At 43.1% G+C, this 60,948-nt stretch overlaps 3 protein-coding genes and 1 long non-coding RNA gene across 8 annotated transcripts; 3 read left to right on the forward strand and 1 right to left on the reverse strand.

Annotated features, from left to right (window-relative positions):
* Positions 1-77: 77 nt before the first annotated feature.
* LOC139410051 (nucleoredoxin like 2) lies at positions 78-1,427 on the forward strand. Its single transcript, XM_071155487.1, has 2 exons — positions 78-606; positions 968-1,427. The coding sequence occupies exons 1-2, from the start codon at positions 305-307 to the stop codon at positions 1,137-1,139; spliced, it is 474 nt and encodes a 157-aa protein (XP_071011588.1). The 5' UTR covers positions 78-304; the 3' UTR covers positions 1,140-1,427.
* A 5,030-nt stretch (positions 1,428-6,457) lies between these two features.
* On the forward strand, positions 6,458-42,160 carry LOC139408887 (chondroitin sulfate N-acetylgalactosaminyltransferase 1-like). Of its 4 annotated transcripts, none has more exons than XM_071153314.1 (9): positions 6,458-6,585; positions 13,706-13,825; positions 17,981-19,333; positions 29,179-29,395; positions 30,814-30,915; positions 37,035-37,213; positions 37,410-37,504; positions 37,610-37,691; positions 40,078-42,160. In XM_071153314.1, the coding sequence occupies exons 3-9, from the start codon at positions 18,607-18,609 to the stop codon at positions 40,368-40,370; spliced, it is 1,695 nt and encodes a 564-aa protein (XP_071009415.1). In that variant the 5' UTR covers positions 6,458-6,585; positions 13,706-13,825; positions 17,981-18,606; the 3' UTR covers positions 40,371-42,160. The 4 variants fall into 4 exon arrangements, with proteins under 4 accessions (XP_071009415.1, XP_071009418.1, XP_071009416.1 ...); XM_071153315.1 differs by having other exon boundaries at positions 6,471-6,585; positions 13,709-13,825; XM_071153316.1 differs by having other exon boundaries at positions 6,478-6,585; positions 17,984-19,333.
* A 10,636-nt stretch (positions 42,161-52,796) lies between these two features.
* Positions 52,797-58,746, forward strand: LOC139408888 (uncharacterized). The gene is made up of 2 exons (XR_011634328.1): positions 52,797-52,853; positions 55,732-58,746. It is a non-coding gene; the product is annotated as an uncharacterized lncRNA (long non-coding RNA).
* Positions 58,747-59,328: 582 nt separating this feature from the next.
* LOC139410052 (uncharacterized) lies at positions 59,329-60,304 on the reverse strand. Of its 2 annotated transcripts, XM_071155488.1 has the most exons (3): positions 60,082-60,304; positions 59,784-59,965; positions 59,329-59,684 (listed from the first exon to the last, which is right to left on the reverse strand). In XM_071155488.1, the coding sequence occupies exons 1-3, from the start codon at positions 60,278-60,280 to the stop codon at positions 59,640-59,642; spliced, it is 426 nt and encodes a 141-aa protein (XP_071011589.1). In that variant the 5' UTR covers positions 60,281-60,304; the 3' UTR covers positions 59,329-59,639. The 2 variants fall into 2 exon arrangements, 1 of the variants encoding a protein (XP_071011589.1); XR_011634446.1 differs by having other exon boundaries at positions 59,780-60,304.
* Between the last annotated feature and the right edge of the window lie 644 nt (positions 60,305-60,948).

Raw genomic sequence — 60,948 nt, forward strand, 5'->3', positions numbered from 1 at the left:
GACACTGATTGGCCTCACGAGATGTCAATCAAATTGACCGTTTTTTTTAAGCCAACCAACAGCAGCAAGCGCCACACAGCAGTGAGTACAGTTTGTTATGACCAGGTTATGACAGGGAGTAAAGTGATTCAAATAGTGATTGAACACTGAAAACTATGCCCGTGTTGTACTTGGACGAGTGATTAAGCGTCTTGCTTCAAAGTAACGGTTCACGGCGAGTAAAGCTGCAACGGTGACCGTCCTGAACTGGTTTTGGCTACAGTTGCCTAGTTCGTTACTGTTGCGCGTGTTCACTGACCCGACCATGGTGGAGGTATTTGTTGGGAAAACTCTCCTCAATAAAGAAGGGGATCTTATAGACCCAGAAGAAGCTCTCAGGAATAAAGTAGTGGGAATATATTTTTCTGCCGGCTGGTGCCCGCCTTGTCGAGATTTCACCCCTATTCTATGCGATTTTTACACGGAACTTGTCGAGGAGAGCGAACCACCTGCACAGCTAGAAATCGTTTTCATATCTTCTGACAAGTCGAGTGATGATATGGTGGAGTATTATCATGACATGCACGGAGATTGGCTGGCCCTGCCTTGGACGGATCAATACAAACAGTAAATTCTTATGACTGTCTCATCTTTCATGTAGCCTATTCCCATTTGAGTTATTGGAAAGGGATAGTATTGATAACCATGGTTGAACTGGTTTTAGGCCTATATACTTTCCTCCACTGTCTAGCCATAGTACAGCGATTGTAAGCAACAGGCTTTGTAAGAGGTTTATGGGTCACCCTTTGAGGGATTAGGTTTAAAAATAGGGCAATGTCTCTACCTGCCTGATGAGACAAGTGATTGGAGCTCAGCAAGGCTAGCCTACTGTATTCCTCTGCTAGATTGGGACCTGTATTTTGTATGGTATAATCCATAGAGTTATAAAGTCATGATTATGCCCTGTGCTCTTCCACTTTCCCTCCAGTGATTTAAAGAAGAGATTCAATATCACAGCGGTCCCTAAGCTGGTGATTGTGAAGGAGAATGGAGACGTGATCACAGACAAGGGAAGGAAACAGATCCGGGACCAGGGACTAGCCTGCTTCAGGAGCTGGTTGGAGGTGGCCGAAGTGTTCCAGAACTTTAAAGCTTTATAGACATTCTAGAGTACATAGTTATACATTATAGAGCACCTTCCTTCTTCTGACTTATAAAAACAATTAATTTTGAACAATAGTGGCAATACTAAACTTCTGCACTACAACAAAATAGGGCTTTTTTTCTTTCTTAAATAGGCTTTTATAATACCAGCTACAATAGAAACAATGAACAGATATGAGTGGCTTATATTTTCAGAATACATATTTTGAGGTGTTCGGCTATTTTTATATTTTGTTTTATATGACTTAAAATGCACAATAATTAAATCCTTTGCTGTCTGTTTACAGTGTAGTTATTGTTGACTGTGGAGTCTTGTGTTGTTGTGTTATGTATGGAACATTCATGTCACTGTCATTCCCCAGTGTGTCATTAGCATGCTTCTAGAAAAGCCCATAGGATGGTATTTCCACCTTGGCTAATACACCTGAGTGTCACTCCTCATTGCCTTTGCACCTCTTTGCATTTAAGCATCATTTTGTTTTACTTGTAAATTGGCAAGCTCCTCAACTTTGATTATGATAGTCTAGTCACTCAGCACACATCCCAGTCTCTGTAGATTTGATTGTTTTTAAGGTTACCTAAGGGCCTTCTTGTAATCATGCAAAGCAGGCTCCAGAGATTCTATCATGACAAATCATGTTGATGTACGTGAATTGAAAAATGTCCTCTTGATGACTGTAAACGAACAAGGTAATACTAATATCTTTGCACTTTATTTCAGTGATTTTATGGCAAGTTCACTTAATACCTCAAGATGTCGCCATAGACTCACCTATGAGACTACATCCTCAGCTATAGATTGTTTGAAACAGCACTACCTCTCATTGCCTCCTAGGTTGTATGTTTTTCAACCTTATTTTGGGAGAACATTTATTGGAAACAATGCCCTTTTAAAATAACATTTTAAGAGAGTTGCTATTGCAGTATGTCAAACAGGGAAACTATAGTTTGGGGGGGATTTGACCAAATGTTAAGCTGAATTTGACTCTTTGAAGTAAATGAGGCTTTACAAATTGGAGGAATTTTGTGTTAAACAAATCTCTCAAAATGCCATAGGCATAGCCCTAGCTAAGTAAGCTCCTCCCCTCCGATTACATTATGGTCTGACTGAAATACTGCCTATATAGTGCTGAGTGGGCCATTCGGTCTTCGGTTGAATATTTTGCAATAATGGGGAATTATGTTGAATCTGTGGAAGAAATGTGCCGTCCTTACTCAACTGAAGTGCCTTTAGGACACCGTCTTGACCATGGAAATGTCTATTTGGGCTTTGATTAAAGTTTTTTTTATTTGTCAAGGTGGGCAACAGGTGATCAGAGCAACCTTTCAAACTTGTTCACCGGTCTGACAGCTGCTCTATGTAACTGTAGCGAGCTGCCTAATATTATATATTTACACTGCTTGAATGCATGGCACACAATCACTTGCGCTGTCCTCAGAGTATGTGCAGACCGGCTGGCTGGAGTGTTTACGGACATATTCAATCTCTCTCTGTCCAAGTCTGCTGTCCCCACTTGCTTCAAGATGTCAACCATTATTCCTGTACCCAAGAAAGCAAAGGTAACTGAGCTAAATGGCTATTGCCCTGTAGCACTCACTTCTGTCATCATGAAGTGGTTTGAGAGGCTTTCTTTTGCTTCTTAATGTTTTTTATTTAACCTTTACTTAAGTAGGCAAGTCAGTTAAGAACAAATTCTTACTGACAATGAGAGGCTAGTTAAGGATCATATCACGTCTAACTTGACACCCTAGACCCACGTCAATCCCCCCCCCCCACCCCCCCAATAGATCCACAGACAACGTAATCGCAGTCACACTGCCCGATCCCATCTGGACCAGAGGAATCTATGTAAGAATGCTCTTCATTGACTATAGCTCAACATTCAACACCATCGTACCCTCTAAGCTCCTCATTAAACTCAGGTCCCTGGGTCTGAAAGCGGCCTTCTGAAACTGGGTCCTGGACTTTCTGGCGGGCCGCCCCCAGGTGGTGAAAGTAGGAAAAAACACCTCCATTTCGCTGATCCTCAACACGGGCCCCATAAGGGTGCGTGCTCAGCCCCCTCCTGTACTACCTGTTCACCCATGACTGCGTGGCCACGCATACCTTCAACTCAATCGTGACGTTTGCAGATGACACAACATAAGTAGGCCTGATTACCAAAAATTACGAGACAGCCTACAGGGAGGAGGTGAGGACCCTGGGAGAGTGGTGCCAGGAAAATAACCTCTAACTCAACATCAACAAAACAAAGGAGCTGATCGTGAACTTCAGGAAACAGTAGAGGGAGCACGCACCTATCCACATTGACCGGACCGCAGTGAAGAAAGTGGAAAGCTTCAAGTTCCTCGGCATACATATCTCTGACGATCTGAAATGTTCCACCCACACAGACAGTGTGGTGAAGAATGCGCGACAGCGCCTCTTCAACCTCAGGAGGCTGAAGAAATTTGGCTTGCCCCCAAAAGCCTCACAGATTTTTGAGAGCATCCTAACGGGCTGGATCACCACCTGGTATGGCAAAGGGTGGTGCGGTCTGCCCAACGCATCACCGGGGACAAACTACCTGCCCTCCAGGACACCTACAGCCCCAATGTCACAGGAAGCCCAAAAAGATCATCAAGGACATCAACCACCAGAGCCACAGCCTGTTCACCACGCTATCATCCAGAAGGCGAGGTCAGCACAGGTGCATCAAAGCTGGGACCGAGAGACTGAAAAACAGCTTCTGTCTCAAGGCCATCCGTCTGTTAAATAGCCACTGCTAGCCGGCTTCCACCCGGCTTCCACACTGTTACGCAACCCTGCACCGGCTGCTGCCCTATATACATAGACTTACTGCTTTACTCATCTCATATGTATATACTGTATTCTATTTTACTGTATTTTAGCCAGTGTCACTCCGACATTGCTAAATCTAATATTATATATTTCTTTATTCCATTATTTTACTTTTAGATTTGTGTGTTTTGTTGTGAATCATTTTAAATACTACTGCACTATTGGATCTAGGAACACAAGCATTTCGCTACACCCACAATAACATCTGCTAAATATGTGTATGTGACCAATAACATTTGATTTGATTTGCTTGAGTCAGACGTCCCAAGTATCCAAATGAACTGTCTGACCGCAACCACTGCTCTGAGACCGGTTCTCAGTGTGCTTCGAGACACAGCCAGTGGGATTGTGTGAGTCGTGAGTGCAGCCCTGATGAATAAACCACTATTTTGTAGCACCGGATGTGGTTTTCATACCGCTGCTCAGCTCTTCTTCTAAACCGCATTGTCAACAGAACAGAGTTGCAACAGGAGGACCTCAGTACTTCCTTTCCTTAACTGACAAGAGACTCATATTACCGAAAATAATGGACCTGATGTTGGGAGCAAAAAGGATTAGGCTTTTATCCATCAAATTGATCTTGATTTATTTCCACATGCATGTTAGCCAAGAACAGTAGGCCTACGTTTGATATTTCACCACCACAGTTTTACTTGTTCATACTAGATCAAAGGACAGAATCGAGTGTGGAGCGCTTTATAGCATGCTTGTGTGTCAGGGGCGTATCTCAACTCTCATCTCCCCGATTTCTTCACATGGGATTGTCATGTCTATTTCAGGGCCAGACCGAATAAAATACAGCACAAGTTACACAACTGAAATTGTGCATAGACAAATCCAGATCCACATGTCTAATGCATTTAGAGATTCAATCAAATAAGACTACTTTCTTGCTGGTCTGTGTATGAACAACCTGGTCTCAGAGAATTTCGTATTATTCTGTAAGTATATCCGAGATACTCAATTTAGTATGATATGTTACGTTTTGTGTGGTTGGCCTATGTTTTAATTTGTGGATGTCCTTCACCCATTTCCATGCAACACAGTTTCACAATCAATTCGTGCATATATGTACAAAATGCATTTTTGCAAATGTTGTGCATTTTTGTGCGTTTTTCTGGTTTAATTTGTGAGAAAAGACACAAATTTATGTGCTTCTTAATTTGTGCGAAAAGTCACAAATTTAACCAGTAGGCTACACACAAGCCTTTTCAACAACCATATAGACGCGATAGTTTATATTTAATTTTTGTTCTTAAACTCGATGTAGGATCAGGCAAAATCCCTTGAGTTGCGCACCTTATGCAGGTTTGGTCCTCGGTTGGTTGCCATGTATTTAATTTAGGATCAGGCAAAATCCCTTGAGTTGCGCACCTTATGCAGGTTTGGTCCTCGGTTGGTTGCCATGTGTCCATATCGAGTGGTGTGGTCATAATGTCTAGGTCCGCTTGTCAACGGATGTGGAAAGCATAGTGCAACCTAGGAGTTTGGTTTCTAGTTTTGAGTCGGTTGATCCACTTCCATCTCTGACACGTGGAAACCGGAGGGGGGAAGGGAGGGGGTGCACTCCACACATATGCATTTAGGCCGGAGGGATCCGGGCGCGGCCGGCCAAAGTTGTGGGCCCCATGGTTGCCCACTTGTAGATTGACCCATTGGTTGGGTCAAAGAGTCGTCTGTCTGTAGGGTGGGGGTTAGGGTTAGGTCCAGTTAGAGTTAGGGTTAGGTATAGTTAGTAGAATGGTTAAGGTTAGGGTTAAGGTTGGGGTAAGGTATAGTCGCGTATATGGTTGTTGCAAAGGCTTGTGTGCCTACTGGTTAAATTAGTGTCTTTTCGCACAAATTAAGTAGCACATAAATTGTTGTATTTTCGAACGAATTTAACCACACAAAAACGCACAAAATCTGCTGAAATACATTTTGTACATATATGCGCAAATTGGATGTGAGGCTTGGCTGTTCCATGATATGTTATGAATTACAATTCATATTATAAGTCACGAATTTGCAAAACGTACAATAGGGGAAGGGTTAGCTAACATACAAAATAGAGAAAAAGTACTAAGTAGTTGAAAAGTTGCTAATTTGTTAAAATGCTAAAGTTGTCTGCGATGACATTTGAACCCACAACCTTTGGGTTGCTAAACATTCAGGTTGTATGCCTACCCATCCACTCTGACCAACTAACCTACTTTAGCATTTGCTCTAACAATCTGTTTTATGTAACCATACCAAACTTACTTTATCACACTAATTTGAGTGTACCGGATTTATGTTTACTATGTTAAGTCTAGTCTATGAGACCAGGCTGGTATGAAAGCCAGTAGTGTTTCTTATGCTAATGGCATGCTGAATCAGGTAACAACACATCCATTATGTGAGTTGCGAGAGGAGAGGCGGAGGAATCACCGGGGCGGACTCGCGGATCCTGTTCCTGTCAGAGTATACATACACACACACACACACACATACACACACTCTTTAGGCTCGTGTTCACGGACTCAGGAGCTCGAAGACCGGTCCAGGTTTGGGTACCGCACCGTGCGCTTCAGCGAACCCCTCCGCTGGAATTAAGAGAAATGGATGAATGAAACTGAAAGGTACGTAGAGATTACAAGGATTATTGTTAAAGATTGTGTGTCTAAAGCGTGAGATTGCGATGCTGTGGGAAAGTAGGGTACACTTTGCCATTGGTTGGCTATTGTTTGAGAGTTGCGGTTGATGTGAGCACATGTTGCCATGTACACACAATTAACTGTTCACATTAGGACGTTTAGAGTCTCTTTACTTGAGTGTAAGATTTGGTGAGGAAATTGTTTCGATTTTAACTAGTCAGTTCAGGCATTTCATTTCAATTTGTAAAATTATTTGGCGTGTGTGTGTGTGTGTGTGAGGGAGGGAGAGAGAAAGAGAGAACTAATAGGTAACCTGTGGTACCATTGACAGTTTCTAGTCACACAAGAAAAGGTAGGAGCGTTACAACATAATGCCTCTAAATCAGAGTGCCCGTCTGTCTCTCCCACAGAAGAGAATGTGTCATTATGATGTCTATTAACATGAGAGAACCGTGCACACCGCTCCTCTTCACTAAACCCCTTCCATTCTATCCCCAATAGCTTACTGCTGGAGAAGTGAGAGTAGGATACTGTCTCATCTCATTCCAACACTACCCTCTTTCATCTCATTAGACACAATCCCATTTCCACTCCAGGCTATTCATATTCTATTAGTCCATTCTCTTCTCAATATTATCTTGCCCTCCCATGGTTTAAAAAAAACATCCCACTATCCTGTCCCAATGAATAAGGCACCATTATTCAAGTCTCCTCTCTTTACACACACACACACACACACACACACACACACACACACACACACACACACACACATATGGGGAGAGAGTGATGAAGTGTAAATCAATAACTGAACAGGGAGAGGTCATGATTTCAATTAGTTTTGTGCGCAGTCATGCACCCACACACATTCAGTGCATTCGGAAAGTATTCAGACCCCTTCACTATTTCCACATTAGGTTACGTTACAGCCTCATTCTAAAATAGATTTTTGTGTTTGTTTTCTCATCCTCTACACACAATACCCCATAATGACAGAGAGGGAAAAATGTTTTTAATATTTGACAAATGTATAAAAACTTTTTTTAAATCACATTTACATAAGTGTTCAGACCTTTTACTCAGTACTTTGTTGATGCACCTTTGGCAGTGATTGCAGCCTTGGGTCTTATTGGGTATGATGCTAGAAGCTTGGCATGCCTGTATTTGGAGAGTTTCTCCCATTCTTCTCTGCAGATCCTCTCAAACTTTGTCAGGTTGGCTGGGGAGCGTCGCTGCATAGCTATTTTCAGGTCTCTCCAGAGATATTAGATCGGGTTTAAGTCCAGGCTCTGGCTGGGCCACTCAAGGACATTCAGAGACTTGTCCCAAAGCCACTCCTGCGTTGTCTTGGCTGTGAGCTTAGGGTCGTTGTCCTGTTGGAAGGTGAACCTTTGCCCCAGTCTGAGATCCGCTCTGGTGCAGGTTTTCATCAAGGATCTCTCTGTACTTTGCTCCGTTCATCTTTCCCTCGATCCTGATTAGTCTCCCAGTCCCTGCCACTGAAAAACATCCCCACAGTATGATGCTGCCACCACCATGCTTCACCGTAGGGATGATGCCAGGTTGCTTCCAGACATGACGCTTGGCATTCAGGCCAAAGAGTTCAATCTTGGTTTCATCAGACCAGAGAATCTTGTTTCTCATGGTCTGAGACTCCTTTAGGTACCTTTTTAGCAAACTTCAAGCGGGCTGTCGTGTGCCTTTTACTGAGAAGTTGCTTCCGCCTGGCCGCTCTACCCTAAAGGCCTAATTGGTGGAGTGCTGCAGAGATGGTTGTCCTTCTGGAAGGTTCTCCCATCTCCTCAGAGGAACCACGATTTCTCAGTTTGGCCAGGCGGCCAGCTCTAGGAAGAGTTGGTGATTACAAACTTCTTCTATTTAAGAATGTTGGATGCCACTGTGTTCTTGGGGACCTTCAATGCTGCATAAATGTTTTGATACCCTTCCTAAAATTTGTGCCCTGACACAATCTTGTTTCTGAGCTCTACACACAATTCCTTTGACCTCATGTCTTGGTTTTTGCTCTGACATGCACTTTCAACTGTGGGACCTTATATAGACAGGTGTGTGCCTTTCCAAATCATGTCCAATCACAGGTGGACTCCAATCAAATTGTAGAAACATCTCAAGGATGATCAATGGAAACAGGATACGTCTGAGCTCAATTTCAAATGGTCTGAATACTTATGTAAATAAGGTATTTCTGTTTTATTTTTAATAAATTTACAAGCATTTCTACAAAACAGTTTTTCCTTTGTCTTTATGTGGTATTGTGTGTAGATTGTTGAGGGAAAAATAATAATTTTAGAATATGGCTGTAACATGACAGGCACTGTACATACACACTCATCCAGCCAGCCCACCCGCCTCTTGTCATGCTAAATTCTGATGACAATTGGGGAGATTAGCAGTAAAATATTAAAGTCGTGAGAGACTAAAGTGTCAGTATTTGGGTTGTTTCACCATAGATTAACCACGTCACCACATCAGATCTCCTATAGCCTATAGCCGCAATTCTGCTCTCTTACAATTCAACCTCTTGATTTTAGTTAGGAAAGTTGGGGTTAAGTCCCTCACTGCTAAAATATTTGTCCATAAAAAATCCTGTTGTTTTCTAAACCATGAAAAACCCAACTGGGATTGATTGAAATGTGTTTTTTATGAATGATTTAGTCAAATATTTTAACTATGAGCACTGGCAGTCAAAAATCAGCCACATTCTATTTTCCATAGTAGTGTCAGACCCCACGCTGTAGCAGTGAAATGACTAGTAGTCACTTGCCAAACATACACTACATGGCCAAATGTATTTGGACACCCCTTAAAAATTGTGGATTTGGCTATTTCAGCCAAACCTGTTGCTGACAGGTGTATAAAATCGAGCATACAGCCATGCAATCTCCATAGACAGACATGGGCAGTGAAATGGTCTGTACTGAAGACCTCAGTGACTTTCAACTTTCAATGTGGCACCGTCATAGGATGCTACCTTTCCAACAAGTCAGTTTGTCAGATTTATGCCCTGCTAGAGCTGCCCTGGTCAAGTGCTGTTATTGCGTTATCGTGAAGCCTCTGGATGTCAGCACAAGAACTGTTCATCTGGAGCTTCGTGAAATGGGTTTCCATGGCCGAGCAGCCACACACAAGCCTAAGATCCCCATGCGCAATGCCAAGTGTCACGACTTCCACCGAAGGTGGCCCCCCTGCCTGTTCGGGAGGCGCTCGGCGGTCGTCGTCGCCGGTCTACTAGCTGCCACCGATCCCGTTTTCTGTTTGTTATGTCTTATTGGTTGCACCTGTTTCTTGTTTGAGTTTTGGTTCAGGACTATTTAAGCCTGTTAGGCCCGCCTGCTTTTGTGCGGGCTTGTTCTCTGTTAGTCTAGGTTGGTTGCGTGTTATGTTCACTGACTGTTTGGAGCTCAGTTTTGTGTTGGACATATTTGTTTTCGCCTGTTGGTTTTGGCGTTACTTTTGGATACCGTATTAAAGTTTGGTTTCCCCCAATATCCTCTGCTCTCTGCGCTTGACTCCACACCCACCACTCCTGGCTGTGTGACACCAAGTGTCAGCTGGAGTGGCGTAAAGCTCATCACCATTGGACTCTGGAGCAGTGGAAATGTGTTCTCTGGAGTGATGAATCACGCTTCACCATCTGGCAGCCAACGGACGAATCTCGGTTTGGCGGATGCCAAGAGAATGCACGGTGGCAACTGTAAAGTTTTGGTGGAGGAGGAATAATGGTCTGGGGCTGTTTTTCATGACATTCTAGACAATTCTGTGCTTCCAACCTTGTGTCACAGTTTGGGGAAGGCCCTTTCTTGTTTTAGCAAAGTGAAGTCCATACAGAAATGGTTTGTCGAGATTGGTCTGGAAGAACTTGACTGACCTGCACAGAGCCCTGACCTCAACCCAATCGAACACTTTTGGGATGAATTGGAACTCCGACTGCGAGCCAAGCCTAATCACCCAACATCAATGCCCGACCTCGCTAATGCTCTTGTGGCTGAATGGAAGCAAGTCCCCGCAGCAATGTTCCAACATCTAGTGGAAAGCCTTCCCAGAAGTGTGGAGGCTGTTGTAGCAGCAAAGGGGGGACCAACTCTATATTAATGCCCATGATTTTGGAATGAGATGTTCAACGAGCCATGTAGTGTATGTTGTCCACTTAACTTTCTGTTTAGGAGGGTATGATTTACCTCAGTGAGATGCTTAATACAACAATACATTATATGTCTGCATCTGTGTGTGAGTCCAATGTCGATCTGTTAGAGATGTTCTGTTGTTTACTGTGTGAAATATTCACCAGTTAGTCCTCTACTGGCCTGCTGGTGGTGCTGATGTGACGTTTAGCTCATGTTACACAGATCAGGTGTCAGTCATCCTCTCTCTGAAGTACAGTCCATCTCTGAAGTACAGTCCACTGATATACACTCAATCGCCAGTTTATTAGGTACACCACGCTGTTCAAGAATATAATTCACTCCTACAGAGAGTAAGTCATGTAGCCATGGCTTGCTATATAAAACAGGCAGACAGACATCGAGGCATTCAGTTACTGTTCAATGGAATGTTAGACTGGGTAAAATGAGTAACCTAAGCGACTTTGAGCGTGGTTCCAGTATCTCAGAAACGGCCGGCCTCCTGGGCTTTTCCCACACAACCGTGTCTAGGGTTTACTGAGAATGGTGCGACAATCAAAGCCAGCGGCAGTCCTGTGGGCGAAAACAGCTTGTTACTGAAAGGTCGAAGGAGAATGGCAAGAATCGTGCAAGCTAACGGGCATGCCAAACAGGCAAATAGCGGTGCAGTACAAGAGTGGTGTGCAGAACGGCATCTCAGAAACGCACAACTCGTTGGTCATTGTCACGGATGGGCTATTGCAGCAGGCGACCACACCGGGTTCAACTCCTATCAGCTAAAAACAACAAGGAGCGTCTCCAGTGATCACCAACACTGGACAATATGAGGAGTGGAAAAACAATGCCTGGTTCGATGGTTCCTGTTGCATCATCCCGGTTCCTGTTGCATCATGCTGATGGCAGAGTCAGGATTTGGCATAAGCAGCATGAGTCCATGGCTCCATCTTGCCTGGTGTCAACGGTACAGGCTGGTGACGGTGGAGTAACAGTGTGGGGAATGTTTTCCTGGCACACATTAGGTCCCTTGCCACCAATTGAGCAACATTTTCATGCCCCGTAGAAATCAGGCTGTTCTGGAGGCAAAGGGGGGTCCAACTAGATGGGTGTACCTAATAAACTTGTCGCCCTCATCGACCCAGCTCCACACACAGACACACACACACACTAGCCCTGGCCACATACACTAACTCCACCTCTCATTGTGTTATGTAACCAGTAGTCTTGGCTACCAGTCAAGTGCACATGTATCCACACTGGCTCCATTCACTGATCCTATTCCAAGATCAGTGAATGGAGGCTGGCATCGCTGGCCAAAGTATTACACCGTTTTCTTGGAAAAGGTCGCTGGAATCTGCGCTTTAATTTGCCAGAAATCCGGTCCATCATGTATTTCATGGACAGCTGGAAAGCGGAGGGGGAAAGAAGTGTGTGGGAGTGCATGCCAGTTTGTGCGCGCGTGTGATCTTGCGTGCATGTCTTTGAGTGTCATACAGCCATGCCATCTGTGCAGATAAGATGTGACCTGAGGCTAGATGGTCATGCTGGATGAGCTCATGTGTTTTCAGGCAAATCATTGGACATGGGTGGTGAGTGCCAAGGCACTGAGGGCAGAACACACACATTCAGTACACGTATATTATCACTGAAAACTATAGGCTGTCACAAGCACCTCCCCACCCTCCTGCCCCTCTGAGTGTCTGTGACGATGGGATAGGAAATGGATCATATAGACTAGGGCAGGGGTATTCAACTCTGACCCTACGAGGTCCGGAGCCGGCTGGTTTTCTGTTCTACCTGATCATTAATTGCACTCACCTGTGGTCCCAGGTCTAAATCAGTCCCTGATTAGAGGGGAACAATGAAAAAACGCGGTGGAACTGGCTTTGAGGCCTCGAGTTGAGTTTGAGGGGACTAGAGGAACCCACTAATAAGAAGAACTCACTAATAAACTAAAAATAGTTGTCTGGTTGAAGGACATAGGAAGGAAGTAAATACCTTTTTAAGACACTAGTTTAACCAAAAGACAGCAGGATGTGGGGTTTGAAGCCCAGAGACACAGGAATCAAGCCCAGCTATCCCTTCTCACACATTATTTAAAGAGTTGTAATTATAGGGATGGATTTTGTGTGGTATTAAAAACATTGTGACTTTTTATTGTGATGCACTAAGGATGCGCCCTCTAATTTTCCTCATCTGTGCATTGTTTTATGAAAGGCAATGTTATAGTGTTTATGGTTCAAGTACCATTGCTTTAGGCAAATATAGATTAGTACTTACGCTGCCAGGGAAAAGTATTTGACCACTTTCTAATTTTCTCTACTTTTGCATATTTTATGATACTGAATGTTATCAGATCTTCAACCAAAACCTAATATTAAATAAAGGGAACCTACTTTTTCACAGCAATGAAAACGCAGAACTAATTGCGCTATTTGTAGTACCTATAAAGACGTAGCCTAGTTGAGAGAAGTTGTGAGCATCTGGAAGAAAGTACATGTGAAAGTACACAGAGAATGTTTCAATACCCAGGTATAATGTTCTCTTTGTGTTTACTAAGTATAGGGTATAGGTCTACCATTTGAAATACTTTGTGACTTTGTTGTATGTCAATGTGTGCTTTTGTGTGTCCTGTACACCGATAGAGAGGTGGAGTGTCTAACTGAGAGATGTGTTTAGTGTGTTGCAGAACAGATGGGGGTTTTTAAGAGCTGAGTGGGCCAGATGGTGGGTAGGGTAGGCGAGGATACGGCTTGGGTCTGGCACTGAGGAAACCAGCTACCAGTAAGCCTAATCAAGGGGAAGGAGAATCACCTGAGGGCCAGAGGGACATCAAAAAGCCCCTTCTCTACCTCTAACCCTCCCTCTCTTCCTCGCTCAATAGATCACTCTACCTCTAGCTCTCTTTCTCTCCCCTCTCTCTTTCTTCCTCTAAACCCTGTCCTCCATTTTCCCCCTTCTCTCTAAAGCAGGTTTCCCACAAACTTGGTCCGGAACGTGCCCCCTGAACTCCTCTCCAATGACATCTGGGACTGGTTTTGCGTGCTCTCCTCCTTTCTCTCAGGGATGGACCTGATGATGGGGTTATGGTAAGGCAGTGAAACCAGGTGGTGCGGCCCGGGCAGCCCCACCTGGAGCTTTTCCTGTATGTCACAGTAGAACATCCTCCTTTAACCACGACCAGTTCAGGCCGATTCGCTGTAAAAAAGCCTATGTCAAAAAAAAGCCTAAGGGAAAATAAAAGAAGAAATACAGAGATCACAGAGTATTTTTGATAGGGTCAGAAGCATGCCTTGTGGTGTGTTTCTGTGGTTCATTTTCTTGTTTTTAGTGATTGCAGACCGACCACTGCTTATGCCTTACGGGGATGTAATGTAACGAATGCACCTTGTTGAAATTATCACTATGGTGAATTTTTGTACATTCTAGCTTCATGTGTTTAGTAACGCACGTGGGTACACACACACACACACACACACACACACACACACACACACACAGTCACACATTGAACTACTGTTCATACATTTGGAGACTGCCACAGAATCATACCTCAAATACTTCACACTTCACAGAGACAGTCTGATCTGACCTTCGCCCGCCCGACTCGCCACCTCACCTCGCTCTCTTTTCTGTCGTTCCCTCTTTTCCCTCGCTCGCTCTCTATCAATCAGTTTTTCCTCTGTCTGTCTGTCTCTCTATCTGTTTCTGTCTCTCAGAGTGATTGCAAGTCCCCCCCGAGAGGAGAAATACACCATTTATCATAGCTCAGTCAGATCAGGAAATGTTATTTCCGGTCACCGCACTTCTGCATGTTCTACATTTGTATACAAGCGTTTATAAATATTTATAAACACTGTTTGCGTAATGATCATATAATGACTCGGATTTAGCCACAGTGTAATTAAAGATTCTGCATAAACATGAATCTGGCTTTACTGCTCCAAAGGAACAAACCAATCACTCTTATAGTCATGAAAATATACAGGAAGAAAGTCAGAAACATGAGCAGAAGTAACAGCAGTAACTGTAAGACAGAACCCACTGTGGTACGTAACTATTTATGCACAGCAGCACAAATCAGAGGTGAGTAAACTCATGTAAACTGTCTCACCACAGTTACTTCTCTCTGATTGGACAGTGACCACTGCTGAGATGAGACGTGCCAAAATGAGGAGGGAAAAAAAGGCACATCATTTCCTGACTGCAGTACAATGGCAGTTTGTTTTACTTCAGTTGGAAATTAAGTCACGACTTGTAGGTTAGCTCAGTTGACAAATTACCCGAGGTCCCAGAAGTAGATGTAGATGTTAGGCGTTCTTTAGATGTTACTTATTCGTACTGATCTTATTCGAGCTTCACACGAGGGTTACGTTGTGCTAAATGTCGATATAATCAGTATGAGGATGCTGTAATTTAACAACAAATCATCATTTAATTATGAATGTTAGGGAAGAGCACGTCATCCCGTAATATGATTTAGAGGTTATATATTGTGGTATGAGAGCCCAGTCCATTCCCTTGGGGAGTTAAATGACAACCAGTGGATCTATCCATTGAGAGTCAGTGAGAGTCAGCGGTTTGGCTGTGAGTCACCATTCATTCAGTCTCTCCTCCCAACACCCAGTCCCTGGCTCTGTGGGGTGGGAATCTCTGCTGCTAGAAGGATGCCTGGTAATTACAGGCTATATGGACTCATAGAGTAGGCCAAATCTCAATAGTCTTAACGTCACATTCTCTCGTCTCCTTTGCAGTTTATAACGTAGCCAGGCAGGTGAAAGTTCATTCCTATCATTCAGGCTCCCCCACATTGTGTTCACTTACGCAGTCAACCTCAGACCAGCAACGATGAAGGAGAGGAGACAAGAGGAGGAAGCCACTTTAGATTCTTGAGATCGAAAGTAGCCGTGGTGCTGTTGCAGGAAGGCCAAAGTCATCTGGGAACTTTTTTCTCAATGGTGTCTACGTCCGTAACACATTCATAATCCCTACATAATGCATTCATTTCGTAAATGCTTATGTACGCATCAGCGACTGGTTTGACCCAGCAGCCCAGGCACAGAGCACAGGACCTATACAGCCCGCTATTCTGACATAACTGGTCTTTTCATTAGTAGCAGGCTGCATTGAGCCTACACTACCGGTCAAAAGTTTGGGCCCACCTACTCATTCAAGGGTTTTTCTTTATTTGGACTATTTTCTACATTGTAGAATGATAGTGAAGATATCAAAACTATGAAATAACAGATATGGAATCATGTAGTAACCAAAAAAGTGTTAAACAAATCAAAATATATTTTATTTGGCTCTCACGAGGACCACCACAGGAAAGGAAAACCCAGAGTTACCTCTGCTGTAGAGGATACGTTCATTAACTGCACCTCCAGATTGCAGCCCCAATTTTTTCAAGTAACAGTTCAAGTAACAGACACATCTCCACATCAACTGTTCAGAGGAGACTGCGTGAATCAGGCCTTCATGGTCGAATGGCTGCAAAGAAACCACTACTAAAGGACACCAATAAGAAGAAGAGACTTGTTTGGGCCAAAAAAACACAAGCAATGGACATTAGACCGGTGGAAATCTGTCCTTTGATCTGATGAGTCCAGATTAGAGATTTTGCATGAACCGCCGTGTCTTTGTCAGAAGCAGAGTAGGTGAACGGGTGATCTCCGCATGTGTGGTTCCCACCGTGAAGCATGGAGGAGGAGGTGTGATGGTGTGGGGTTGCTTTGCTGGTGACACTGTCTGTGATTTATTTAGAATTCAAGGCACACTTAACCAGCATGGCTACCACAGCATTCTGCAGCGATACGCCATCCCATCTGGTTTGCACTTAGTCCCACTATCATTTGTTTTTCAACATGACAATGACCCAACACACCTCCAGGCTGTGTAAGGGCTGTTTGACCAAGAAGGAGAGTGATGGAGTGCATCAGATGCCCTAGCCTCCACAATCACCCAACCCAATTGAGATGGTTTGGGATGAGTTGGACCGCAGCCAACAAGTGCTCAGCATATGTGAAGCTGGTTGAGAGAATGCCAAGAGTGTGCAAAGATGTCACCAAGGCAAAAGGTGGCTACTATGAATAATCTAAAATATATTTCGATTTTTTAACACTTTTTTTGGTTACTACATGATTCCATATATGTTATTTCATAGCTTTGAAGTCTTCACTATTATTCTACAACGTAGAAAATAGTAAAAATAAAGAAAAACCCTTGAATGAGTAGGTGTGTCAACTTTTGACTGGTACTGTATAAAATAGATCATTGTGTGGTGAGTCAACAGGGAGATACGCGTACAGACACACTAACTACACTCACAAACACACGTGGACCCGCGCTTCCATTTTGCACAGCACACACAAATAAACCATCACCTGCACAAGACGTGCACCACAGGCTTGGAAACATAGGCCTAACATGCAAGCAGTCTTTTTCTATCTCTGTCCATACAGTCTTCCTTCATGTGATTAAGGACATTTTCTTGTGGACGAGAGAGAAAGACAGAGAGACCGAGATAAAGAGAGCGTTTGTGTGGGTGTGTAAATGGCCCGTTTTCTGGCTTGTTTTGTGCTTGTGCTTGTCTTCTACTGATCCAGTTGTTCCACAGTGAGAGGACAGGCAGGCAGAAGTGTCCAAATACATCTACAGTCCCTAATGCTTTTAGAACAGCCCACATAGTGCCACAATGTCATCACTGGCAACATTGTTATTCAGCAGTTAAAGGGATTGCGAGATGCTTGGCTTGGCTGTGTCGCTAGGTAGAAACCCATGCTTTCAGTTCACATCAAAGTATATGAACATTTCAAATTGAGTGGCATGTTTTATAATCTTGAGTTAGATATTGAAACTGTTTTCCTTCCCTACATCCTCATGCAATAGACATTAGACCTCATGCAGACCTCTAGCCCTCCCAGGTTTATGATTAAAAAAAAATGTATCTCTGAAAATACAACGTCACAGTTTTATACTGCAGCATATCGAGAGCTTTTACCACAAAGTGAAGCTCTTCATTTTCAGAGAGCCAAGCAATCGTATATACCAAGGCATATGTCTAGATGAAGGAGATTTGAAGAAATTGATTCTGATGACTATGGGATGTTAATGACAGTGATGATATCATATACTCAGGAACCTTAACGGCGCTTTCATACCAACTGAGTTTTAACTCTCTCTCGCTCTCTCTCTCCTGCTATCTCTCTTTCTCTCTCCTGCTATCTCTCTCTCTCTCTCTCCAGAAGGCAACTCATGGAGGATATATACATCATGAAGAAACTGCGAACAACCAAAAATGTTCATTCACTTTCTTTTAAGGAATATGCTTTGTGTTCTCACTCTATGCAGTTTACTCAATCAGGTCCAGGAAAACTAGTCATGTGTTATCACCCCTCAACATGAGTCCAGTGGAATAAACAACGAATCCCAGACAGACATTCTCTCAGTGGCCTGTAATGCAACAGCAGCATCAGACAGGAAGGAAAGAGCAGGGTGCACAGAGAAAGTAGTGGGACCATATGTGATGTGAGTCACTGGTGAATGGCGTCTGTTACCAATGACTGAATCGGAAATAGAAATAGCCAGGTTCTGGACCTCGTCAGACCTTACTGGGCCCCAGCCAGGGGGGAAGGAGAAGGGGACGTGACCAATGGGCCTCACCCTTGACCGCAAACATAAGGATTAGGAATCCAGACAATGGTAAGAGCAATGTTGAGATGTCCCTTATAATGGCCCAAATGATCATTCAGGCGGATCTTCTTTGGTTAGTCAGACATTAATATCAATCACAAAGACAATCAGATTTTAGTGGGCGGTGAGACTGCTAAGGTGTGTGTGTGTATCCCTGGATCCTCTGGGTGATAGCGGGATGCTGCGGAGGGGTCTGCTGGCCTGGGTGTCCCGTGTGGGCGTGCTATTGGTCCTAGTGTGCTGCTCTCTGTCCCTCCTCTACGTCATGACCTGCAGCCCCCACTCCGAGGATAACCTGGTGAGCCACGCCCTGCCACGCCCCGGGCTGGGGGTAGCGGCAGCAGGGGGCATAGGGGCGGGTCAGAGCGGACCCCCGGGGCGGGAGGACTACCAGGCCATGCTAGCGGAGCGCGAGGAGCAGCACAAGCTACACATGGCGAGTCTGAAGAAGCAGATCGCCCAGTTAAAAGAAGCACTGCAGGAGCGTAGTGAGCAGCTCAAAGGAGTTCAAGACACAATGGAACGGGCGGCAGGGAGAGGCCAGGGCGGACAGTCCCCAGGAGGAGGTGTCCTCGGGGAGGGGGGGCAGGGGCCTGGGGCTGACAGGAGCCACACGGACCTCCAGGAGTTCCTTCGCAGTCAGCTGGGCCGGGCGGAGGTCCACCAGGGGACCAGACTACCCAATGAGTATGCCGTGGTGCCGTTTGAGAGCTTCACCCTGCAGAGGGTGTACCAGCTGGAGATGGGCCTGACCAGGCACCCTGAGGAGAAGCCTGTGAGGAAGGACCGGAGGGATGAGCTGAGTGAAGCGCTGGAGACAGCCCTGCGGAGCCTCAACACACCCCGAGACGGAGCAAACAAGGGCCGGACCACCAAGGTCTACTCCCCATCAGACTTCATAGAAGGTGAGTCACTAAGCTCCATACCGGAGCCATATGTATACAGCCATAATGATATACATACTGTGTATGTATAATTGGGGAGGGCGGGCTTGTGGTAATGGCTGGAGCAGAATGAGTGGAATGGTATCAAATTGGTGTCATTCCATTTGCTCCGTTATTATTCCATTTATTTATTCCATTATTTCCATTCCATTTTTCCATTCCATTTGCTCCGCCATTATGAGCCATCCTCCTCTCAATAGCCTCCTGTGTATGGCATATATACAAGGTTCTGCTCCACACTACTCTGTGATAGCTTACAATAGCTACATTGTGGAGTGGCAGTTGGAATACTGACATGGTTTGAATAAAAATGATATGGAGTAAAAACAACTAGTTCACCAAATTGAACTCCAGCCCGAACAAATAAATAATCAGCACATCCCCATTTCCAACTAAGAAAATCTAACGATTGTTTCTGTATTTTCTCCAGTAAACCACATCCGTAACGAACATGTTCGTGTGTTCCTTCTTGTTTTTTTGTTGTTGTCTTGCTTTGCTGTGTGATAGCCATAATAGAGGTGCTGAAGAGCCACAGCCAGGATATCCAGCTAGTCTAGCATGATTTGGAGTAGGAAATGAGTACAGCTGCTTTCCATTCAGTTTGTAGCATCTCTACAAGCTCAGAGAGAGGGGCCACTTCCTCTGAAAGGTTAACATCTTTACTGGGGCCATGTCTGACTAATTCCTACGTGTACCTGGGAGAGGGAAAGTGTGTGTGTGTGTGTGTGTGTGTGTGTGTGTGCCTGCCTTTGCGTGTGGTGTCTATCTGTGTCTGTCTGTGTGTGTGTCAACATACCAAAAATATACTGAAAACACATAATTGTTTATGTACCTCTATCTCTCCCTTGAAGTACTTGTTCAGGTATCGGCTCTTAAACATACCCATAAGGAATTAAGAGTTTCTTCCCAAAAGGCGATATAGAATAATCGTCAAAACTATGAAATAACACATATGGAATCATTGTATTTACCAAAAAGGTGTTAAGCAAATCAAAACGTATTTTAGATTCTTCAAAGTAGCCACCCTTTGCCATAATGACAGCTTTGCACACTCTTTGCATTCTCTCAAACAGCTTCATGAGTTATTCACCTGGAATTATTTTCAATGAACAAGTCTGCCCGGTTAAAAGTTAATTTGTGGAATTTCTTTCCTTCTTAATCCGTTTGAGCCAATCAGTTGTGTTGTGACAGGGTGGTATACAGAAGATAGCCCTATTTGGTAAAAGACCAAGTTCATATTATGGCAAGAACAGCTCAAAGAAGCAAGAACTTTCTTCAAGTGCAGTTGCAAAAACCATCAAGCGCAATGAGGAAACTGGCTCTCATGAGGACCGCCACAGGAAAGGAAGAACCAGAGTTACATCTGCTGAAGAGTTCATTAGAGTTAACTGCATGTCAGAAATTGCAGCCCAAATAAATACTTCACAGAGTTCAAATAACAGACACATCTCAACATCTACTGTTCAGAGGAGACTGCGTAAACCAGGCCTTCATAGTCTAATTGCTGCAAAGAAACCACTATTAAACGACACCAATAAAAAGAGACTTGCTTGGGCCAAGAAACACAAGCAATGGACATTAGACCGGTGGAAATCTGTCCTTTTGGTTCCAACCACCGTGTCTTTGTGAGACGCAGAGTAGGTGAATGGGTGATCTCCACATGTGTAGTTCCCACCGTGAAGCATGGAGGAGGAGGTGTGATGATGTGGGGGTGCTTTGCTGGTGACACTGTCAGTGATTTATTTAGAATTCAAGGCACACTTAACCAGCATGGCTACCACAGCATTTTGCAGCGATACGCCATCCCATCTGGTTTGCACTTAGTCCCACTATCATTTGTTTTTCAACATGACAATGACCCAACACACCTCCAGGCTGTGTAAGGTCTATTTGACCAAGAAGGAGAGTGATGGAGTGCTAAATCAGATGACAATCTGATTTAGCCACAATCACCCGACCTCAACCCATTTGAAATGGTTTGGGATGAGTTGGTCGACAGAGTGAAGGATAAGCAGCCAACAAGTGATCAGCATATGTGGAACTCCTTCAAGACTGTTGGTAAAGCTGGTTGAGAAAATGCCAAGAGTGTGCAAAGCTGTCATCAAGGCAACAGTCTTGGGTGGCTACTTTGAAGAATCTAAAATCAAAAATATATTTTTTGGTTACTACATGATTCCTAATGTGTTATTCCATTGGGAATCAAACCGCTCAAACACGAGATGTATGTGGCAGAGTCTACAATCAATCACGGATTACAAAAAGAACACTAGCCCCGTCGTGGACATCGACATCTTGCTCCCAGACAAGCTAAACAACTTCTTTGCTCGCTTTGAGGACAATACAGTTCCATTGACACGGCCCGCTACCAAAACCTGTGGGCTCTCCTTCTCCGTGACTGACGTGAGTAAAACATTTAAACATGTTAACCCTCGCAAGGCTGCCGGCCCAGACAGCAACCCTAGCCGGCCAGACCAGCTGGCCGGTGTGTTTACGGACATATTCAATCCCTATCCCAGTCTGTTCTTACCACATGCTTCAAGATGGCCACCATTGTTCCTGTTCCCAAGAAAGCTACGGTAACTGAACTAAATGACTATAACCCCGTTGCACTCACTTCTGTCATCATGAAGTGCTTTGAGAGACTTGTCAAGGATCATATCACTTCCATCCTACCTGATAGCCTAGACCCACTCCAATTTCCTTACCGCCCCAATAAGTCCACAGACGACGCAATCGCAACCACACTGCACACTGCCCTAACCCATCTGGACAAGAGGAATACCTATGTAAGAATGCTGTTCATTGACTACTACTCAGCATTTAACACCATAGTACCCTCCAAACTCGTCATTAAGCCCGAGACCCTGGGTCTCGACCCCGCCCTGTGCAACTGGGTCCTGGACTTTCTGACGGGCCGCCCCCAGGTGGTGAAGGTAGGAAACAACATCTCCCCGCTGATTCTCAACACTGGGGCCCCACAAGGGTGCATTCTCAGCCCTCTCCTGTACTCCCTGTTCACCGTGTCTGCGAGGCCATGCACACTTCCAACTCAATCATCAAATTTGCAGATGACACTACAGTGGTAGGCTTGATTACCAACAACGATGAGACGGCCTACAGGAAGGGCCTTCGGAGTGTGGTGTCAGGAAAATAAACAAAGGAGATGATCGTGAACTTCAGCACACAGCAGAGGGAGACACCCCCTCCCCCATCCACATCGACGGGACAGTAGTGGAGAAGGTGGAAAGTTTTAAGTTCCTCGGGGTACACATCACGGACAAACTGAAATCATCCACCCATACAGACAGTGTGGTGAAGAAGGCACAACAGCCCCTCTTCAACCTCAGGAGGCTGAAGAAATTTGGCTTGTCACCTAAAACATTCACAAACTTTTACAGATGCACAATCGAGAGCATCCTGTCGGGCTGTATCACCGCCTTGTACAGCAACTGCCTCGTACACTACCAGCTGGTACACTACCAGAGGGTAGTGCGGTCTGCACAACGCATCACAGGGGGCAAACTACCTGCCCTACAGAACACCTACAGCACCTTGATGACACAGGAAGGCCAAAAAGATCATCAAGGACAACAACCACCCGAGCCACTGCCTGTTAACCCCACTATCATCCAGAAGGCGAGGTCAGTACAGGTGCATCAAAGCTGGGACCGAGAGACTGAAAAGCAGCTTCTATCTCAAAGGCCAGCAGACTGTTAAACAGCCATCACTAACATAAAGTGGCTGCCAACATACAGACTCAAATATCTGGCCACTTTAATAAATGGACTTACTGTAATAAAGGTATCACTAGACACTTTAAATAACGCCACTTTAATAATGTTGTCACGACTTCTACTGAAGTCGTTGCCTCTTCTTGTTCAAGCGGTGCTCGGCGGTCGACGTCACCGGTCTTCTAGCCATCATTGATCCATTTTTTATTTTCTATTGGTTTTGTCTTGTCTTCCCACACACCTGGTTTCAATCCCATTCATTACCTGTTGTGTATTTAACCCTCTGTTTCCCCTCATGTCTTTGTCAGAGATTGTTTTATGTCAGTGTTGTTTTATTGTTGTATAGGTGCGCGACGGGTCCTCGTACCCATGTTTATTTATGTATGTACATATTAGTGTATGGAGCATGTTAAGTGGGCATTTATTAAAAGACTCCACTTACACTCCGTTTGACTCTCCTGCGCCTGACTTCCCTGCCACCTATACACACGACTCTGACAAATGTTTACATATCCTACATTATACTCATCTCATATGTACAGTTGAAGTCGGAAGTTTACATACACTTAAGTTGGAGTCATTAAAACTCGTTTTTCAACGACTCCACAAATTTCTTGTTAACAAACTATAGTTTTGGCAAATCTACTTTGTGCATGACACACGTCATTTTTCCAACAATTGTTTACAGACAGATTATTTCACTTATAATTCACTGTATCACTGTATTTATTTCACATTCTGAAAATAAATTGGTGATCCTAACTGACCGGAGACAGCTAATTTTTTACCAGGATTAAATGTCAGGAATTGTGAAACACTGAGTTTAAATGTATTTGGCTAAGGTGTATGTAAACTTCCGACTTCAACTGTATGTACTGTTCCATACCATCTACTGCAACTTGCCTATGCCGCACGGCCATCGCTCATCCATATTTTTATATGTGCATATTCTTATTCATCCCTTTACATTTGTGTGTATAAGGTAGTCATTGTGAATTTGTTATATTACTTGTTATATATTACTGCATGGTCAGGACTAGAAGCACAAGCATTTCACTACACGTGCATTAAACAGCTGCTAACCATGTGTACAGTGGGGCAAAAAAGTATTTAGTCAGCCACCAATTGTGCAAGTTCTCCCACTTAAAAAGATGAGAGAGGCCTGTAATTTTCATCATAGGTACACTTCAACTATGACAGACAAAATGAGACAATTTTTTCCAGAAAATCGCATTGTAGGATTTTTAATGAATTTATTTGCAAATTATGGTGGAAAATAAGTATTTGGTCAATAACAAAAGTTTATCTCAATACTTTGTTATATACCCTTTGTTGACAGAGGTCAAACGTTTTCTGTAAGTCTTCACAAGGTTTTCACACACTGTTGCTGGTATTTTGGCCCATTCCTCCATGCAGATCTGCTCTAGAGCAGTGATGTTTTGTGAAATACTTTTTTGCCCCACTGTATGTGACCAATAAAAATTGATTTGATTTCACTATTTTTCTACAATGTAGAAAAATGATACGTTTGTAACATCAATATTTTAATAATAAAATGACTCAATACGGTAATATGAGATCTGTACGTGAAACATTTACATTTGACATTTCCGTCATTTAGCAGATTCTCTTATCCAGAGTGACTTACAGTTAGTGCATTCATCTTAAGATAGGTAGTGGAGACAACCACAGATCTTAGTCAAATATACATATACGAACATTCTAATCCAGCTAAACAATGGATATCTAGCGTTTTGAAAAAACATCACATTTTTTAAATACACACCTAAAATCTATGATTTACAAATCTGAGAACAGCAATATTTTACACACATGAAGGTAAGCAATCATTTCTGGTGAAAAAAACACGTGAAACATTGGTAGATATATGGCGTTTTGGAAATAAACTCTTTAAATGTGTTTTTTTGACCCTGTAGATAGCCAATTTGTTCCGGAGTTATCCAAAGAGTACTCTGTAGTTGGACGTGGCTGTGTAGCAAGTAGCAAACAACAACCATTGTTCAACAACAAAAATGAAAGCGGCCGTGTAGGCTACTTAATGAACTGTCTTTCTATTAGCAATGAAGTTCTCCTTGCCCGTCCTTTTAAATGAGCTGTACCAGTGGACAAGTACCTTTTCATTCATCCAGACAACTTGAAGCTTGTTGAGATGCTGACGATTACAAAGGGAGCATTAAGGGCCCTGCCAATTCTCCGTTAGCGAGCCGCGACTGAACACAAATACTGAACACCACCCATTGGCTGTACTGAATGGTGTTTTTCAGGAGCTGCCCCGGGTGGGTTTGCTCAGCTGTCGCACAGAAAGCATGAGAGTGGCGCAACGAGACAACAAGGAATAAGAGGGACAGAGTAGAAGGGGAGAGAGAGCGAAGGAAACGAGAGGGAGAGACAAACTAGAAGAAAAAAATGAAAGCAAAAGAGAGGGTTTGGGTGGAAATGGAGTGGTACAGGTGTAGGATCTTAATTTGAGCCAGTTTGCTACAGCAGGAAAATAATCATGCAGCAAGAGGAAATGTGAATGATTATGGCTGCTTTTAGAGAGGTAGCCCAATTCTAATCTTTTGTTCACTAATTGGTCTTTAGACCAATCAAATCAGCTCTGAAAAAGATCTGATGTGAATTTAATTATTCTTTTTTTTAATGTAACTAGGCAAGTCAGTTAAGAACAAATTCTTATTTACAATGATTGCCTACTGGGGAACAGTGGGTTAACTGCCTTGTTCAGGGGCAGAATGACATCTCAGAGATTTGATCCAGCAACCTTTCGCTTACTGGCCCTTACGCGCTACCCACTAGGCTACCTGCCGCCCCTAAAAGAGCTGATGTGATTGGTCAAAATGAGTGGAAAAAAATATCAGAATTCTGCTGCCTGTGGATTACAGTTAATGGACATTTTCATGGGTTGATACATTTTTTGCAGTTATGTTATCCTGCAACAGGGTGATCAAATGAATATCCTATCCTGTATGCTGTGTGAATGTGAAAAACATGTTTATGTGGTACATGGAGTCTGGGCTGAGGAGCCACAGCCCACCCTGTCCCCAGAGTTAAGAGAAGATGGCTCTTATCACAGGAAGTTAGTCTTGCCACTATCGGACTGGGGATCACAAGCTATTCTCGCTTGACTTTTGCAGCTTCCTGTGTTTTCTATCGGGAGAATACAGTAGCCTGCAGTATGAGGATTTTGATACTGTGCTAGATTCTACTGCATTGTTGCGTGACTTAAAATATCCCGTTTTTATTCTTGAAGTAATCGAAAGTAGAATGTTTTGAAATGGGAGTAAAGTACATGCATTTTCTGTAGAGAAATTCAAAGAATTATTTCGGGACAGAATTTTGCTTTCGTGATGACGAACCTCACACTCTTGCTGTGTTTTTGTCCAGTCCAGTCATGTCATCTTTGGAACAAGAGGTTTTGACTGACAGTGCACAGCTGTGAAGGGGGGTAAACGGTATGGTTGTTGAGTGATATGTCTGGGTATTAACTACTGTGAGGCGTTGTAAATCCAGTGTGAGTAGGATCTCTATGCATGACCAGTCTCCTTCAGCTGTCATAGTGGCAGATGGCCCAGGGCCCCAGCCTAGTCCACCTAGGAGCAGAGAGGAAGGCCGGGGATCTTTACATTGGCCTGAAATGCCCTTTCTGGCCATCTCTCTCTGGGCATAAAATGCCCTGTCATAATGCCCTGTCTCTCTCTCTCTCTCTCTCTCTCTGTCAGTTTCAGTTTCTGTCTCTCTCTCAATTCAATTTCAATGTCAGTTTAAGGGACTTTATTGGCATGGGAAACATGTTTAAATTACCAAAGCAAGTGAAATAGATACTAAACAAAAGTGAAATATACTATAAAAATGTAACATTACATTCACAAAAGAATAAAGTTCCAAAAGAATAAAGACATTTCAAATGTGATATTATGTCTATGTACTGATGGGTGCTGACTTCTAAACTTGAAATGTTGAAGGGAGGGAGAGCGGAGAATGCAGAACATGTTATTGTTAGACATCAGGTATCCTATGGAAAGGAGAAGGGCCACAGTCTGGTACAAGTCAAGAGGACAGCCGTCAGTTGGGGGAGGAGTGAGGAATTTGGGCCGAGGTCAGGTCAGATGAAGTGAGAAAGAACATGCATCACTAACGTCCTGCCTAGCAACCGAGATGTATTGGCTGTCCAGATGTGTAAGGAGGAGACTCAGCATAGGAGGCGGGTTTAAAAAAAACAGCTTTTCATAGTTGTCCTTCACATTTGACCCTGTTATTTAGAACCTAACAGTAGTGTTTTAATGATGTGAAAATAGTTCAAGCACAAAAGGGAAAATAAATAAACATAAATATGGGTCGTATTTACAATTGTATTTGTTCTTCGCTTGTTGCCCTTTTCTTGTGGCAATAGGTCACAAATATTGCTGCTGTGATGAAACACTCTGGTACTTCACCCAATAGATATGGGAGCTTATCGAAATTGGATTTGTTTTCGAATTCTTTGTGGGTCTGTGTAATCTGAGGAAATATGTGTCTCTGATATGGTCAAACATTTGGCAGGAGGTTAAGAAGTGCAGCTCAGTTTCCACCTCATTTTGTGGGCAGTGTGCACATAGCCTGTCTTCTCCTGAGAGCCAGGTCTGCCTTCGGCTGCTGTACATAGTCAAGGATTTCCTTAATTTTGGGTCAGTCACAGTAGTCCGGTACTATTTCTCTCTCTCTCTGTGTGTCTCTGTCTGTCTGCCTGTATGCCTGCCTGCCTGTCTGTCCCTTTCTCATTCCGTGGGCCTGAATTGCCCTGTTTGTCTTTCTCTCTCTCCCTGGGCTTAAAATGCCCTTTCTCTCTTTCCCTGGGCTTAAAATGCCCTTTCTTTCTCTCCCTGGGCTTAAAATGCCTTTTCTCTCTCTCCCTGGGCTTAAAATGCCCTTTCTCTCTCCCTGGGCTTAAAATGCCCTTTCTCTCTCCCTGGGCTTAAAATGCCCTTTCTCTCTCCCTGTGCTTAAAATGCCCTTTCTCTCTCTCCCTGGGCTTAAAATGCCCTTTCTCTCTCCCTGGGCTTAAAATGCCCTTTCTCTCTCCCTGTGCTTAAAATGCCCTTTCTCTCTCTCCCTGGGCTTAAAATGCCTTCCCTCTCTCTCCCTGGGCTTAAAATGCCCTTTCTCTCTCCCTGGGCTTAAAATGCCTTTTCTCTCTCTCCCTGGGCTTAAAATGCCCTTTCTCTCTCCCTGGGCTTAAAATGCCCTTTCTCTCTCCCTGTGCTTAAAATGCCCTTTCTCTCTCTCCCTGGGCTTAAAATGCCTTCCCTCTCTCTCCCTGGGCTTAAAATGCATTTTCTCTCTCTCCCTGGGCTTAAAATGCCCTTTCTCTCTCTCCCTGGGCTTAAAATGCCCTTTCTCTCTCTCCCTGGGCTTGAAATGCCTTTTCTCTCTCCCACTGGGCTTAAAATGCCCTTTCTCTCTCTCCCTGGGCTTAAAATGCATTTTCTCTCTCTCCCTGGGCTTAAAATGCCCTTTCTCTCTCCCTGGGCTTAAAATGCCCTTTCTCTCTCCGTGGGTCTGAAATACCCTGTCTGTCACTCTCTCCCAAGGTCTGAAATGCCCGGTCTGTTGCACACTCTCTCTCTCTCTCTCACTTAAATGCCCTGTCTGTCCCTCTCTCCCCATCATGTATCTCTCTCTCTCTCTTCCTGAGCTTGAAATGCCCTGTCTGTCTATCCCTGTCTCTCTGGGTCTGTCTCTCTCTCCCATGGCCACACAGCCAAGGACTATCCTTCTCTTTTCAAAAAACTTTCAGATTCAGTCAGCAAAGTGGAGAAAATATTCCCCAGTTGACAAAACCCAGACAGATTATCCGCAATGCACTACTGGATAGCCATCAACATTATAACAACAAATAATCAAATAAACTGAACTGCAGTTCAGCTGTGTGTGTGTGTGTGTGTGTGTGTGTGTGTGTGTGTGTGTGTGTGTGTGTGTGTGTGTGTGTGTGTTTGTGTTTGTGTGTGCGCCTGTCTACATTTGACAGCCCTGGTGTGTGTACGTGTATGGGTATGCTCACTCTTCTCCCTTCCCCAGGTATCGCTCGGACAGAGAAGGACAAAGGCACTCTGTATGAGCTCACCTTCAAAGGGGACCAGAGCCGTGAGTTCAGGAAGCTGGTTCTGTTCCGTCCCTTTGGGCCCCTGATGAAGGTGAAGAACGAGAGGGTGGACACGGCTAACGTCCCCATCAACATCATAGTGCCCCTCTCCCAGAGGGCCGACAAGTTCAGACACTTCATGCACAACTTCAGGTGAGAGCCACTTAGTTATTCATATGTGTTATTGGGCCTTTCGCCCCTCTCCCCGGGATGTTGTGGTAAATCAGAATGTGTTCTCCGGCAACCTACCTAACATTAAAAACAACAACGGTAAAATAAGGGTTAATAAAGACATTTTAAAAAACATGTTCACTTGTATTAACTACGATAATGTTAGGCAATAACCGAGTTAAAGGGAACGAGAAACAGAATATGCAGTAGTTGTCCATGTTTGACATTCCTAGTTTGTCGCGGCAGTAAAGGATTCAGAGTATAGGAGGTATGAAGGTTCTGTTTGTACTCTGATAGCCACGGCATGTCTGTCTGTTAGAGACCTTTTCATTCCTGTAATTTGTTACACTCCTGCACAGCTGCTTATCAAGGCTTTGAGGGTGGTTTTTTTTCCTGGCAAATCCTGCTTAGTAGCAGTCTTAAACCCAGCACGTTAAACTGCCCCCTGGACTCAGAGGGAACCTGTGATATAGTGGTGCTGTTCATGCTGTACAAAGGTTCCCTGAGTCGCTGAGCAAAATGCTTTGGTCTCATCCATATTTAAGGGAGGAGGGGGAGGTGGTGTGTGTGTGCGTGCGTGCGTGCGTGCGTGTGTGTGTGTGTGTGCGCATTCACGTGGAGAGAAGAGGAATGTGAGGTCAAACTGACAGTCTTTCAGAAGCCATGTGACTCATTTACTGAGCACAGCATATACATTTGGCGTGTCTCCATCAGAATGTCTGCTTGCTAGAGTTCTAGAATGTCGCACTAGTGCTGGAGATCGATCGCTCTAGGCTTCTGTCTGGTGCCAGGTCCTCGTTGTGTTACTCCTATATAAAAAGGTAACATACTGTATGTAGCCTGTGCATATACCGTATGCACCAGTGGAGGCTGTTGGGAGGAGCTATAGGAGGACGGGCTCATTGTAATGGCTGGAATTGGAATCCATGGAACGGAGTCAAAAATGTGGTTTCCCATAAGTGCAGTGTGTTTGATACAGTTCCATTGATTCCATTCCAGCCATTACAATGAGCCCGTCCTCCTATAGCTCCTCCCACCAGCCTCCTCTGGTATGCGCCTACCCTTGAGGGTACTCTCTGATCTCGCTGTAACCCCATTTTGAACTGACCTCTTCTATTGATACAATATGTGTTTTCTTTCAAACACTTTGAACTTTTTGTCTCGGCCTACCTTCAGTGCAAATGTGCAGGGTTTGGACCTTGGCGATTATTCCATCGGTTCCGTTGCGCCAGGAAAGCATAAAACGCAGCGAACGTCTGCTGAAAGCAAAACAAATGATTACAACCTAGGCTACCTGCCCCATGGCCCTCTCTGTACTTGGGTTGTGTATAGTAAGTCCCCTGCTCTGTTTGATTCATTGTGTCTTAATGTGTTTGTGTGTGTGTGTGTGTTTGTTGCAGAGAGGTGTGTGTGCGGCAGGATGGGCGTGTCCACCTCACAGTGGTGTATTTTGGGAAGGACCAGATGAATGAAGTCCGGAGCACTCTGGAGAACACGTCTAGGTGGGTGGAAACACACACCCACACAATCACACACCCACACAATCACACACCCACACAATCACACACCCACACGTGCTCGCACATGCACAGATGAGCAGACATGACTGACTGTAGGCGTAAAAAAATTGGAAAATTATATTATTTTATATTCATAAAATATTCATAAAAACTGTTTTCAATACTCCAGCAATCTCCCCTTGCGTGGAAAACGACACAGAGCCTTTCTCTAAAACGTTTTATTAGATTGGAGAAAACATTGGGAGGGATCTTAACCATTCCTCCATACAGGATCTTTCCAGATCCTTGATATCCTCTGCTCTTATGAACTGCCCTCTTCAATTCAAACCACAGGTTTTCAATGAGGTTCAAATCCGGAGACTGAGATGGCCATTACAAAATGTAAATTATGTGGCCAGTGAACCATTTATTTGTGGATTTTGATGTGTGCCTGGGGTTATTGTCTTGCTGGAAGATCCACTTGTGGCCAAATGTCAGCTTCCTGGGAAAGGCAACCGGGTTTTTGGCTAATTTGTAATGGTTCTTGGTAAGGGGACAGTGCTAGAGTATTGAAAACAGGGGTGTCCAAAATGTTGAAACCTATCTTTTTCAGATGTTTTGTATTAAACAAAATGTCTTTCTCTGAACAATTGTATTAATATCAAAAAATATACTTAAAAATATGTTTAGCATACAATATAGCTCAGTATTTGTATTATTTATTTTATACTGTATTTTTTGCTAGGGTGCCTATAATTATGGACCCCACTGTACCACCCCCCCCACGCACACACACACTCCCTGTCTCTCTTTTTAGCAACTCAGAAACCTCAGCCCCGTCTGATGAATAATGTAGAAGTGTGGCCACCCAGAGGCACTCAGTGACCTCTGCCAGTGTCGGATATTACAGGCCTGGGATCAGGGATGACAGCGGTCACAGTGAAATGAGTGTATTGCCCGCAGATACAATTACAGGTCCAGGGTCAATTTGAGATCGCCTTGTGGGTGAAATGAGTTCACGTGGTACTCTGGTACTGTGCTGATTATCTGGTAGGTTGCCATGGAGACGCTGTGCCCACCAATGGCCGGATGGTTTGCAGGGGTAGAAAGAGAAAGAAGGAGAGAAAGAGTTGCACACCTCATGCTAGGCTTTGAGCCGGTTTCAGATGTCACACTACAGCTTTCTCTCTCTCTCTCTCTCTCTCTCTCTCTCTCTCTCTCTCTCTCTCTCTCTCGCTTTCTTGCTCTCAATGACAACGAGGCAGACAGTATTGTCTGGAAAGAGAAATCTGATGAGAGCCAAGGTCTTTCGCTCAAAGATATCTCATTCTCAACAGCTCTCATGTCTCTGCGAATGGCCTGTGACGGAGTGAATAGTTAAAGGGGGAAAGGCAAGACGGTGTCCTTGTGCATTGTCTCTGAGACAGTGACCTCCGCTGCTAATGTGTTGTCTCACTGTGCAAGGGAAAGAGCTGTGTTGGTCCTTGGAGGATGTGTTTGCTTTGTTCCCAGAAAATACCATAGACACCGCCTGCGTGTGACAAGACGTATGTTGACACCTGCTATCTGCACAGTCTCGCTCACCTAGTTCACAGGCAACTGAGCACTACAGTCCCTCGTTCTTGCTAGGCTTTTTGTATCACAATTGCTCTGGTAGCGGGTGTCTTCGCAGCCATAACAGTCCCACGATTGAGCTCACATCAGACCTGGGTTCAAATAGTAATTGTGTGTACTTTCGAATGATTTAGCTGTGTTTTGTGAGCTTGCAATGTGCTCCCCAGGCAGACTCAATCAAGCTCTTTCAAAGTACCACTTTTTGAAACCCAGTCTGCTACAGTTCAGGATGGAGCTCACACGATGCCAAACATATCTACTGTGTCAATCGCGGTCTGTCCTCTTGTCACCTTTATAAACAGCTCTCTGTTGTCAATCGCCATGGTTACGTAACACTTCATCGGACTCTGGATCAGGCACTGTAATCGAGCACGGGATCTCCTAGAGGGAAAGAGAACAGCGTCCAAACTCCAATCTCACCCTGTTCCTTTTTTTTCTTCGGTTGAATTGGTCTGAATGGTTATTGATTTGTGTGATGTCAGTGTCTGTTTCCAACAGCAGGCACCGGGTGGATCATTTGCTGCTGCTGCTGCTGCTTCTGCCCTGACTAAATCAAAGTCGTCCTTCCCTACCCAAAGACGATTTGTGTTCATAATCATAGGGGCAAGCTCTGTATCCAAGTCAGTTAAATCACATCATCAGAGTAGAGCGACAGAGCAGGTTGAAATCGAGTTCAATTCCTTATGCTCTATGTTAGTGAGCTGTACCAGACAACGAGACACGATTATCATGTCGAACACGCTTCCCCCGCTAACTGTCCGTCACTCCGGTTTGAGATGGACAGAGACACACCGAGCTGTTTGAAGAGTGGGGGGAATCGATAGACATGAATAAATGAGTGTCCATGAGGGAGCGAGGAGAGGAGAGGAGAAGAGATGCATCGAAGAAAAGACACAGCAGAGAAGAGAAGAGAGCGGAAGAAGAGAGCGTTTTGAGCCCAGGGTGATAGCTGAGCGCCTGTGAACCACAGATGTCCTCCGAGCATAAACACCAGCCCAACAGCTAACGGCGCACAGTAAATGCTAATGCACCATTCCTACATCTCCACAGAGGGACCAGCTCCTCAGGGAGACAGACAAAGCACTGCGTCCTTTCAAAAACAAAACAAAAAAAAATTCATCACAGGGTAGTGTAGGATTTCATATGGATGACGCAATATTTTGGCTTTTCAGGAAACTGGAAGCTGATGTTGATGTTTATCCACGTAAAGTACATTTAAATCTGCCTCTCATTATACTCTGTCTTTCTCACACACACACACACAGACACACACACTTAAAAACCACTTCAGGCCTGCGTCTACACACGTCTACATTTTTAATGACCAGTGCTGATGATGTTTCTTCAAAACATTTTACTGAATCCTAACTCTCCAGGGTCCTCCAAAACACTAGAGGCCCCGGCTGTCAGACAAATGGGCGGTGAGTGCTCTCCCTCAGACATACATACGCACCCACACTCACACACACACGCACACACACACACGCGCGCGCACACACACAGGAAGTGAGACTCCTCAGGGTGTTAACAGTAGACAGAGAGGGGTCTTGAACTCCTAGTTGAAGATTTCTTCTCCCTGGAGGCAGAAGACGGGACAGGGCAGACAGACAGACAGGAGCTCCTTCCTGTGCTTGTTTGACATGGCAGTACTGAGGATGGCTGGAAAATGGATAGAAGGATGTAGAGGGAGAGGGAGAGGAAGAGAGAGAGAGGGGTGGGGGGATTTTCCCATACCAGCACCAGACGGACATACCAAACCAGGATCACAAAAGGAAATATCCAGAGTGTGTTTTGGCCTGAGGCTTGGTGCTGCTTGAATCACAGTGAAAACACTCCAACAAGCAGCCTGAATCCTAAACGAATCCCACTCCTACCCACTACTAAAGTGATTTGAATTCAATCATGTTTGCCTGCTTTTAATTACTCTGACCCACATACATATTTAATGTTTTTTTTAATATAATGTGTGGTTTAAAAGGTATTTATCAAATGCGGGAACAAACTCCCACGGGGCTTGGCAAGCAATGTTTTAATGTCCTAAGAATTTCTGGAGACTTAAAAGATTTTGTGCACCTTCAATAAACAACAGCTGGCTGGGAATTCTAGTGGCAACATTTACAAGCATACATTCTGCACTAAGTATGACTTTTAGTATGTGTATGTGGTAGGCATGCATGTGTGCATTTTTGCGTTTGTGGGTGTACCTGAGGGTGTCTGTGTTTCTGTCTGTCTGTATTTGTCTGCCAGTCTGTCTGTCCGTATGCCTGGGCACACCAACCAACACGGGGGGGAGTTCTGTTCTGGCCACACCAGCCAAAACGTGGGTGTTTTTGTTCTGGCCACACACCCACCTATTGGCTGGTATCGGTTTTGATCACACCACCCAAAACGTGGGTGTATCTGTGTGTGTCTACGCAGGATTAAGCTCATGTACACTGGTCCTAAATCTGTTTTCTTTCTGACAGCAGACATAAGTCGGTCTCCATACAGATTAATCTGAAATCAAATACACAGTTGATCTATTCCAGAGCCCCCAGGAAGGAGAGAAGGAGCCCTTCCCTCTAGTTCAGTTTGGCTAGATGCTGATAGAGAGATAATAAGAGACGAGGAGAAGGACTCCGTACTGGGAATAGCCTACAGGCTATAGTGTCAGGCTGAACTACAGATGCCGTATCTTGATTTGACCCAGTTTCTCACAGCAGGAAAATAATCCAGCAGCTACAGGAAATGTGAATTATTATGTGGATTATAATGAATGTTAATTTTTTGTTGTTGTAGGGGTTGATACATTTTTCATTAGGGCAAATTCATTATGACAAACTGTCGGGCCCAAGTAAGACTAGCTGTCGCCATTGGCGTCGAGCTAATGGGTATCCCAATAAATCGAATCCAGTCTCATATTTTTAAGTGGAAATTTGAAGCATTTTTAAACCTTCAATACACTACAAGTTTGCATTTCCATTATGATCAAATTAAGATACGGCATCTGTACTACAACTGTCACGTCGCCTCCCGCCGTATAACTAACTACCTTGGAGTAACGTCTAACCCTGCAGTGCAAAGCTAGAGATCAGGCTGCAACCATTGTCATCTTATAGCCACCATTCAGAACTATGAACCCCGTAATAAAAGGCTCATGTGTCAAGTTTCAATATTATATTTGAATAATAACTCAATAATAAAAAAAAATAAAAAGGGATTATGTTCCTCATGTTCTTTGGTCTGCTGGTGGGCTACAGTTGAATCTATGGGTTGTCCCTGGAAATATTATCCGGTTATCTTCTGCTACCAGACCTGTGAATAAAATACACCACAGTGCATCATCATTTATGTCACAGATGAGTAATTATGTTCTCTTTTTAACTGGAAAGTTGAATTTATGATCCATTTTGGGCATGAATATGTGATCATGTGAGAGCGTTCATTAATAATGTATTAACAGCTTTATAGTGTTCACATCTCAAACAATTAATTGCAATGTTTTCTTGCTATTTCCCTCTAGTGCAAGGCCCAAGGTTAGGAATGGATGTATAATTTATCCCGATGGATCCTGCTGTGTATGTGTGTGTGTGTGTGTGCGTGCGTGCGTCTTTGAACTCCCATAGCAGTCGTCTGTCTGTCTCTCTCTGTCTGTCTGTCTGTCTGTCTGTCTGTCTGTCTGTCTGTCTCTCTGTCTCTCTGTCTCTCTGTCTCTGTCTGTCTCTCTGTCTATGTCTGTCTCTCTGTCTATGTCTGTCTCTCTGTCTCTGTACGGTAGCAGGCTTGTATTTGAGTTGAGCCCACAACGTGCCACTCTATCCACAAGGGCCTAATCCCACACTGATAACGGCACATCAATCAGTGGTTGTTTACCGTGGGTGGATGATAATAATGCCTAGAGGAGGCGGTGATGTCACAAAACACATTTGTCACGTTGACAGAGTAAATAGCACATTAACTACGTAGGGCATACTGTAGGTGCCATTTGGGACCCAGCCATCATGTAGCCACTTTACAGACCTGATCTTATTAGTTCTGCTGTTGTCAAAGGGGAAATTAGGTTCGCTACAGCATACACATAGTGTGTGTGTGTGTGTGTGTGTTGTAGTTTAATGGTACAGTACAAAGACAGAGCTGTGTATATTGTATGCAGTGTCTGTATTCGGACTCAGTTGGGCCCTCTGCGCTCATAAGACCCATTAGACACGGATGAATTAAGCCTGTCCCACTCCCTCTACTAAATTAACTTTAAACCAATGATGCTAATTCATTTTTGGTCCATTTCTTTTGCCACACTGTCTCCCTCTGTCTAGTATCCGTTGGGTTCTGTCTCTGAATCAACTCCGATTTCATCTCCAATTCTGTCAAAATCTCTCTTCCCCTCTCCCCTCTCTCTCTCTCTCTCTCTGCTCCAACCTCAACCTGTTTGCATTTGAGTTTCTTTCGGAGAGGTTGGGTTAAAGCAGAAGACACATTTCTGTTGGACATTTGTGTATAAAGGACAATAAAGTCTTCTTCTCTCTCTGCAGGGAGATCAACTTTAAGAACTTCTCCCTGCTCCAGCTGAATGAGGAGTTCTCCAGGGGGCGTGGCCTGGATGTGGGCGCCAGGGCGTGGAAGGGAGGAAACGTCCTCCTCTTCTTCTGTGACGTCGACATCTACTTTACCGCCGACTTCCTGAACACCTGCCGTCTCAATGCTCAACCTGGTACTACAGTACATGGAACAAATCCACATCAGTGCTATGTTCGGCGTGGGCCGCTGTGCCTCTTGGTTTTCTAACAAAGCTGAGATTTGAATGAAATAACTGTTGAGATGTTGTTTTGAATTAACCATTGGTAATTAACACTTTGGAAATCTTAGATTTGTTTGGTTACATTTTCATGTATTTATTTATTCCTCAGGTAAGAAGGTCTTCTATCCTGTTCTGTTCAGCCAGTATAACCCAACCCTGATCTACGGCAATCATGACCACATCCCGCCAGTTGAACAGCAGCTGGTAAGAAACCTGCTTTCGCAGATGTCCTCAGAAAGATGTGCAACAGCACATTTTCTTACCTTAAAGATTTGCCTGTTCTTTTTTTGTTGTTGCTATGTTGAATAGGTGATTAAAAAGGACACAGGATTATGGAGAGACTTTGGCTTCGGAATGACGTGCCAGTACAGATCAGATTTCATCAACATAGGTAAATATCATGTTACCGTGCTCATCGCTGGTAAATTGTCATATCCAAACCAAAATCTGCGATATTATTATGGACTCAGGCAAATTGGCTCTCAGGACAGGTTTTGCCTCAATGCATTTTTCCACCTCAGTCGAAGCCATTCGATGAAGTCACAGGCTATAAACTATGCTGTAAATAAGGGTATTTTCTGGACAGTGTCTGCGTCCCAAATGGCACCCTATTCCGTATATGGTGCACGACTTTTGACCAGGGCTCGTAGGGCACACGTGTCTAGGCCAGAAATACACACACACACACACACACAGAGATAGACAGAGATTTTACTGTTTCGTCATTGTAATTTCATTTGCCACTGGCAGAACATTTAATATTACTGTGGAGGGAGACAGAGGTACAGCATCTGTCTGACCTTAAACTCTCAGGAGAGAGACACATCGCACCACAGTGTGACCCTATAATACATCAAATACTCCTTGCAACTCTAGGGCGAGTGATTTGAGATTTAGATGTGATGTGATGCGAATGGTGATGAATAATGAATTTATCTGTGATGAGATTTTCACCCAAAGTAGAGAGAGATGAAGGGAGGTAGAGAGAGGCACGGACAGAGAGGGAGAGAGAGGCACGGACAGAGAGGGAGAGAGAGGCACGGACAGAGAGGGAGAGAGAGGCACGGACAGAGAGGGAGAGAGAGGCACAGAGAGAGAGAGAGAGGTAGAGAGAGGCACGGACAGAGAGGTAGAGAGAGGCACGGACAGAGAGGGAGAGAGAGGCACGGACAGAGAGGGAGAGAGAGGCACAGAGAGAGAGAGAGAGAGAGAGAGAGAGGCACGGACAGAGAGGTAGAGAGAGGCACGGACAGAGAGGGAGAGAGAGGCACAGAGGGAGAGAGAGGCACAGAGAGAGAGAGAGAGAGAGAGAGGGAAATAAACAATGTGCTTCTCACAGTGAGGTGAAGAGAAAAGACGGGGTGACTTCAAAGGGGGACATTTTTAGGCCCTGGTGCACAGACAAATACACAATTTCCCAGCTTCCTGGTTCGGTTCATTGTTTAGCCCCTCAGTACTGAGCAGTCTGCAGTCATCTTAAAAAGAGAGAAAGAGAGAGGTGGGGGGAGAAAAACCGCACTCGTGCATCAATAAGCAAAACATGATTACCCGTGTCACCTAGGGTATGAAGAGGATGTAGTCCAGTTGGTTGGAAAACACTGACGTCAGCGTCTTACTTCCTCTGGAAGTCACGTTGGGGCATGTCCTGAGGTTCTATCGCAATATTTCGTCACTCCACTGCTGTCATATCATCAGACTCCATGCATTATGCATGTAGAAAAAAACTGCTAGAACATAATACACTGCGTGTACAAAACATTAAGAACACCTGCTCTTTCCATGACATAGACCGACCAGGTGAATCCAGGTGAAGGCTGCAATCCCTGATGGAAGTCACTTGTTGAAGTCACATCAGCGTAGATGAAGTGGAGGAGACGGGTTAAAGAAGGGTGTTTAAAGCCTTGAGACGACGGAGACATGGATTGTGTGTGTGCCATTCGGATGATGAATGGGCAAGACAAGAGTTTGAAGTTCCTTTGAATGAAGTATGGTAGTAAGTGCCGGGCGCAACGGTTTGTTCAGAACTGCAATGCGGCTGGGTTTTTCCACGCTCAACCGTTTCCCGTGTGTATCAAGAAAGGTCCACCACCCAAAGGACATCCAGCCAACTTTCCAAAAGTGTTGGAGTCAACATGGTCTAGCATCCCTGTAAAACGCTTTCAACACCTTGTAGGGTCCACGCCCCGACGAATGAAGGCTGTTCTGGGAGGGGGGGGGGGCAACTCAATATTAGGAAGGTGTCCTTAATATTTTGTAGACTCAGTGTATATAGATTCAGAGTGTTTAATGCTCACATGTACAGGGTTGTATGCGTGATTGCAGGTTACAGTGAAATTCTTAGGCTAAAGGGCTTCAACATGCAGGACTAAGTGAAGTAAAATAATGAAAATGGTAATAGGAAAACAACAATAGAAATAGAAATAGCCCTAATATAATAATAACAACTGTAGATACATTTCCGTTCTGGTGGAAGCAGAGTAAAGACTGTTGAGGGGGTGTGGGAGAATGATCATTGAGTGAAATAAACAACAAAAAAGAAGTTACAATATACATATTTACAACTGCAACAGTGATGAATGTCGTTAGGGTGGGGGCAGAGTAAAGTCTGTTGGAGGGGGCGGAATGTCAATAGGGGGAGTAGAATGGAGGGGGCAGCAGGAGAAAGAATGTCCACGGGGAAGTAGCAGGGGGAGGGGGGAGCAGGTAGCTGACTAGTGGTGGCTATTCAGCAGCTTGATTAAAGTGAGTTTATGAGTTCATGTTGTCCCTCCTTCCAGGTGGTTTTGACGTGGACATCAAAGGTTGGGGTGGTGAGGATGTTCACCTTTACAGGAAGTACCTGCACAGCAACCTGCTGGTGGTCCGGTCCCCATCGCGGGGCCTCTTCCACCTGTGGCACGAGAAGCGCTGTGCTGACGAGCTGCCCCCGGAGCAGTACAGGATGTGCATGCAGTCCAAGGCCATGAACGAAGCCTCACACGGCCAGCTGGGCATGCTCTTCTTCCGACACGAGATCGAGGCACACTTGCGTAAGCAGAAACCCCAGCGGTCCATTGCCAAAAAGACATAAGGGGAATCACACAGGAATCTAGACTACGGGAGGAGGGCATGACAGTATGACAGTCAGAGACAGTGAGGGGGAACAACAACAAAACAGAGATCTTCTGTTATGAACAGTGATGACATAACAGTACTGACTCACTATAGAGGAAAAACACCCCAATATATCCTCCCTTTTGTTGTGCCAAAGAGGGCATAACAAAATACACCTAAGACACCTGCCGTTACTTGAAGAAGTGCAAGCACTGTGAAGACGACAGTTAAAATGGCCAGCAGAAATACTTGTATTGACTGCTCCTCTGTGTTTTGGTCTAAAATCATGTGCCTCATGTTGACTGACTGACAGCTGTGGCATTGCTGATTTCTTGAAGGAGGCTGGAGGAAGACTGGAACAAGATTTCCCTGTGTCGTACTAGAGCCACCTTGTGGACAGGAGGAAAACAGCATGACAGTGAAGGGAATGTGGACACTGAAGCTCAAGTCATGTAACCTGGTTACGTGACAATACACTCAGACAGATGGTCAATCAATAAATGAAAACAGGTGTTAGTGATGCTTATTTAGCGAGCCAATGACAACAACAAAGGAGGGACACGGACACTGTTAGACATTCATTATTTCTCAAGCTCCACAGAATCATTATGGTGCTCTGCTTTTTCACGAGTTTTATTAATCCTGCCTGCATGTGCTTTTATGTTTTCATCATCAAGAAACAAAACAGTGCAGTTTTGTCTTGTTTGAAGGGTCAAAATAAATATAGTATATTTTTTTACACTGGGCAGTATTTTGGTTCGCAGTTTGAGAATGAAGCTACAGTACATGTATGACGAAGATTATATGGCCCTGAGAGAAAATATGGGTACAGTGTCCTTTTGTTTTGAGTATGGGCTAACATTGTGCAAATAATATATTTTAGAATAGATGTATTACACTTCTGTTCCATAATTAAGTTATCCAGTGATACAATTATAGAATGAATTTCACACAACTTTTGTTGGAAAAAGAAAAAGCCTTGCTCCAAAAATGCTTATTTAATATTAACCATTGTTAGCTACATCACTAATTTGCCTATTCTTTCTTAGAAGCTGAAATGGCGGTGGCTTGACACAAGTCTACATGAGCCAAGTTAAGTTTAGTGGTAGTATAGTGCCTCCGTGTCTACAGAGCACTATAAGACCAGGACAAGGAAGGGTAGGAAAAGGCCTGTATGAAAGTGCAAACGAAGACAATCTGAAATGGAATGTTAATATGGAAAGAGGGTCTGATATTTGAACGTGGCAAATTGTTTTGATGTTAATCCTGATGGATTTCTACTGAGAGTATTTATTCGGAGATGTATAGCCTATAGATAAATACATTCTCACAGGCTTGACATTCACAGTGGGTGACAATGATTTTATGCCTTTATTTAACGAGCTCACTTATTCGTCTTAAAATAAATATTGAGAGATTTGATTGAATTCCCAGGTCTTTCGTTTTCAAGAAAGCACTTGGGTTGCTTCACATGGAAGAATTTGTATGAACCTAAATTTGTGTCGGATGACCAAAACCTGTAAAAAGAGTCAGGAGGATGCACCTTTTTAATTGTTTTACATTGTATTGTTTCGTGAAAGGATACGTCTATCTGTTAATAATAAATATAACTTTCCTGATGAAGCTCTTGATTAACTCTCAATTCATGGCCATTTGTTTTGTCTTAATTGTTCTGTTTGAAGTGTCTACAGTTGAAATAAATGTGTGTACTCATTTTGAGACCCTTGTAATAGTTTGAAATTAAGAAATAAACTTATATTCTGGTCTTGACGCTTCTTCACATATTTGATTGGACTCCAGTATGTAAAAACTGCAGTTGTCTGTAATCTACTCTACTGTAACTATGCTTTATTCTCTACTCACCTGTGGTGCAGCCTGGGAAATGTCTATAAAAAAAGACTCAGTGGTATTGTGTAGTGATGTACACAAGATGGTAGTCTCATCATTACATTGTGTTCAGTAGTACACCTCTAGATGGAAGCATTGCATCCCAGTCAAGGAACCAAAGTTCCAAAAACCTATGAATGGATGCTGTATGTTGGCTATGAAATAGATCAAATGTTGTGGAGAGGGGTGTCTGAATTATGGGGTGAGCCAGGGGTCGTTATTCTCCCCTGAAAGAGACATGAGCTCATCTAAAGGCAACAAAAGTCCAACTTGGGGGGGGTCTCTAAATATTGATAATTTGACCAGAACGCGTGCGGACAGCAAGATGCATCAATCTCACCGGAGAATGCATCCTATCGAGCGAAACAGCGCCCCTCCGTATCTCATGTATCTAATGGGGTCTGTCCAAAAAAAAAGTGAAATGTTACACATGCTGAGACAGAGGGGCGCTGTTTCGCTCTCTCATACTGTATGCTTTCTCCGCTGAGATAGATTCAGCCACTTGCGAATTGAAGAAAAATTATGAAACATGATTTAAAATTGTTTTATTTGTTATTATTGTTCACATTGTTGGGGAAAGCATGGCTTCCCTTGACATATATCAAACATCTCCAATCTAAAAATCAAATCTAGAGTCGGCTTTCTTTTCCGCAACAAAGCCTCCTTCACTCACGCCGCCAAACTACCCTAGTAAAACTGACTATCCTACTGATCCTCGACTACGGCGATGTCATCTACAAAATAGCTTCCAATACTCTACTCAGCTAACTGGATGCAGTTTATCACAGTGCCATCCGTTTTGTTACTAAAGCACCTTATACCACCCACCACTGCGACCTGTATGCTCTAGTCGGCTGGCCCTCGCTACATATTCGTCGCCAGACCCACTGGCTCCAGGTCATCTACAAGTCCATGCTAGGTAAAGCTCCGCCTTATCTCAGTTCACTGGTCACGATGGCAACACCCACCCGTAGCACGCGCTCCAGCAGGTGTATCTCACTGATCATCCCTAAAGCCAACACCTCATTTGGCCGCCTTTCGTTCCAGTTCTCTGCTGCCTGTGACTGGAACGATTTGCAAAAATCGCTGAAGTTGGAGACTTTTATCTCCCTCACCAACTTCAAACATCTGCTATCTGAGCAGCTAACCGATCGCTGCAGCTGTACATAGTCTATCGGTAAATAGCCCACCCAATTTACCTACCTCATCCCCATACTGTTTATATTTATTTACTTTTCTGCTCTTTTGCACACCAGTATCTCTCTACCTGTACATGACCATCTGATCATTTATCACTCCAGTGTTAATCTGCAAAATTGTAATTATTCGCCTACCTCCTCATGCCTTTTGCACACAATGTATATAGACTCTCTTTTTTTTCTACTGTGTTATTGACTTGTTAATTGTTTACTCCATGTGTAACTCTGTGTTGTCTGTTCACACTGCTATGCTTTATCTTGGTCAGGTCGCAGTTGTAAATGAGAACTTGTTCTCAACTAGCCTACCTGGTTAAATAAAGGAGAAATAAAAAATATAAATATATATATAAATACACACCGCTGTAGTAGGCCAAATGAAAATCGCTGAATGTCATTACACTTTTGTAACAGATGTCTCTTTCAATTCATCAGTTGGTGCGTGCACAGTGCAGTTTGGATATTGGAATTATTTTGGAGTAGCCTACTTTTTGAAGTGATTTGTTTGACAATCAGCCTAATACATTTTTACCATTAAATTACGTCTTTCCTATTAGGCCCATAAAGAATTTACAGTGTCGTGAAAAAATTATTAGACCCCGTTCTGATGACTCTATTTTTGCATATTTTTGATACTGAATGTTATCAGATCTTCAACCAAAACCTAATATTAGATAAAAGTAACCTGAGTTTACAAATAAACAAAAATATATATATACTAATTTTGTTTACTTAACTAACAAAGATATGCAACACACAATTCCCCTGTGTGAAAAAGTCATTTCCCGCCATAACACTACCATCACCATGCTTGACCGTTGGTTTAAGGTTCTTACTGTGGAATGCAGTGTTTGGTTTTCACCAGACATAGTGGGACCCATCTCGCCCAAAAAGTTGACTCAAGTTTTCCAAAAAGGACCTGGAAGCACCTGGATTATCATCAAGACTCTTGAAAGAATGTTCTATAGACAGATGAGTCTAAAGTATAACTTTTTGGACGACATGGGTCCCATTATGCCTGGCAAAAACCAAACACTGCATCCACAGTAAGAACCTTATACCAATGGTCAAGCATGGTGGTGGTAGTGTGATGGTTTGGGGATGCTTTGCTGTCTCAGGACCTGGACGACTTGCCTTAATAGAAGGAACCATGAATTCTGCTCTGTATCAGAGAATTCTACAGGAGAATGTCAGGCCATCCGTCTGTGAGCTGAAGCTGAATCGCAGCTGGGTCATGCAGCAAGACAATGATCCAAAACACACAATCAAGTCTACATGAAAATGGCAACAACAACAACAAAAAATGTGTTCATTTGAAGTTTTGGAATGGCCTAGTCAAAGTCCAGACCTAATCCCAATTGACATGTTGTGGCACGACTTGAAACGAGCAGTTCCTGCTTGAAAACCCACAAACGTTGCTGAGTTAAAGCAGTTCTGCCTGGAAGAGTGGGCCAAAATTCCTCTACAATGACGTGGGAGACTGATCAACAACTACGGCACAACCAGTTATTGAGTGTAAGGGGGCAAATACTTTTTCTACACAGGGACTTTGTTTGTGAAATAAATGAAATAAGTATGTAATTGTTGTATTATTTTTTCATTTGTTCCCTTTATCTAATATTAGGTTTCGTTTGAAGACCTGATAATTCAGTATAAAAAAAAAAATGTAAAAGTAGAGAACATTTGAAAGGGGGCAAATACTTTTTCACAGCACTGTATACCCAATAGAGGCTCCCCCTAATGTCACAGTATAATTTGTACTCTGTTGGAAAGGCTATGATTTCAGACACTATAAGGCATTTGCAACCTGAGACTGACCTTCAGTGCATCCTGTAACATCCGATTACAATATATAATGTTCTTTTATCAATTCGATTTCCTCACCTCCTGCATCCTCTCTCCACCGTCCTTTTGAACAAGGTCAAAGGTAATCGAGGAAAGTCGGCGAGGAGAGTGAACTTGTGTGGAAATGCACTTGCTTTGACATGAGACGGTCCTTCTCCACTCGTGCGTCATTAGGCAAATTACATTTACAGGGGTGGATCCCCCCAAAAAATGGGTAAAGTGATCAAAACAAATGAAGTTAGTTGTGTAAGACATTTTATAGATAAAACAATAAGTTGCATTTTGTTTTTAATGTAACTTTTTGGGCCACCCGACTAAACTCACATAGAAATGTTAGTTATGGATATGTCATTCTCATTGAAAGCAAGTTTAAGAAGCAGTAGATCTGTTCTATGTGCACTATTTCTATGATTCACGTTCTTAAGTTTTGTTTTTGTGTTTTCTACTTTCAGTTTTGTACATCAGCTTCAAACAGCTGAGGGAAAAAATCAGGTTATTAAAAAAATATTTACCTGCGGTTTAGATGGTACAATGATTCTCTACACTATACTTACTTGTTTTGTCACGTAAACTGAAATTAGGTGAATAGTTAACATTTTAGCCACCAGGAAATGTCGGAGCAATTTCTGCATATTGCACCTTTAAACGTGTACATGTTTTTCTCCTCTGACAAAACAAAAGCTGATTAAGGGGGTGTGGCAGATTTCAAAACTCTTCTATGGTAGGATACACTTTAGTCTCCTCGATGAAAGGTAGCTATCGAGGAGAGGTGGCACACTTCTGTTTGCCTACTAACGAAATGATACACTCCTCGACCACTTGATATACGAAATGATATACTCCTCGACCACTCAGTTTCCAGGTCACGGAGGAGAGAGGACGAAGGACGGTCTTTTTTCAAAATGAGAATCTCCCCATACATTATTGGAGAATAGACCCATGTGGTAAGGTGTGATGTGATCACCAAATGATGTCCAATGTGAACAACTGGCTGCTGACCATGGGAACCATATCTAGTGGTATCTTATCTGTGTTGTATGATAGTCCTGATGTAGCCTACCTCTGCTCTGTCAGTTATTAGGAGTCTATTGACGCACCCGTGCATCACTCTAAGTAACATAATACAAAAATCATATTAATCCTGTAACTAAAAGTGATGATATAAAACATTTGTTTTAATTATTTTTTTACAATACAAAACATACACATACAAAACAACAACATACAAACATCCACAACATCACCCCAAGGTCTCTGATCAAAAGTGGTGTACTATATAAGGAATGGAATAGGGTGCCATTTGGGATGAAGAATGAGAGACTGCAGTGTCCAAACATTGTATTAAACAGTGTTGTTAGTCACCTCTCTGTGTATTAAACACAGAGTATTATTAATAAACCTCCCTGTGTTTTATTTTTTCAAAACAATACAAAACATACAGTACCAGTTAAAAGTTTGGACACACCTACTCATTCACGGGTTTATCTTTATTTTTACTATTTTCTACATTGTAGAATAATAGTGAAGACATCAAAACTATGAAATAACACATATGAAGTAGTAACCAAAAAAGTATTAAACAAATCAAAATATATTTTATATTCTTCAAAGTAGCCACCCTTTGCCTTGACAGCTTTGCCCACTCTTAGCATTCCCTCAACCAGCTTCAAGAGGAATGCTTTTCCAACGGTCTTGAAGGAGTTCCCACATATGCTGAACACTTCTTGGCTGCTTTTACTTCACTCTGCAGTCCAACTCATCCCAAACCATCTCAATTGGGTTGAGGTCGGGTGATTGTGGAGGCCAGGTCATCTGATGCAGCACTCTATCACTCAACTTGGTCAAACAGCCCTTACACATCCTAGAGGTGTGTTTTGGTTCATTCCTGCTGAACAACGAATGATATTGCCACTAAGCGCAAACCAGATGGGGTGGCGTATTGCTGCAGAATGCTGTAGTAGCCATGCTGGTTAAGTGTGCCTTGAATTCTAAATAAATCACTGACAGTGTCACCAGCAAAGCACCCCCACACCATCACACCTCCTCCTCCATGCTTCACGGTGGGAACTACACATGCGGAGATCACCCATTCACCTACTCGGCACCTGGTTTTTACGACTGCACTTGAAGAAACTTTCAAGGTTCCTGTAATTTTCTGTATTGACTGACCTTCATGTCTTCATGGGGTGGCAGGTAGCCTAGTAGTTAGAGCATTGGGCCAGTAACTGAAACTTTGCTAGTTCGAATCCCTGAGCTGACAAGGTCAAATCTGTTGTTCTGTCCCTGAAAAACACAGTTAACCCACTGTTCCTTGGCTGTCATTGTAAATAAGAATTTGTTCTTAACTGTCTTGCCTAGTTAAATATAAAAAATGATGGACTGTTGTTTCTCTTTGCTTATTTGAGCTGTTCTTGCCATAATATGGACATGATCTTTTACCAAATAGGGCTATATTCTGTATACCACCCCTACCGAGTCACAACACAACTGATTGGGTCAAACACATTAAGAAGGAAAGACATTCCACAAATGTACTTTTAACAAGGCACACCTGTTAATTGAAATGCATTCCAGGTGACTACCTCATGAAGCTGGTTGAGAGAATGCCAAGAGTGGGCAAAGCTGGCTTCAAGGCAACGTTTAAGAATAAAAATGTATGTTGATTTTTTGGGTACTACATGATTACCATATGTGTTATTTCATAGTTTTGATGTCTAAATAAATTAAATAAATAAATAACAATAAAAAAATGGAATGAGTAGGTGTGTCCAATCCTTTGACTGTTACTGTACATACACAAACATCAATGACATCACACCTGCCCAGACCCATCTGCTCACACCCATTGGGTATCTCACTGCACCCTCATATGCCATCTCTTGAAATATGCAGACAGACGTATTAAAAGTACATTTACATTTAAATACTTCTGACAGCAAACTTTGTAACTCTTCCCATTACTTTTGGACTATAGCATTCCCAAAAGGAATGGATTTTGAGTCCTTGTTAGTTTTACACTGAAGACATGACTCTGCCATTGTGCTGTAGAATTGTGAATTTTGTCTAGTGTAATAATTGCTATGCATTAGTTTATACTGGATTAAGTACGCAAGTACGCAGCATTTTTGTTGACAGTAAATGTCATTAGATTGAGATAGGCTATTGCCACGACGAGCGCATCGGCCATCATGTGAGTAGCCTATGGATTCATCTTCATCATTAGGTGAATCAGTGTGACACTAGGAAGGGGTGGGGGGTGGTTTGGTAGGGGGTGTGGATGTGTAGGCCCTGCACACACACGCACATCCATAGAATCGGAAGTTTACATACACCTTAGCTAAATACATTTAAACTCAGTTTTTCCACAATTCCTGACTTTTAATCCTAGCAAAAAATTCCCTGTCTTAGTTCAGTTAGGACCACCACTTTATTTTAAGAATGTGAAAAATGTCAAAATAATAGTAGAGAGAATTACTTATTTCAGCTATTATTGTCCCCATGTGCAGTTGCAAACTGTACTCGTTTTACTGTGGATATAGATACTTTTGTACCCGTTTCCTCCAGCATCTTCACAAGGTCCTTTGCTGTTGTTCTGGGATTGATTTGCACTTTTCGCACCAAAGTACGTTCATCTCTAGGAGACAGAACGCGTCTCCTTCCTGAGCGGTATGACGGCTGCGTGGTCCCATGGTGTTTATACTTGCGTACTGTTGTTTGTACAGATGAACGTGGTACCTTCAGGCGTTTGAAAAAATTGCTCCCAAGGATGAACCAGACTTGTGCAGGTCTAGAATTATTTTCCTATGGTCTTGGCTGATTTCTTTTGATTGTCCCATGATGTCAAGCAAAGAGGCACTGAGTTTGAAGGTAGGCCTTGAAACATCCACAGGTAGACCTCCAATTCGCTCAAATGATGTCAATTAGCCTCTCAGAAGATTCTAAAACCATGGCATCATCCAAGCTGTTTAAAGGCACAGTCAACTTAGTGTATGTAAACTTCTGACCCACTGGAATTGTGATAGAGTATAAGTGAAATAATCTGTAAACAATTGTTGGAAAAATGACTTGTGCCATGCATGACTGCAACCTAAGTGTATGTAAACTTCCGACTTCAACTGTACATGCTATATTTACCCCTTTGTATTTCCAGTGTCCATGTAGCCCATTGGCATCAGCAACTTCTATTGTTACTTCAAAGAGAATAACAGTTATTTGGGGAAAGTAGAGTATAGATTGTATTTGGGGGAGGGGAAAGGATATGGTCTCAATTTACGATAAACTGGTCTAAGGCATCACTGTATGTACCCTAGTGGGCTCGTCGTTTTATCCTACTTCATACTCTTTTCAGAGCATGGGTCTCTCCTTCAACGGGGAAGGTTTCTGTGAAGGTTTCTTGTAGCTTGATCAGGGTTTCATCGGCGCTTGTGAATTCCATCCTTTGCATTCCCTTCCATAACCAGAGCACTGCCGGGAAGCAGATCTGAGACTATTCCCTTTTCCTCCAGTGACTGTCTGATCAGAATATATTCCTTGCGTTTATCTATTAGATTAGCAGACAGGTCCTGGACGAATCAAATTGACCGGTCATGCATTTTGATCTCCTTTCTCCCCTGTGCCATCAGAATGTTTATTTTGGTCTGATGGTTCCACCGTTTGAAGATTACCATGCGCAGGTATTGATCTTTCTTCTGCCGATCCTGTGGCATCATTCCAGATCTTCTGGTGATACATCCATGTCAAGCTCCTCTGATATCAGTTTGACCACGTAGCTGGAAATGTCTCCTTACTTCTCGTCTTCCGGTATGGACAATATTCTCATGTTGTTTAGTCTCATTCTGCTTTCTTGCTGGTCCAATTCATCTTCTAAAGTTTGCAACCTTTTCCAAATGGCAAATTGTGTTGGTTCATGTGCATGTCTGATACAATAGCCTCTACTATCTTTTCGAGCAAATGTACTTTTGTAATAACAAATTGAAGCAGTTTGTTTGTTTTGGTGTGTGCATTGTGCACATTTTAGCTATGTCTCCCTGGAAAGCCTTTAACAGTTCATTACTCTCTTTTGCCTCTCCAACTTGCTCCTCGTCTTTTCCTCTGGGGGAAGACATGCCTTGTATTCGTGTCGCCACACCACTTTACCAACTGATTTGTTCACTGTTGTACATAACTGATCGCTCACTTTCCCAGTTGCTTGGGGATATGTTGATTTATCGATTTTAGAGGCTTAATTTAAACTTTGTTGTCTGGTTTCTATGTAAACTCAGCAACAAAAGAAGAAACATCCTCTCTTTTTTGCTTTCCTGATTAAGGCAGCTTCAAAATGCAGGTTTTTCAGCCTAGCTCAGTCCTTTCAGTGGTGGTGGGGCAGCCAGCGGAAACAAAGAAGCATAGGGGTAGGTAATGTTCTCTAGTTGCGCCGTGTTCTGTCAGTCATGGGGACACTACGTCACTGCAAAATCTATGGGGAGCGCTCGAAAATTCAAGCCCCTTGGGTGCTGCCATAAAGTTATATTAGAAGTACCCAAACAAGAATGCTCAAGGTCATTGGCCACAGATAAAATGACGTCAAATCCCATATATATCTACAGTAGCTTTGATTGGACTGATCATGTAAACATCACACTTTCAAAAACTTAGCTAGCAGTCATCATCATGAATCAAGTCGACAATCTACTGGCAAATCCTTGTCATATGAAGAGAAATAATGAAGAGAAATTATAGATAAAACGTATCGGTGATCATCGGCCATTGGACCTAAACATTACACAAGTTGGAAATCGCAAATTCGACAATGAGTGGTTTGGAAGGAATCAGTGGCTAAATGCAAGCATTGCAAAGCAATCACTTGCCTGCTATTCAGTGGCGAGGGTGTGTGGTTCCAAGTCTGTTTATGTGCCCATGAGCAAGGCACTTAATCCTAACTGCTCCTGTTAGTCACTCTGGATAAGAGCGTCTGCTCAATTACCGAAATGTAAATGTATTGAGCCATCATCAATACAGCTTATCAATGAATATGCTTAATGATCCCTGAGCCTGTTATATTTCATGTTGTATAGGCCTAAGCCTATTTCTTTTCTTGATTGTTGTATATAAAATCATCATGAATTAATTTTCTGTCTATCTAGGCAATACAGACTGGTCTCTTATCGGATCACCCTGGAGTGGACGCTGGAGTGGAGAACATCCAGGTTGAGGCCAACGACGGCTACTCCCAGCCACTGTGGTGGCAACAATTACATCTAACTACCCTGACCCCAACAGCAACTACATTGGATTCCAGGAAGTTGAGGAGGTTCATAGCATCTTATACAAATAATATTTTCAAGAAACAACATTGTATTTCAATTATTATTTTTTTATAAAGAATTTGTTATTTTAAAACAACAATTACACAGTTACAATGCCATTCACACGTCACTCAGCATTAGTTACAAACATGTTCCTGAAGAGCAACCGTCTAATAGGTTTTCACTCCAACAAGTGAGCTTGATTAGGGGTTGGGTTGGATTGAAATCCTATAGGACGGTAGCTCTCTAGGTACAATGTCTGAGAACTGTTGGGTTTTATAAAACACAGGGAAAATCCCAATTGCATACTCTATCCTTCTCAAAACACATTGGATGAGAAAGCCAGAGGAGATCTGGATTTCTCATCCAATGTATTTTGAGAAGGAGACGAGGAGAGGACGTGAGGGATATGCAATTGAGATCTTCCCAGCTAATCCTACTCATTACTCCAAACTTCACCTGATGCACTGTAGGGATGGTGCAAGGTTTCCTCCAGATGTTGGGCTTGGCATTCAGGCCAAATATTTCAATCTTGGTTTCATCAGATCAGATAATTGTGTTTCTCAAGGTCTGAGAGTCCTTTAGGTGCCTTTTGGCAAATTCCAAGCGGACTGTCATGTGCTTTTTTACTGAGGAGTGGCTTCCGTCTGGCCACTCTACCACAAAGGCCTGATTGGTGGAGTGTTGCAGAGATGGTTGTCCTTCTGGAAGGTTCTCCCTTCTCCACAGAGGAACTCTGCAGTTCTGTCAGAGTGACCATCTGGTTCTTAGTCATCTCCCTGACCAAGACCCTTCTCCCCGATTGCTAAGTTTAGCCAGGCGGTCAGCTCTAGGAAGTCTTGGTGGTTCCAAACTTCCTCCATTTAAGAATGATGGAGGCCACTGTGTTCTTGGGGATCTTGAATGCTGCAGAAATGTTTTGGTACCCTTCCCCAGATCTGTGCCTGGACACAATCCTGTCTTGGAGCCTTACAAACAATTCCTTCGACCTCATGGCTTTTTTCTGAAACAGTGATTCCTCCTTTAAAAGTTTACACCGCAGGACTTAGAGGTACCCAGTGTCATGGCTTCATTGCTCCAGACCACCACAAGGGGGAGTTAGAGCACTCATTATGCATTTGGGTCCCAAGGTTTTTATATGACCAATCATATGGAGTGGTTCCAATGACGAATTTGACGCGAACCACCCCCGTCCCTGGTGACTTTCTTCAGCCAAGATGGCTGACAAAACATTACAGGGAAGCAAATGTAAGTATTTATAACGTCATAGCGAGTCAAGCAAAAAAAATTACAATTGAGAAGAATATGTTAGTTAGTGTAGAGACAATTATGCATATTTTAATTTACAAAAATCACTATTTAGCAAGTTTTTTTTCAGTTATATCCAATACCAAGTGTATCAAACTCCATTACTTGAATGATGCTGTGTCTGCATGTATGTATTACAATTATTCACAGTGTTTACCACTCCTGCTCCTGGGACGTCAATGATTACACATTGTAACTATGCAAAAGACTAGAAACATGATTGATTTGTAATTCATATATACAGAATAAAAAACTGTACATCCTGCCAGCACGCCCACAAGTGTGGGAGTAATAATCCAGGCTATTTGCTCTGAGACCGGCATAATAATGTAATGAAAAAAGAAGGAATCAGGTTTCGAACCCTCTACATTCTAGCCCGAAGTCTAGCACGCTATCGACTGTACCCAAATGTTTTAGGTTAGGGTTGGGGCCGATTGTGGCTAAAAACACTTTATTAATTGGAATCTTTAACAAGTGGAAAGGGGAAAAAGTACACTGCTCAAAAAAATAAAGGGAACACTTAAACAACACAATGTAACTCTAAGTCAATCACACTTCTGTGAAATCAAACTGTCCATTTAGGAAGCAACACTGATTGACAATAAATTGCACATGCTGTTGTGCAAATGGAATAGACAACAGGTGGAAATTATAGGCAATTAGCAAGACACCCCAAATAAAGGAGTGGTTCTGCAGGTGGTGACCACAGACCACTTCTCAGTTCCTATGCTTCCTGGCTGATGTTTTGGTCACTTTTGAATGCTGGCTTACCACTAGTGGTAGCATGAGACGGAGTCTACAACCCACACAAGTGGCTCAGGTAGTGCAGCTCATCCAGGATGGCACATCAATGCGAGTGTCCAGAGCATGGAGGCGCTACCAGGAGACAGGCTATTAATCAGGAGACGTGGAGGAGGCCGTAGGAGGGCAACAACCCAGAAGCAGGACCGCTACCTCCGCCTTTGTGCAAGGAGGTGCATGAGGAGCACTGCCAGAGCCCTGCAAAATGACCTCCAGCAGGCCACAAATGTGCATGTGTCTGCTCAAACGGTCAGAAACAGACTCCATGAGGGTGGTATGAGGGCCCGACGTCCACAGATGGGGGTTGTGCTTACAGCCCAACACCGTGCAGGACGTTTGGCATTTGCTAGAGAACACCAAGATTGGCAAATTCGCCACTGGCGCCCTGTGCTCTTCACAGATGAAAGCAGGTTCACACTGAGCACATGTGACAGACGTGACAGAGTCTGGAGACGCCGTGGAGAACGTTCTGCTGCCTGCAACATCCTCCAGCATTGCCGATTTGGCGGTGGGTCAGTCATGGTGTGGGGAGGCATTTCTTTGGGGGGCCGCACAGCACTCCATGTGCTCGCCTGACTGCCATTAGGTACCGAGATGAGATCCTCAGACCCCTTGTGAGACCATATGCTGGTGAGGTTGGCCCTGGGTTCCTCCTAATGCAATACAATGCTAGACCTCATGTGGCTGGAGTGTGTCAGCAGTTCCTGCAAGAGGAAGGCATTGATGCTATCGACTGGCCCGCCCGTTCCCCAGACCTGAATCCAATTGAGCACATCTGGGACATCATGTCTCACTCCATCCACCAACGCCACGTTGCACCACAGACTGTCCAGGAGTTGGCGGATGCTTTAGTCCAGGTCTGGGAGGAGATCCCTCAGGAGACCATCCGCCACCTCATCAGGAGCATGCCCAGGCATTGTAGGGAGGTCATACAGGCACGTGGAGGCCACACACACTACTGAGCCTAATTTTGACTTGTTTTAAGGACATTACATCAAAGTTGGATCAGCCTGTAGTGTGGTTTTCCACTTTAATTTTGAGTGTGACTCCAAATCCAGACCTCCATGGGTTGATAAATTTGATTTCCATTGATAATTGTTGTGTGATTTTGTTGTCAGCACATTCAACTGTGTAAAGAAAAAAGTATTTAATAAGAATATTTCATTAATTCAGATCCAGGATGTGTTATTTTAGTGTTCCCTTTAGTTTTTGAGCAATGTATTATTATTCGTTTTTCACAAGCGTAGCAGGATGGGCTATCAGCTGAACAATAGACTATTCAACCTTTACTAAAGAATGACCTAATAGCCGAACCCCCCCCCCCAACAAATCATTTGTATCTATCCATCTACCTACACATGTATCTACCTACACAAGGTTAATGTTCTGGAGAAAAATATATATATCATGGCTCCCGAGTGGTGCAGCGGTCTAAGGCACTGCATCTCGGTGCAAGAGGCTTTTACTACAGTCCCTGGTTCGAATTCAGGCTGTATCACATCCGACCGTGATTAGGAGTGCCATAGGGCGGCGCACAATTGGCCCAACGTCATCCGGGTTTGGCCGGCGTAGGCCTTCATTGTAAGTAAGAATTTGTTCTTACCTAACTTGCCTAGTTAAATAAAGCTTCAATTTAAAAAAACAACTGCCAGCAACCGCAGCGCAATCAATAGGAGGTGAACAGTGGCTGGTGCTGAAAATATAGCTAACTTGTTACGCAGGTTTTGCACACCAACAGATGGAAAAAACCTACACCAGTCGAGCAATTCATTTCAACAATAATCTTCATTTTAATTTGACTTTACAAACAACAAGAGGGCTTTATAGGAGTCTAGAATGTATCCCATCATGCAAATGTTTCCTATTAGCAGGACAATAGATTTTTTTATAGCACGACTACTGTTGTGAAAATCACTCAACTTGCAATGTATTCGATGCTTAACTCAAAAAAGCATTTCTTCATCAACATCTTTATGCTTTTGTTAATCTTCTTGATCTTCTTCCTTTTTTTCTGTAGCAATTTTGAGCAAATTGCTCAAGGGCCACGGTTGATTTGTCTGTGAAGATGACGTTATTGAATGTCTCGCCAGCTTTGATTCATGCCTGGGCCTGCAGGACACAAAGTTCTTTGTTTGTCAGACGAATCACTAGAATCATTGACTCACTCACGCGTTGAAAAGGGCGAGGAACGAGATGGAGTCACAATCCATGTCAGGCACACATGTGAGCTCTGGAATTACACCTCCGACGGGCAGAGTCAACATACGTGGCGGGTTTGTCAGGTCTTCGGTTTACCCTGACATTTCCATTTCTCTTCTGACAACTTGACCAACTGCTCACCAGGCACAGCAAAGGCCGCCCGGACCGTTATGCTGTTCTGCTATTCCAAGGATGTGTAACTGAAGAGAGATTCCACGAGTGGGCACAGAATACATAGCCTTCCCACTGCGGACGTCTATTTCAGCACCGTTTCACGCTGCTCCGAGACAAGCATTGAGAAACAAAAATGTTCAAATATTCCATGATATTCTTAAGATATGTGTTGACTAAAGGTCTGCAAAATAATCAAGTTAGGTTTCTCCAGAAATAAATAATTCAAAATAACAAACTGGCTTTATTTAGAAATGAGAGAGAATGCCTCACCCCATGTTCAAGAATTGCCTTTTTCTCGCTCACTCTAGGTTAAATAAAAACGAAATCTCCAAAATATAATTCATTTTTAAACAAAGCGATTATTACTATTATTAATTAATTTAGAATTATATAAAAGCCCCTTAGATATTCTCAGATATTCTCACAGAAAAATGATTGCGTCGATACTACAGAACAGTACAAAACAAGCGAGCACACATGGTTAATGTTCTGATCATTTAAAAAATAAATAATATATATAACATTTTTCACTGAGCCTTTCCATAAGTCCACGCAAGTTTCTTCAACTGTCTTCTGACTGTAATTAGAGAGAAAAGCCTACAACTATTTTAGCATGGTTTCGCACTGCTCTGAGGCAAGACTGGTCTTGATAAATCAATGAGATTTTTATTTTCACTTCATCTCTGTTGGGGTATTGGTTAGACAATAATTAGAAAATTAGGGTGCAGAAATGTTATGCTCTTAGTGTAACCTTTATTTAACTAGGGAAGTCAATTAAGAACAAATTCTTATTTACAAGGACATCCTACTCCTTCCTTGTGCCCTGCGGGGAGTCTTTAGCTAAATAGCCCAGTACTGTACTGCCGACTGTCACGTTGTACAGTGCCATATTTTCCATTCCATCCTGAGGGAAACCAAGAGGGTTTTTTGTTTTTCTTGGAATAGAAAAAACACAATATGAATCAAATGAATTAAGCAAGTACCATCAAAAGTTTGGAAACACCTACTAATTTCATTTTTTTTTTTACTATTTACTACAATGTTGAATAATAGTGAAGACATCACAACTATGAAATAACACCGGTCTCCCGTGTGCCCTGCATTCTGTAGTACAGACGTGGCCTGCTCTCCCTTATGGAAGGAATTAGGCACCTTCCCATGTTTACTACAGTATGTATTGTAGACTGCACAGTAGCCTAATAAATAAATACACATTTCATTAATAAAATAATGATGAAAAAAATACTCTTTCAAAATGCAGATGTTGATTTAGTTATGGATCCATAACGAATTTCTATGGGAATAAATATCACTGATTTACAGAAATATTGGAACAAAGTTGTCTAATGAAGGCAAACATTTTAGAATCCTCCAATCCTGTAGCCTATTCCCCAACCATCGCGTTGTACAGTGCCATATTTTCCATGCCATCCTAACAGAAACCCTGAGGTTTTGTTTTTCTCTGAATAGAAACACCATAATATTAATCAAATTAATTAAGCCAAATTTCTTAAAAATCAATCCCATATACTATGTTACTACAAAAAAGGTTTTAAATTCTCTGGTAATGTCAATACAGAATACTATCAAATTCTCAAAGAAGCACTCTGGTGGTCAAACTAGCAATAACTTGAAGTAACAAAAAAAAATGTCTGACAATTAAATGACGTGCCACAGAATGCTGTGGCAGCACGCAAGGTGTGCTGCAGTATGACGCAACTTTTAAAGGAGGAACCACCGTATGTACTGTCAACTGTGGGACCTTAAATAGGTAGGTATGTGCCTTTTCCAAATCATGTCCAATCAATTGAATTTACCACTGGTGGACTCCAATCAAGTTGTAAAAACATCTCAATGATCAATGGAAACAGGATGCACCTGAGCTCAATTTCAAGTCTCATAGCAAAGGGCCTGAATACTTATGTAAATAATGTTATTCTATATTCAATTTTTAATACATTTGCAAAAAAAATCTTAAAACCTGTTTTCACTTTGTCCTTTTGGGGTATTGTGTGTAGATTGATGAGGGAAAAATATTTTCATCCATTTTAGAATGAGGCTGTAGCGTAACAAAATGTGGAAAAAAGTGAAGGGGTCTGAATACTTTCCTAATGTACTGTATTTAATGAGATGATTAGTGATTCATTTACATTTGTCCCTCATTTAGCACATATATTTTCAGTCATATCCAATACCAGGTGTATCAAACTCCGTTATTTGAATGATGCGTGTATGCAGATAGACAGACTAGAAATGTTTTAATAATTTCATTTTTTTTGGGTGAAGCTTGCCACTCCCTTTAGCACACAACATGCTTCGATTCACCCTGTCACAAGGAGATGTATGGTTGATTTAAGAAGAAATTGTCAACCCTGTTACATTCAACCCTCTTACTTTATTTGGTACTTAATAGGCACTTATGATAGTCAAGTTGATCATGTGCTCTTTTTATGACCGAATGTTAAAATGAGGCGAATTTACACTTCTCAAAAAGGCCCAGAATTGGTGGAATGATCCATGCCATGTTAGGGTACTAGGGGGTAACTAGCACCCCCTAAGAACAATGTTGAATTGCTGACACAAGAAATAAATGTTTGGTATGTGCATTTAACCTATGAAGGTCATGCTAAGGCAAATAAAATAAAAGTTAAATAAATGGCTACAGTTTACACTTTTTTAGTTATTTCATGAAATGTTTTTTAGATAGGGGTGTTTTTTAAGTACCGGGGTAACTGCCCCCCGGGTAGAAGATTATGGCATAGAGTTTCACACAAGTGTGTTAAAATCCATTTAATCAGTTTTATTTAGAAATTATTTAGTAAGTAATACTTAAAAGCTAAATCTAGCTGTCTTATTTTAATGATAAAAAAATATTGGTGTAAATTGTGTTGCACATGTCACTATTAATATCTGCACTATGAGGAGATTTTTAACTCACCTGCACATTCATTTTCTTTGTTCTTTCATTGTTGCTTCTTTTCCTTACAATCCATTATGTACAATTTCACTAAATAGTATTGGAATAATGCAAGATTTTAAATCCCTGCTGTCTTTAAATTGACATTCAAGAGCAAAAGGTTTTCAATAGCTTTTTTAAAATTCATTAAAAATAAATATATTAATTGGAATATAATATTGGAATGGAATATAACTAATAACATGAAATAACATTGGAATATAACATTTAATAACAATAAATCATAAGTTAACTAATTCAGTGTAACATTGATGTTGCATCTCTTTTGCTCTGCTATTGCACAACCCATGAGCCCAACTCCTGCAGTGCTCACACCTAATCCAGTCCCCACCTGTGACTGAAACCAGCACCTCATAGAAAAGACCCTCTGCACCCCCTTCTTTGGTGGCTGATGTGGCTTGTTGTGTTGCACCAACCTTCTTTGAGACCAATTTTTTTTTGAAGAACCTGATTTGTTTTCTTACTCTCTCTCTTTTCTTCTTGTTGATGTTTCTGTCGAGCATTTTCCTCCAGCAACCTTTTGTAAGGTGAGGCTGTCAGTACAGCTGCAGACTCTGCCTTCCTCTTCCTCTGCCTCACCTCCTGGAGCCTCGGCCACAACTCCAATAGAACTGCTGCAGCTGTTGGTTGTTGGTTTAAGCAAAAACAACAGGAACACAATAAACACTGCTAATCACTATATGCAAATATATATTCCCTAACAAATATATATTACCAACATTTGGAGCAAGGGTAGGCTGCACGGTGGAGGTTGTGGCGGAGGTAGATGTCGCGGAGGTAGAGGTTTCGGCGTTAGAGCTGGTGGTGTAGGTAGAGCTAGTGATGGTGGCGGTAGAGGTGGCGGTGGTAGAGCTGGTAGCTGCATCGGTGGCAGCGGTAGAGCACTGTGGTTCAATGGATTCTTTGCATTGAAAATAAACGACCATAACAATACATCGGTGTAAGTACAACAAACACTTTCTACCAAGTAGATGCTTCTTCTGCTACTTTTCGTTAATTTAGATAACTTTATCTTACTGGCAATGGGCTCAGGCTCCTCTATAACCTCAGCGACCATGAAGTCTGCCTCTGTGAAGATGTCCTTCTCCAAAGGCCACAGCCCACTGGCCCAGAAGCCCTCCACTCCTCTCTCCACACTGGCCACCTTGTTATAGATCTTTGTGAAGAGTCTAGCCATTTGGTATATACATATCCTTTTCCCAGGATGCATCGTCATCCACTGATCTGCTGCCCTGTTGTAAAAGGCCATCAGACCCTTAAACGGTACAGTCTAACGGCTGCATTTTGTGGCTGCAGTGGGGTGGTAGAGTGATGAGAATCAGACCCTGGCCTCTTGCTGTCAGAACAGCCTCCAGGGTCTTATGGGAGTGGTGCCCATCGAGGATGAGGATGTGGGGTTCCTCAGGGGTGCAACCAACACTGTGGATGAAGTCGTGGAGCCAGTCGACAAAGATGGCACTGTCGACTCAGCCTGAGTCACTCACCCTTCCAAAGGACCGTGCAGGTGCTCCAACCAGCAGCTGTTCGCTCATATGAAGAGGGGCAGTGCGTACTGCCTCGCTACACTGATAGCACAAATTACTGTGACTGTGAAGCCACTCTGCGCTGGTCAACCATGCAACCCGTTTTGTTCCCTTGGTGGCCACCACAGGCAACAGTTTCTGGACTTTTGTCCATGTTCCAAATCTTTGTTTGCCCGATGTCCCTGATGCTGTTAAAAACGTCCTTGTAGGCCGTAAAAAAAAAAAACTGGTCAACCTTAAGCTTATTAAAGCCCACGGCCCTCGCAAGACTGGTTGCTTGCGATACTCAAACTGACAGTTGAGGGTTGCGCTTCATTAAGCAACTGAACCAATCCACCCATGCATACCCCTTTACTTTGAT

Source organism: Oncorhynchus clarkii, chromosome 5 (assembly GCF_045791955.1).
Source record: "Oncorhynchus clarkii lewisi isolate Uvic-CL-2024 chromosome 5, UVic_Ocla_1.0, whole genome shotgun sequence".
NCBI lineage: Eukaryota > Metazoa > Chordata > Actinopteri > Salmoniformes > Salmonidae > Oncorhynchus > Oncorhynchus clarkii.

Bases quoted from the DNA above. Each gene is read 5' to 3' on its own strand.
- LOC139408887 (XM_071153314.1), top strand. From the start codon at position 18,607: ATGCTGCGGAGGGGTCTGCTGGCCTGGGTGTCCCGTGTGGGCGTGCTA. The intron at 37,214-37,409 runs GTACTACAGTAC...TTTATTCCTCAG, and splicing joins CCGTCTCAATGCTCAACCTG to GTAAGAAGGTCTTCTATCCT. The intron at 37,692-40,077 runs GTAAATATCATG...CCCTCCTTCCAG, and splicing joins ATCAGATTTCATCAACATAG to GTGGTTTTGACGTGGACATC.
- LOC139410051 (XM_071155487.1), top strand. From the start codon at position 305: ATGGTGGAGGTATTTGTTGGGAAAACTCTCCTCAATAAAGAAGGGGAT. The intron at 607-967 runs GTAAATTCTTAT...CTTTCCCTCCAG, and splicing joins TGGACGGATCAATACAAACA to TGATTTAAAGAAGAGATTCA.
- LOC139410052 (XM_071155488.1), bottom strand. From the start codon at position 60,280: ATGACGATGCATCCTGGGAAAAGGATATGTATATACCAAATGGCTAGA. The intron at 59,966-60,081 runs GTAAGATAAAGT...TTCAATGCAAAG, and splicing joins GGAGCCTGAGCCCATTGCCA to AATCCATTGAACCACAGTGC. The intron at 59,685-59,783 runs GTTGGTAATATA...AACAACCAACAG, and splicing joins AGCCTACCCTTGCTCCAAAT to CTGCAGCAGTTCTATTGGAG.